The sequence below is a fragment of the Natrix helvetica genome (assembly GCF_964273705.1).
Source record: "Natrix helvetica genome assembly, chromosome: 2".
Taxonomy (NCBI): domain Eukaryota; kingdom Metazoa; phylum Chordata; class Lepidosauria; order Squamata; family Natricidae; genus Natrix; species Natrix helvetica.
In genome coordinates, this window is record NC_138552.1 from 263,353,291 (window position 1) to 263,422,190 (window position 68,900).

Consider the following 68,900-nt stretch of genomic DNA (forward strand, 5'->3'; position numbering starts at 1 on the left):
AAAATAACAGCTCCCAAAAGAAACCAGCATGGCTGCATAAAGAACTCTCTGACAAATTGAAAGGCAAAAAAGATAAGTATAAAAAGCCCGAGCATGTAAAGATGAAGTGAGGAAAGCTAAGGCTCACAATGAAGAAAGGCTTGCCACAAAAGTAAAAAATAACAACAAAAAACCTTCTTCCAACATGCTAAAAACAAGAAAAAAGTTAAGGAAACAATTGCTTCATTGCTGGGAGAAAGTGGCAGGAAGGTGACAAGCAACAGGGAGAAAGCAGAACTATTTAACTCATGTTTTGCATCTGTCTTTACAGAAAGGGATAAAACAGTCCAACCTATCAAAAACAGGACCGCAAAAATCAGATTAGGAACACAAGTTGAAATAGGGAAGAAAATGGTAAGTGAGCACCTGTCTACCCTAGACGAGTTCAAATCACCAGGACCAGATGGATTACACTCCAGGGTTCTGAAGGAACTGGCAGACAAGATCTCAGAACCATGAACTATATCTTTCAGAGATCCTGGAGCACCGGGAAACTACCAAAGGACTGGAAAAGAGCTGATGTGGTTCCCATCTTCAAAAAAGGGGAAAAAACAGATCCAGGAAACTACAGATCTATCAGCCTGACCTCAATACCAGGAAAGATTCTGGAAAAGATAATCAAGCAACGAATTAGCAAACATCTACAATACAATACAATAGTAGAGTTGGAAGGGACCTTGGAGGTCTTCTAGTCCAACCCCCTGCCTAGGCAGGAAACCCTATACCGTTTCAGACAAATAGCTATCCAACATCTTCTTAAAGACTTCCAGTGTTGGGGCATTCACAACTTCTGGAGGCAAGCTGTTCCACTGATTAATTGTTCTCACTGTCAGGAAATTTCTCCTCAGTTCTAAGTTGCTTCTCTCCTTGATTAGTTTCCACCCATTGCTTCTTGTTCTACCCTCAGGTGCTTTGGAGAATAGTTTGACTCCCTCTTCTTTGTGGCAACCTCTGAGATATTGGAATAATGCTATCATGTCTCCCCTAGTCCTTCTTTCTCTTAAGCTAAACATACCCAGTTCCTGCAACCGTTCTTCATATGTTTTAGTCTCCAGTCCCCTAATCATCTTTGTTGCTCTTCTCTGCACTCTTTCTAGAGTCTCCACATCTTTTTTACATCGTGGCGACCAGAACTGAATGCAGTATTCCAAGTGTGGCCTTACCAAGGCATTATAAAGTGGTATTAACACTTCACGTGATCTTGATTCTATCCCTCTGTTGATGCAGCCTAGAACTGTGTTGGCTTTTTTGGCAGCTGCTGCACACTGCTGGCTCATATTTAAATGGTTGTCCACTAGGACTCCAAGATCCCTTTCACAGTTACTACTACTGAGTAAGGTATCACCTATACTGTACCTGTGCATTCCGTTTTTGTTGCCTAAATGTAGAACCTTACTCTTTTCACCATTGAATTTCATTTTATTAGATAGTGCCCAATGTTCAAGTTTGTCAAGATCCTTCTGTATCTTAAGCCTATCTTCTGGAGTGTTGGCTATTCCTGCCAGCTTGGTATCATCTGCAAATTTGATGAGTTCCCCATTTATTCCCTCATCCAAATCATTGATGAAGATGTTGAAGAGTACTGGGCCTAAAACAGAGCCTTGGGGTACTCCACTGCATACTTCCCTCCATGTAGATGCAGTTCCATTGAGAACTACACGTTGAGTGCGGTTGGTCAGCCAGTTACCAATCCATCTGGTGGTGATGCTGTCTAACCCACATTCTTCTACTTTATCTAGTAGTAGGTTATGGTCTACCTTATCAAAAGCCTTACTGAAGTCCAAGTAAACTATATCAACGGCATTCCTCTGGTCCACTAATTTTGTCACATTATCAAAGAATGCAATAAGATTAGTCTGGCATGATCTGTTTTTGACAAATCCATGTTGGCTTTTGGCTATTACTTTGTTTGCTTCTAGGTGTTCGCAAATTCGTTGCTTGATTATTTTTTCCAGAATCTTTCCTGGTATTGAGGTTAGGCTGATAGGTCTGTAGTTTCCTGGATCTAATTTTTTCCCTTTTTTGAAGATGGGAACCACATCAGCTCTTTTCCAGTCCTCTGGTAGTTCCCCGGTGTTCCAGGATCTCTGAAAGATATAATTCAGTGGTTCTGAGATCTCGTCTGCTAGTTCCTTCAGAACTCTGGGGTGTAATCCATCCGGTCCTGGTGATTTGAACTCATCTAGGGTAGACAGGTGCTCACTTACCATTTTCTTCCCTATTTCAATTTGTGTTCCTAATTTTGTGGTGCTGCTTTTGATAGGTTGGACTGTTTTATCCCTTTGTGTAAAGACAGATGCAAAACATGAGTTAAATAGTTCTGCTTTCTCCCTGTTGCTTGTCACCTTCTTGCCACTTTCTCCTAGCAATGGACCAATTGTTTCCTTAACTTTTTTCTTGTTTTTAACATGTTGGAAGAAGCTTTTTTTGTTAATTTTTACTTTTGTGGCAAGCCTTTCTTCATTGTGAGCCTTAGCTTTCCTCACTTCATCTTTACAGGCTCGGGCTATTTGCTGATATTCTGCCTTAGTTATGTCCCCCTCCTTCCACTTTTTATACTTACTTTTTTTGTCTTTCAGTTTGTCAGATAGTTGTTTATGCAGCCATGCTGGTTTCTTTTGGGAGCTGTTGTTTTTCTTCTTCATTGGTATTGTGTTAGACTGGGCTTTTCTAATCTCATTTTTCAAAATTTCCCAAGCTTCTTGAGTTGTTTTCCCCTCGAGGATTCTCATCCATGGAATTTTTCCCAAGCTCTCTCTAAGTTTATTGAAATTAGCTTTCTTAAAGTCCAAGACTCTAGTTTGACTTTGTTCTACTACTTGTGTTTGGATAATGTTGAATTCCAATATTGCATGGTCACTTGCCCCCAGGGTTCCTATGACTTCAACACCTTCTATCATTTCCTCTCTGTTAGTGAGAATTAAGTCCAGTATGGCTGATCCCCTTGTTTCCTTCTCTACTTTTTGGAAAACAAAGTTGTCTGCTAGGTTTGTTAGGAACCTGTTGGATCTTCCACTTGGTGCAGAGTTTGTTTCCCAGTTGATGTCAGGGTAGTTAAAATCTCCCATTACTATTGTGGTGTGCTTCCTACATACCTTAGTTAGCTGACTAGCAAAAAGTTCATCTTCTTCCTCTGCTTGGTTGGGTGGCCTGTAGTATAGACCTATGGCAATGTCATTTCCCCCACAACCTTTAATATTGACCCAAATGCATTCAAGATAGTTCTCATTATTGTTGTGCTCTATTTCTGTAGAGACATAGTAGCAAATCTAGAAGCAAACAAAGTAATAGTCAAAAGCCTACATGGGTTTGTCAAAAACAGATCATGCCAGACTAATCTTATTGCATTATTTGATAATGTGACAAAATTAGTGGACCAGAGGAATGCCGTCAATATAGTTTATTTGGACTTCAGTAAGGCATTTGACAAGGTAGACCATAACCTACTACTAGATAAAGTAGTAGAATGTGGGTTAGATAGCATCACCACCAGATGGATTCATAACTGGCTGACCAATTGCACTCAACATATAGTCCTCAATGGAACTGCATCTTCATGGAGGGAAGTATGCAGTGGAGTACCCCAAGGCTCTGTTTTGGGCCCAGTACTCTTCAACATCTTCATCAATGATTTGGATGAGGGAATAAATGGGGAACTCATCAAATTTGCAGATGACACCAAGCTGGCAGCAATAGCCAACACTCCAGAAGATAGGCTAAAGATACAGAAGGATTTTGACAAACTTGAACATTGGGCACTATCTAATAAAATGAAATTCAATGGTGAAAAGAGTAAGGTTCTACATTTAGGCAACAAAAATGAAATGCACAGGTACAATATAGATGGTACCTTGCTCAACAATAGTAAATGTGAAAGGGATCTTGGAGTCCTAGTAGACAACCATTTAAACATGAGCCAGCAGTGTGCAGCAGCTGCCAAAAAAGCCAACACAGTTCTAGGCTGCATAAACAGAGGGATAGAATCAAGATCACGTGAAGTGTTAATACCACTTTATAATGCCTTGGTAAGGCCACACTTGGAATACTGCATTCAGTTTTGATCACCACAATGTAGAAAAAATGTGGAAGCTCTAGAAAGAGTGCAGAGAAGAGCAACAAAGATGATTAGGGAACTGGAGACTAAAACATATGAAGAACAGTTGCAGGAACTGGGTATGTCTAATTTAACAGAAAGAAGGACTAGGGGAGACATGATAGCAGTCTTCCAATTTCTCAGGGGTTGCCACAAAGAAGAGGGAGTCAAACTGTTCTCCAAGGCACCTGAGGGTAGAACAAGAAGCAATGGGTGGAAACTAATCAAGGAGAGAAGCAACTTAGAACTGAGGAGAAATTTCCTGACAGTTAGAACAATTAATCAATGGAACAGCTTGCCTCCAGAAGTTGTGAATGCCCAAACACTGGAAGTCTTTAAGATGTTGGATAGCCATTTGTCTGAAACAGCGTAGGGTTTTCTGCCTAGGCAGGGGGTTGGACTAGAAGACCTCCAAGGTCCCTTCCAACTCTACTATTGTATTGTATAGTTAGATGTTTTGTCAAAGAGTATTAAATCCAAATTAGTATATTATATGCAGATCAGACTACTTAGGTGTGTTTAGCAGTGTTTCTCTAAGATCTGAGATAGAGAATTTTACCATTACCTAACTCTTTATACCAGAAGTGCCAAGAATTAGACATGGGGCCATTTATGTGTAAATCGTGTATTTATGGACTATATGAACTGGAAGACTTTCAAGGCCCCTTCCAACTCTCTTATTCTGTTATTCTAATGTGATAACATGATATTCTTCAAACAAACAAGGCTTTTGGTCTTCAAGGAAAAATATTAGATTCCCTTCAATAGTTTTGGTTTCCTAAACAGAGTGCCATTCCCTGAACTACAATAGCAATAATTAGAAGCAGGGATTAACCATAGGAATGGACTGGCAATGAAAAATCTCCAGGAGTCCACTTTCCTCTCTTAAAATTAGTTTTCATTTTATTGTTTCTTTTTTTTTACACCAGGAGAGGGAGCAATTTATTCAAGTTGTCTTTTTTTAAAAAATGTTTTTCCCAGATCAGAAAATACTGAGGAAAAATGGACTGCAAACAGATTAAAAAGCTGACCCCAAGGTTACAGAAAAAGTGCAGTGAAACCTAAATATAGTGGGATACATTAATTACCAGTATAATTAAACATCATGGCACAAGGACACATGTGTTGCAGTTTAAGACTAGCAACTGCTGCATTTGGATAGCATATTAAAGTTGAATGGCTTTGACTTTAGGATGTTGTTGTTTTGTGAGTTTGCAAACTGTTTTAGACAGATCCATCTTATGAATCAAGGAAGTGAACAAATTCAGAAAAAAAGGCTAATTCAGTATCTGTGTTAAATATCTTTTGTGAATGGAGTCACTGATTTCTACAAATTTTTTCTGACTGGAAAAACAGTCCCTAAAATGTGTTTTCAAGGACGGTGCTGTGTGAAGAGACACTTTTAGAACTTTGATAGCACTTTAGATCGCACCAAAATATATGCTAAGCATTGGAAGGAAAGGGGGATTCCGACTATCAAAAAGTAGATTTTAAAACTGACTGAATTAGCAGAGATGACAAAAGTAACTGCTTTGATTAGAGACAATGGATTAGACAAGTTTATAAGAGAGAAAACCATTTATGGATTTTCTACATGTTAAATTCCATGACAGATGGCTAAGAGAGGGATTTGAAGATTAGTGTTAACTTGGGAGTAACATGTTGATTATTTATTTTATGCACACACATATACACGTACATATAGACATTGGGTTGATTTAATTATTAGATAGATAGATTTCCACATCAGAAATCCAAATCGCATGCGCACCGAACCGGCAGTAATGCCAGCATAAACCCACTCCTGGTGGGCGTGGCATGACTTGGTGGGCATGGCTTGGTGGGCATGGGAGGAGAAGGATACTCTAAAATCTCCATTCCCTCCCCAATCAGCTGGGACTCAGAGGCAGAGAATAGATGAGGGCAGGGCCAGTCAGAGGTGGTATTTACTGGTTCTCCAAACTACTCAAAATTTCTGCTACCGGTTCTCCAGAACTGCTCAGAACCTGCTGAATACCACCTCTGCCAAATAGCAGTCACTTTTTAAAAATTAAATTTGAACAAAGAACCGAATTAACTTTTATTATCTAACTGAAAAAGGATTGTAAATAAGTCCCTTTAAAATTACACTTTAGGATAACTGAAGAGTAAATGAAATATTTCCCTTAATTCTTCTACAACTTCGCTTCTAAATAGTTCTATTGTGCAAAATATCTCTCAACTCACGCTCCTCTCTCCTGACAATAAATATTTCTTCCCTGACCAGCGTTTCTCAACCTTGGTAGCTTTAAAATGTGTGGACTCCAACTCCCAGAATTCCACAGCCAGCATTTGGAACAGAGGTAGTATTCAGCCGGTTCTCTCCGGTTTGGGCAAACTGGTAGTGGTGGCTGCAGGAGGCTCCGCCCACCCACCCCCATGTAATACACGACCTTCTGGGCATAACCAGAAGGTGATGTGTGTGAGCAAAGCAAGCGTGTGCTCACATTTGCAAACTGGTAGGGAAGGTAACTGAATCCCACCACTGATTTCGAGCATATTTCAGACTCTTCCTTCTATCCATAGCTCCCCAAAAGCTCTGTCCTCAAATTCAACCTGGAAGGTCATGTCTTGTGTGGGAACATTTTGAGTGGCAGCTCTAATACTTGGTATGGCCAAGTTGGGGAAGTAAAAACTTTTTCCTGCCAGATACAATATAAAAATTTCAGATAAACACATCGCTCTCCCATTTTTAATGAGCTGTGTAGGAATGAATATGCAAGTAACTCACTACTGTGCCTAACAAATATAAATTTGAGACTGCTGCTGGAATTTCAGATTGTCTCAGAAAATCTTGGGTGCCCCATACACACATGCAGGAACAATATGTTTTCCTTATATCTCCTATTGCCCTTACAAATTTACTTCCCACCTTTTCCTTATCGGCTTATTATTCATGCTGTCACAACCTATCCCAAGCATCTGAAGTGAATACATTATCTCCGCCCCTGATTACATCCCCCATTACTCTAATTCTATCACCTCCTGCCCTTATTTACAAATCACCTTTTATGGTTCTAGTTCCTAGGGATTGTTTTTAGAATAACTATCATATCAGTAAATTCTGGTTAAGACCAGTTTCTAACATAGCAGAGGCCTTCCTACATACAATTTTCAAGCTTCTGCCTAGTTCGGGGGTGTCAAACTCACGTCGCCACAGTGTCATCATGTGATGTATCATGACTTTTTCCCCCTTCGTTCAACCGGGCATGGATGCACGTGATGCATCCAGCCCATGGGCCGTGAGTTTGACACCCCTGGATATTGAAACATATACAATATATTTTCTTCACAGGCTAGCATACAATTCTTACAATTCTATAATAACAGTAGGCTCTGTTTCCCACACTATCAGGGCTTTTCAAGGATGGAAATGTGGACAACCCAGATTCCTTTATTCCAGCTGCTATAACATGCCCTCAGCTCTCGGGATAAATTTCTGAGACATTGATGATTTCATAATGCATGCTTTGGTTGCTAGCCTTCCATTCATAACCTACTGTCGTGCTGTTATGATTTTGTTTAAATCAAGGGTGGGAAACTTTTTTTTGTAGCCAACGGCTGTAGCTAACATGGGTGGTGAGTCAAGTCTGAAAAATGTGGGCACCACATCAGATAGGTTGGAAATACCAGCTTTCAGAAGTTTTAGAAATTGCCTTTTTCACATGGATGTCCTACTTTAGGATTTACTATACCAATTTTTATGTGATTCCTACCTGAATCTGTTTTTGATTCCCATTTGCATGATTTTTTTTAGCAATGCTAGTCAGAGGATGTCCCCACAGCTGCAAAAGGAATGCTCAGGAACTTCTTGTCGCCTGTGGACGGATCACGAATTACCCACCATGTTGTAAACGGTCACCAAATCTCAGCTTTCTATCTGTATAGTGAATTAATTGTAGCTGCCTTCAGGCATGATGAATGGGGGTAATAAATCCAGTGGCATTTATGCATCTCCGACATGCATTCATTTTTTCTCTTTTGAATACCTGACTGGCTTTCTCATAGTTGTACTATCTGAGTCGTTCTATCAGTGGGGTCCACATATCTTTCTACATGTGTTATGTGGTATTTGCATTTCCATGTGTATTGTTTGTATCTGTGTACATGCAGGGATTTATAGCGCTTGCCTTGGGATTTTATTCTTTCTTCTAATCTTGCTTAAAGAGGTCTTGGCCTTTCCTTTCACAAATATGGGCAACATTAACTTTTATATCATAAAATAGGCCTGCATTCAGCAATGGCAATCAAGATTAAGTTTCTTAAAAGAAAAATTAATTTAAATCCTTTCAGTGTATTCCTTGGTTTACCGCAGAGCATCCAGAGCTATGCTTATCTGACCAGTATTTTCATTATTAAGACGCTTAGGGAAAGATTACTCTTTGACTCCAAGAATATTATATTGGCAGCAAGTTCTGAAGTGGGTCTTTTTCTTGTTATATTCAGTGTGTTCCACATTGACTAGCTATCAGCTCTGGGATTTACAGAGGATGCAGAAAAGTCTGTTCTCATTCTTTGTCAAAGATTAGACATTTTAGGGCTTGGTTTCCCTACAGGCACAAAGAATTGGTTTCTAAAAACCCTTTATCATGAACAAAACTCTGCTTAGCTGAAATTAAACTTAGCTTATCGTTATTGAAGTTTTTTTTTCTCAGTCTCCTCTAACCACTATCAGAAAGATTCCTTCATCAATGAGTGCTAACTTCTTTCTCCTACACTGAAATTCAAGCCTTATCTGCAGGCATGCCTAGGAAATAAGCTCGAAACTAGAGATGTATGGAACAGACAGTTAATTACTGATGCTGAATTCCAATAACATTCTTTTTTTTCACATTTGATGCAAGCTAACTTACAGGGAAATCTCCTACAATGTATGCTGGCTGAGGGCATTAGTATTTGGCTTCTGTGTTGGTGAACCGGGAGACTTAATTCCTCAAATTTTCTGGCATGCTAATTGCACCTTTCTATTGAATAGGATGATCCAAATACCAGTAGCAACACATAGTGGGATGGGATCCAGGGATACAGTACAACGTCTATCCCAATGTTTCTTAACCTTGGCAACTTTAAGATGCGTGGACCAACTCCCAGAATTTACCAGCCTGGGAATTGAGGGTCTACACATCTTAAAGTTGCCAAGGTTGAGACATTGCTCTGTCCTCTGGATGAGTGGTTTTCTTGAAGCAGAGGACTGGCCTTTGGATATTTTTGCCTCCAGTGGTTGGGAGGGGCAGTGTTTGGCCAGCAACCTCACTAGATCAGTGGCTTCTCATGTTTTTCAAGTTTGGGAGACGGCTTTGCGAAGGGGGGTTAATGAGCAAAATGGATGCCTCAGAAGACGTGCAGAAACTTAAAGCACCCATTTGCTTTTTAACTCACCAGAAAAGGGGGAAGAAAAAAACCAGCAAAATGGGTGCCTATCATTTCTGCAAGGTTTAAGGAAGACATTTTGATCCTTAACCCTCAATTCCCCCTCCAAACAGAAGACGAGTTGGATATTACTCACTCTGGGAGTGCTCCAAGATCTGCAGGTCACAAACAGGTATTTATATGATGTGTTTTAAGAAAAATCAGAGTAATTTTATTAAAGTGTAGTGACCCTTGTAAGGGTCGCTGGAGTCTGGGTTCTCCTGGCCCTCTTCGTATAGCTGCCAGTCCACCCTGGTCCCTCTCTGATGCACCTGTACTTGCCAGGGTCACATGATGGGGTGGTGGCCAGCCTCTCAGCAGGCAGGTCTACGTGATGGGGTGGTATTCAGATGGCTGGTTGGAGTTTCTTCCTCTTTCTCTCTCTCCACTATCTTTTGAAATGCCTGCTGGGCTCTCCTTCCAAAGTCTCTGCTCCTTCTTTGTTTCCTCTGCTTGCTTCCTTTCACTCAAACTCTTCTCTTCCTCAGGTTTTCCTCACAGAAGCCTCGGCTTTCCTATTCCCTTGTCTCCCTCACGCTTGGCCCACAGAAGCTTCTGCTTTCCTATTCTTTTGTCTCCATTGGGCTTGGCCCTCAGAAGCCTCTGCTTTCCTATTCCCTTCTCTTCCTCAGATTTTCCTCACAGAAGCCTCTGCTTTCCTATTCCCTTGTCCCCCTCAGGTCTGGCCCTCAGAAGCTTCTGTTTTCCAATTCCCCTATCTCCCTCAGGATTGGCTCTCAGAAGCTTCTGCTTTCCTATTCCCTTATCTCGCTCAGGATTGGCTCTCAGAAGCTTCTACTTTCCTATTCCCTTATTTCCCTCAGGATTGGCCCACAGAAGCTTCTACTTTCCTATTCCCTTATTTCCCTCAGGATTGGCTCTCAGAAGCTTCTGCTTTCCTATTCCCTTATCTCCCTCAGGCTTGGCCCTCAGAAGCCTCTGCTTTCCTATTCCTTTAGCTCCCCTTTCTCCCCTTTTCCACCTCCTCTCTCCACTCTCTCAGCTTCCCACTTTTTTGTTCTTTCTCACCATTTTTTTCAGCCAAGTTCTTCTTCTTTCTCTTGCACTCCCTCTATCTCCCCCCCTTCCTCCCAAACCCTCCTTTTATTCCTTCCTCCCCCCTGCTACAATAGATAGGGTCACTTTCCCCCTTGTCCTGTTCACCTGTACCTCTTCTACATTCCACAAAATCCACAAGTGACCCTTGGCCCTGGAATAGTTCTCCCTTCCTATCCTTAGGCAGCCTTTTGCACTCTTGAGGCCCACTTAAATGTTGGACCATTGCTTCCATATATTTCATTTAGTACGACAGCTGGTCACACCAACGGCAAATGGGAAAACCTTATGGAAGGTGCTACTTCTGGTCATTCATAAAGTACCAAAGTACCAAAGTCCTCACCAAACCATAAAGATTCATAAAGAAACCTCAAGTCAAATTAGAAGGCTCAGATGAAACTGTTATCTTTGCCTGAGCTTTTTGACTTGGAATGGAACAAATAGGACATTTCAGTTCAACCGTACCTTAGATTCAGATAATTGTGTCCAACCTGCCAGCTTTTAAACCTATCTGCTTTCTTACGCTCTTAATTTAGACCTCTCTGTTGCACTCTTTTGCCTCAACAAACTTTGAAGAATCAACTTTTCCTACAGGTTAAACATCTGGATAGTTTTCATATAAACTTACTTCTAAGTTATAGATAGAAACATAAGGTCCACTAGATATTGTTGAGCTATATCTACTATCAAATCCAGGTAGAATGTCCAGTGATGAGTGATGTTGGCAGATATAGTTCAGTGAGATTTATTTCTTAATTAAATTTAGATTTTTCCACTCTTAGCCCGTTCATCTCCATCCAGTCGTATGTTTATGTTACTAAGATTGTTTAGATATTTAATATCCAAAAAGAATCCAATTGCTGTTCCTCTATGACCATGTTCTTCACTGTCACACTATATAATAATACAATACAATAGCAGAGTTGGAAGGGACCTTGGAAGTCTACTCCAACCCCCTGCCTAGGCAGGAAACCCTACACTGTTTCAGACAAATGGCTATCCAACATCTTCTTAAAGACTTCCAGTGTTTGGGCATTCACAACTTCTGGAGGCAAGCTGTTCCACTGATTAATTGTTCTAACTGTCAGGAAATTTCTCCTCAGTTCTAAGTTGCTTCTCTCCTTGATTAGTTTCCACCCATTGCTTCTTGTTCTACCCTCAGGTGCCTTGGAGAATAGTTTGACTCTCTCTTCTTTGTGGTAACCCCTGAGATATTGGAACACTGCTATCGTGTCTCCCCTAATCCTTCTTTCTGTTAAATTAGACATACCCAGTTCCTGCAACTGTTCTTCATATGTTTTAGTCTCCAGTCCCCTAATCATCTTTGTTGCTCTTCTCTGCACTCTTTCTAGAGCTTCCACATTTTTTCTACATTGTGGTGACCAAAACTGAATGCAGTATTCCAAGTGTGGCCTTACCAAGGCATTATAAAGTGGTATTAACACTTCACGTGATCTTGATTCTATCCCTCTGTTTATGCAGCCTAGAACTGTGTTGGTTTTTTGGCAGCTGCTGCACACTGCTGGCTCATATTTAAATGGTTGTCCACTAGGACTCCAAGATCCCTCTCACAGTTACTATTGTTGAGCAAGGTATCACCTATACTGTACCTGTGCATTTTATTTTTCTTGCCTAAATGTAGAATGTTACCCTTTTCACCATTGAATTCCATTTTATTAGATAGTGCCCAATGTTCAAGTTTGTCAAGATCCTTCTGTATCTTTACGCTATCTTCTGGAGTGTTGGCTATTGCTGCCAGCTTGGTGTCATCTGCAAATTTGATGAGTTCCCCATTTATTCCCTCATCCAAATCATTGATGAAGATGTTGAAAAGTACTGGGCCCACTATCTCATCAAAATCTGTTCTTTGCTAAATAATGCATGGATTCATTTTGGCAACTTTAAAAAACAAAACAGCATTGAAAAATAAAGCTTAATAATTGTCTCAGGGCATTTGATGAAAATAGAAGAATGGAAAATGCTAAACACAGACTTTTTGAACTGCTCCCTATTCTAAACCTTGTAACCAACAATAAACAGATCCCCAAAGCTTATTCAGAGCGGGACATAATTAAAAGCAACCTGGCATCAATTAATTAGTGCTGCTCTCCGAATAAATGATAAAGAATGAAATATAGCTTCATAACATAATTCAGTGCTAAGTTGTTAGCAACTTGCCTTTGAAGAGTGAGTGGAGCTCTCCCAAGAGAGTTTAGCCTATCTAATTCTCATCGATTAAATAAGACATCATTCAGGAAAATGGAATGCTTTAAAAGTGGAAAAATCCTATCTGTAACACATTCCAACCAATTATTTTTGTACAGTTTATTGGTGGGGGGGGGCATTTAAATTGCTTCAGAACAAGGTATGTTATCCAATTTTTTTTAAAGCAAGCACTTGCCCTCTTGATTGAGTTCCCACAGGCAGCAATTCTGCTAAGAACAATTCTTTAAGGGTACTTTTTATCTTAATAAAAGAAGAAGTGTTTTGTGGCCTTTTAAAGAATAATACATGACATAACTTTTGTGGAATATAACAAACTTCATCAAGTGCATAAAACAATTGAGTATATTTATTTCAATGAACAGGTTGCTGTTGACAGGTTGCTCACCTTTGTGAGCTAAATCCATCTTCTGTCTGCTCTTCGGGTAGCCAGTGGGCATGTGAATGATTGAGTCTGGAAGGCAGCCAATAGTTCTTTCAGGAAGGGAATGGTACTAGTTGCCTTGAAGAGGTCAGTGGAGTACTCTCATCTAAAGAGACATTCCCTAGACCCAGCACTATTTGCAAATTTCCAACAATCCATATTTAGGGAAGATTGTTGAGTAAGTCATTCATTGGTTGGGTGGGAGGGGGCAAAGGAAAGATAATTGACAGGTGTCTTTGCTTACTTTTATTTGCAAAGCTCACATCATCATGAGAGAGAGAGAGAGAGAGAGAGAGAGAGAGAGAGCGAGAGAGAGAGAGAGAGAGAGAGAGCGAGCGCCTTAATGTTTTGGGTGACAGTCATTAAGTGAAAGAGTTCCCTGAGTTTGCTTCTAAATTTGTTTCCTATGTCTGAATACCAGCAACTTGGTATGTTGCTATTAGGAAGGAATCTAGAAAACTGCATGTTTGAAAGTACATCTTCAGATGCCAAATACCTAGAACACAATGGACATTTCCAAGAAAGCTTTCAAAAAGAACAGTATTTCAAGTACATATTTCTGGATACCATCTTGACTTTTTTTAAAAAAAATCTTCTATTGGGAATCAAGTCCCAAGCGCTTGCTTACAAAGAAAGTAAACGCTACACTAATGTTGAAATGTGGTTTAATCTCCACTTTTCTACAAAGGGTTTTTGGAATTATGGTAGTATTTCAATGTGATAACTAACTGAACACAAAACTATACTAATCTGATATATACACACTTTGAATTGTACTTTTTCTTTTCCATTCTAACAGGATAAAACTGCTTTAAGGGGATGTGTGGATTTGGACTTCTTGCTTGTTGCATTTGTCCTTCCCTTGCAGGCCTTTAGGAAAACATTCTTTTCAATGCAAAATTCTGATTATGGCAGAGATTTTGTGTACTGAAAACCACAAACTGCTTCAATTTGTCAGGTGCAAAAGAGGACGAGGTTTTTTTATGGGAAAAGAAGGTATTTCATTAGGTTCACTCCGCCAGGCAGGAAGGGAAGAAGCTGTCCCTGATAGAATTCCCTTTTCCATACAACAAATAGTTTCCCTCCCACCCTCTGGTAGCACAAAACAAGTTGGTCATCCTGGTAAACGAGTGTCCTAGTTCATGTTGCACACGCAGTTCAGGGTGCTCCAATAATTATCAGCTACTTCTACCTTTAAATTTTCTCTACAAGCAGCAATCAGAATTATATGCAATCTCTGCATGGAACTAATGAATTCATGACCAAGGCTATTCCTAGGCATGTTAACAAGATCCTTTATCAGGATATTACTGTCCAACTTTAATGCTGAACACGAGGCCCATGGCCATGCCTGGCCTATAAGGGAACCAACAATCTAGGACAGCATTGCAAGTAATGGTGTCAGTCAACTGACTCCTTGTTAAACAATGGCAATTTTTTTTTCAAAAATGATCCTGATTGCTAAAAACAAAAAACAAGTGGTTTTTTTTTATCTTTTTGCCTGTCATTTAGAAGCAAACAAGCAAATTATAGTGCTTCATTTCAACAACTGGGCAAAATTGGCTGCAGAAATGGAATCACAGTTGCATATTATTTTGTCAGTTAAATTAGCCACCATGGCTTATTTTATGATTATTTATCATCATGGGTATATATAGTATTTGTGCATAAACTGATATGTATGCACAAAATGCCCAGTGTGGTTTTTTAGATGTGTGCTCACTGCCCACCCACCCCAAAAGAGAGAAAAGAGATGTAATGAAAATGAATTCATGACCAAGGCTATTCCTATGCATGTTAACAAGATCTTTTATCAGGATAAAAGTCCAGCTCACAGCCATGCCTGGACTATAATGGAACCAACAATCTAGGATAGCATTGCAAGTAATTGGGTCAGTCAACTGACTCCTTGTTAAACAACAGCAGTTATTTTTTTTCAAAAAGCATCTTTATTGCTAAAAACAGCACTTAGCAATAGCACTTAGACTTATATACCGCTTCACAGTGATTTTACAGGGTATTGTGGTCATTTCTGTGACCACAGCTGTCATTTTGTGCATGGGATATGCTCACAACACAAGCAATTGCCATGCCCTCAAAACTGCAAATATATTTGCTAGCTAAAAGTGTTTGAGGCTCACGAAATAGATTTCTGTGCCAGTGGCACATGTTTATATCTTTAGTGGTCTGTTCATTTATTAAGAACCCTGTTCTTGACAGTTCAAAATTGATTTAAGAATAGAGTTCATCCATTTTTCATGAGGACTGTTTTTGAAATTACTCAATTTCAAAAACATGCATTTGAAAAATGGAAAAGGCTTTTGAAAACCAGAAGAATATTCACAATTATAGAGACAAAAAACCCAATAACTAGGACAAAAAGTTGGAAATTGTCTGCAGCCTTAGACAACGAGGGTTACTAAAATACAAATATGGTCATTTTTTTTTAAAAAAAATCATGCACTATGTCATAATGTTATGAGAGGCAAATGGAAACTAATGACATTCATTATCAATAGCCTATTTTTCCATGTGTACAATCAACCAGCAGCATTTCAATTCAGAAGATGAACTATGGCAAATCATTTGTTCTTTGTACACTTTGCAAAATGTAGAGTACCAAGCCATCTCAAAGGATCACCTTTATGCCACTTGTTTTTTTTTCCTGCCCCCCATTAGATTTCTTGTTTCCTTGCTCTAGACAGAAGATGGATTTCTTTATCTTTTTCCTTTTTGTAGATGACTGGCTCAGATAATCAAAGTCAAAAAAAACCAGGGGCGATGATACCACTGAGCCATCAGAACAGGCCTGGTTGTAAATTTAAACACCACTTTTATTCATTAATCTCCAACCGCTAAAGACAAACTAAAAGCAAAATTAACATGATTGCAATGGAAGCACTCTTGTACCCTGGGGCTATTTTGGGGCCTGCTGAGAGAGAGTGAGCTGATCAAAGAAAGAGGCCGCATCAAGGCTGGTGCAATAAGCGTGGCTCCACTGTGTTAATGGTTAGCTTCTTCTTCCTAAACTGTTTTGAGAGCTTGCCAGCACCACAATTAATCTGGGCTTCAATTTGGAGGGAAACAGCGCAATGGCCTGTCCAGTTTAATGACAGTATTTCACTCTGGAGATTTAATGCAAGCAATCAAAGCCACAGTGTAATTGGTGGGCACCCTGGAGTTGTAATAATGGAGGGGGGCAGGCAGTGGATGTTATTGCAGGAAGATATGCCTTCTTTTTACGTTCTAGGCATATGCAGATACAAAAAAAAAATAGCTGTACATTTTGGGTCAGCTTCTCTGACCTAAAAGCTGAGGATTTGAGGAGTTGGGGTCCATAACAACTACAGATATTTTGGTATCAGGAGTTCATTTATGCCCCAATACTAGCATTTGGAATAAGGAACTTGTGACAGCCGAAGACAACCCTAGGTTATATCTGGTCACCACAAATCCCTGAATTTTAACTATACTTTCTATTGAGAGGGATCAAGAAAGTCAAGATGGCAACCATACCCGCACAATCAAAGCCCTGTTCCTATTTTATGTGTGTTATGCATTTGTAATGGACCGGGGGGGAGGGGGGTTAAAGGGAGAGAACCCATTTCAAGGTAGTGTGGGGCTTTGATCTTATCATGACTGCCATTTTGTTAGCCTTGAGAGGTAGTCCAGACAAGAAACACACCTAGGAGTATAAACACTACCTTTATAATGAGTTACAATACCGTAACAGAATCTTTAAAGTTTGAAAGCACATCTCCCTCCTCACCTTAAGAGTCAAAGACACTAGAGGGAGTCTCTTTCAGTCATTTGCCATCCCGCCATGCTGGTGGACTCAGCTGCCACTTCCCTGACCATCGTCTAATATGTGACTCTTCCACCTGTCTCCCAAGGTCATTCCCACATACCATTATCTACATTATATACATCATACATACACCCCCATCCTTTACCTTTGGGTACCAGTGTTTCCTACAAAAAAACACACTAACTGTATGCATCCATGCCCTCAAAATACTTCTGCATATGTCTGGGATGGAATGTTGAAGACATGAATGTATTTATATAATACTTTGCTTGGCTAAAAATGATAACACGGTTGTTTGTACCAAGAACATGAATAAAATTGTGAAGTTATTCCAAGCTGTTGGGTCTTTTTTTTTAAAGGGAGAAACCCCATTTCAAATCCTCAGTGAAGCTAACTATGAAAGATGAAGGCTCCCTCAAACTGATTTTTCCCTGAGACAAAAGTCAAAACACAGCATTTAGAACAGAATATTGCTTGGATGATAATCTATTTGTTTATGCTGAAAGGATCAATTAAACTCCCGCCACCTTTTTCAGTTTGTTGGCATGAAGTGATGTAGCAAAAATATAGCTGAGACGAATAAAAAGAAAGTAAAACAAAAGGTACATTTTGCAACATACAACAGAGCAGTAATGGATTATATAGAAAGGTCACAGGATAGACATAGAAAAACATCTTAAATAAAGGATTGATATACTGAATGCTGATCCCAGGATTGGAGAATGTTGGGTTGAGGAATCCATGCAACAGATCAGTTCCTGTAATAGCAAGACATTGTGCCCACATAGAAAGGATCAGGGTGTCTGTAAGGTCTGATCAAGAAAATCAAGACGGAAGCCACTATAGTTCAATCAAAGCTCCAACTGTTTCACTTAAACATTTGCATCAGCGATATGGACTTTTTTGATCACTCTGAGATACTCTTGGTAAAACCCTTTTATATGCCAACAAACTGCTAATCTGACATTGGTACCTCACCCCTCCCTTGTCTGTCCCCCTGATGCGCCAGTGCTCCTGGTTATTTTGGAAATCAAGCTAACAGATTAACAGAGTTGGAAATAACCCTTCAGGTCATCTAGTCCAACCTCCTGCCCAAGCAGGAGATCCTACATCTGCCTTTATCTAGACAACTTTGCAAGTTGACTGCCTCTGTTTCTGCTCATTCCTCTGGGTGGGTAAAGGGGCTCCTGCTTGATAGGAACTCCAGCCTTGTTCTTCCACTTGCATTTCCCACCTCCAAGGCAAAAATACAGTGGTGCCTGGGTATCTTACCCTAACATTCTCAGCTGACCAGAGTGCAGGTTAGCTGCCTCCACAGCAGTGGTTGGCTTCACTTCCTCCCTCCCCCCAGCCGCCCCCCTGCAGTTTCCCTTGCTGCAAGCATAACCTGCTAAACAACCAGGATGAACTGGGAAAGTTCCTGCAACAACCAGTGCTGTCCCAACCACCCTCCAATATGGTTGTGGGCATCCTTCATACTAACTCTGGTCAGGGACAGTAAATATGACTTCACAACACTGAGTTTGCTAGAAGTAATTTCATCCTCAACTACACACTGGCCAAGCTGTTGGCAGGTGTCCCAGGTGAAAACATCTGGCTCCTCCACACCATCTTGCCTCCCATTATTCACCACCACATGGTTAAGGAGCAATTTTCTTATCTCTTTTATCGCTATCGACAAACATGAGGCCCGGACAATGGGCTTCTTGTCCTGTCTGGGAGACTTGTCGGGTACCTCCGGTCATACATCGGTGTCACTATCTGGGTCTTGAAGCTCGTATTGTTCTGATCTCTGTGACATCGGGGTGCTTGAGCAAGCCATGAACTCTCTTCCACCAGGTTGATTCTGCCAATCGAGATGCAAGAATAGAGTGTGTGGCATGGTCTGCTGGGTTCTGATCTGTCAGAGGGTGGGTTGCAAAATTTTGTAGATGTGGGTGCAGTTCACTTGTTGGCTGCTAGAGGCGTTGCAAGTGTTGGCTTGAAATACTGGATTGCAGTTTCTAGAGGAGGCACCAGAGGGCGCTGTGTGTGACTAATGTTTGGAGTGATTAGTAATGGGGTTTTCCTTGCTGAGGTTTGTAAAGCTAACTCTCCAGCTTTATTGCCCCTAGTTGCCAGGACAACTTATCAATAAAGTTCAAAGGACTTGGGAGGTCGGATCTGGCCTAGCTGACCTTTTACTTATTCAAATTCTACTTCCATGGAGACCTTTCCATGAGGCGTTTACAATCACTTAAGGAGTAAGGCTTGGAATTTGCTTTGATTCACTGCGACAGGTTTCTCTTTCTATGTTAGGCTGCTGCTTGCCTCCAAGCCATATGCATTTGGCCTTAACACCAGTAGATCGGATTGGATAGGTTGGGAAAGGGGGGGTTGCTTTATCATGCAATTCCTGGGTCCCCTCCCCTGGAGCTCAATTTGATGGAAACAAAGTTGATCTTGTTTTCAAACAGGGAGAGAGAGGAAACATGCTTTTCTAACTCTGCAGGATCTGCTTTCTCAGTATACCAGAGGAGAAATGAGAGTCTAGCCTGTAAGCATTCTTCCACAAACAAAAACAGGCATTTCAGAGCAGATTGAGCCAGCTAGGTTATAGAGGCTGCCTTTCTCATGCAACACCTGTCCCCCTTTTAGCACATTTTCTTAATCACAACAAAGTCCTTCCTCTCAGGAGAGTTGATCAGCCTTTCTCATTGAAACGGGATGTTTCTCTTTGCTCCAAGAGGGGATTGGGGGGGGGGAATCCCAGCAGCTGTTCTCAGTTAAAATGCAAACTGAGTTTGGGATTCAGCTTCAATGTCCCTTTTACTTAAGGGGAGCTCAAAATAACATCATCTTTTTACTCGAGGGGAGCGAAAACATCGCCATCATTTTACTGTTCTGCCTCGAGCTTGTAGGCCTGCTCGGGGCATGCAGTTAACTCCACGCTTAGGAATCTCATTCAGATCAAGTTTATTATCAGGCATTCTTAATAGTAAAACTTACAGTACAATAAAGTTAGTGTTAAGATACTTCTGACTTTCCACAATCTGTCCCATCACATGGTGTAAAAAGATGATGACTACTATTCCGGTTCACAAAGGCATTTAAACTGCCCGGCTATAAATTTTCCACGCAGCCAGAATGCCCCAGTGGCCAATCAGAAATAGAGATGTGATCACATGTCATGGAACTACATTTCCCATAAGGCACTCTCTGCCTACATTTCCCATGAGGTAGTTTCTTAAAGGAGACAGTTCTTAATTCCTACACTAGCTATATACTGCTGGGGCAACACAATGGTTGTTAGTTTACCGAAGCGTTATCTCCCAAAACCTGTTGCTACTGTATTGTGGCGAGTGCTCGTCCCTCCCTATATAGGAGACCGAGGGAGGAGGTGGCGGTTGAACGCAGGTGTTGTGCGCGCGTTGGAGGCGGTCAATGCGTGCAGAGCTCATGCTGGCGGGCATGAAGGAGACGTGCGGGTAAGGGGGAGGGCGGAGGCTTGCCATGTCACGTCACGAAAGGGCAGCCTGGGAGTGGGACGCCGGGTTCTTCTTTGCTGGAGGAAAGTGGGGTGGACGCATGTGACCCACTGCGGTTGCTGCTGCTGACGCTTTCTGCCCTTTCCACGCTTAGCTCAGAATTTCCATTGGCTTTCTTGGAAACCGCTAACTCGCTAGACTACTTTGGATAAATGCGACCACTAGAAGCAAAACCTTAAAAACTCGAGGCATGTTTCTTGGGGGGATAAGAAAGTCAAAATGTGTGTGTTCCAAAGGTATTGCGTGGCAGCCCCGTCATCCCCAATATGCATCGAAATTTGGGGAGGTGGGTGTACTGAGTGGCTTTAGTATCAATTGACTAGGAGTCATACACATGCGCAAAAAAAAAATGCACCGAAGAGAGAGAGGGAAGAAAAAGTATCTTGCCTTTCGTTGTATTTTGAGATTCCTCTGATTTATCCTCTCCTCCCCCAGTACGTTGTGTATGAAAGCAAGCATCCACACTTACACCCTCAAGCTTAATTCTTATATCTCGGGCACAGTAGACATTAAGCCCATTAAAATTATGGTGAAGTATATTAAAAAATTAAAAATATCACGAATTTAAAAATTCGTGATATTGAAAACTAAGGCTTTTATTTTAATGTAGAGAAGTAGGTTGCCCTAGTTCTGTCTGAAATGCTGTATTTTAGAAAGGAGTGGAGGAAGTCTCAGAGTATATCTAACCTTTCCTGCTGCTTCCAAATGCCTTGCAGTTAGCTTGTATCACTGCCTTTCCCTGCTGTTGATGAGCATACTTATTCTACACCTGCAGAGAATGAGGTAGTAGGCCCTAAAGTGGTAGATTGAATCATTTCTGCCAAGTTAGGACATTTTTAAAAGACCATTTTTTTCAGAGGTCTTTAATATAAGGCAGATGAGTGCATTCTCCCCCTTCTAGTTTATTCTACGTTTAATTTGGGAGGTGTAGTAAGGACCTTGGATAGAGACCATGGTCCTATTTGCAATGGAACTTTATCCTCCATCCTATTCTCAATTCATTATTGTCCTCTGAGGCAGTTTGTTTGCTTCTCAGGTAGCAAGGTAATCCTGGTCAAGCATTATTAGATTTCTTGAAGGACAGTGTTAAGAATAGAAGGTGAATAGAAGGTGAAGAAGACAGCTGAGGAGACAGCTCCCCGTTCTGCTCTGAATGTTTCACCTGCTAAATTAGCAACTAAAAATAAGATATCAAAAGGACTCAACACTACTGCATGGCCAAAGTCTATAAATGTGTTAACTTTTTTACCCTTTTGTAGTTAAGTAATGTGCTATAGATTTGAGAGCAGAACAACCATCTCTAGTGAAGAATGAAACAAGAATTGGGCGTGATCCACTCCTTTTGCCATCTTCTGTGAAATCTCAGATGCTTCCCTTGTAACCTATCATCTCTCCTGTAGACCCTTTTGTCTCTCTGGTTTTATAATCAATTTTACCATTCTAGTTGGTCTCCTCATGAGTTAATCCTAGACAAGCTGGTTTTAAGCTCTCCTGGCATATAATATAGATGCCTTGACTCCCATGTAAAGGTACTCACACAAATGTGCTAGTCGTTTCTGACTCTAGGGGGCGGTGCTCATTTCCGTTTCAAAGCCAAAGAGCCAGCACTGTCCAAAGACATCTCCGTGGTCATGTAGCCAGCATGACTAAATGCCAAAAGCACATGGAACACTGTTACCTTCCCACCAAAGGTGGTCCCTATTTTTCTACTTGCACATTTTATGTGCTTTCGAACTGCTAGGTTGACAGAAGCTGTGACAAGTAATGGGATCTCATTCCATTATGCAGCATTAGGGATTCAAACCGCCGACCTTTTGATTGACAAGCTCAGTCTTAGCCACTGAGCCACAACTTCCCATGTAGTGGCCCTTTAGTTTTATTTAAAACATATTTAACATTTGGATAGTTGATAGTGGGACAATATCAAGAGAGGAAAGATCATAAATCTTGCTTTCCTCTAATTTTCCCAGTCATTAACATTTTTGTGGCATTCTGACTTAAGTCCCCTCTCAGGAACCCAAGACTCAATGGTCTTATCAGAGAATGCGTCTGCATGTAGGGCAGCCTTCCTTAATCTGAGCACCCTTCAGATGTATGGAATCCAGCTAATAGAATTTCTCAGGAGGTCTGACCATTGCTGAGAATTTTGTGGGATTGATCATCTGGAGGACATCAGGCAGGTTAATATAGGCCAGTGAGGACGAACCTTTTTGTAATGGAGTGCCAAAATTGTGTGTGCGTGCATGCATGCCCAAATTCACAATTCAATGCACCCCACCCACCTGCACATGCAACCCCCGCCCCGCACATGCACACACAAACCCAACCACACACACACACACACACAGGGGGAGAGGTTTTGCCCTCCCCAGGCTCTAGAGGCTTCCCTGAAGCCTGGAAAGGGCGAAAACGGTCTCACCCGGCCCTCCAGAAGGCTGAAAATCAGCTGGTGTGCTGGAGCTGAAGACTTGGGTGCCAGCAAATATGGCTCCGTGCATCACCTGTGGCACGCATGCCATAGATTCACCATCATGGATATAGGCACAATGCTAAACCAGGAAATTATTCATAAACAAGGGGAAGACTTTGACACTGGAAGGGAGAGAGATTATAGACTTCCTTTCCAAAATTATATGTAGACAAGGGTGAGTTCCTGAGTCAATAATTACTTTGCATTCCATAATAATCCAGATAGGTCATAGGCCATTTTTAGTCATTTTTTGGAAAGGAAAGGTGGAACTTCTTTTGAAAGTGCCTTCTGGTATATCTTGTTGCTGCCCAAATCTTTGTGGTGTTCAGTTTCACTGCTGGAGAAGAGATTACTTGGTTATAGAGCATTTGCTTTCCACCTAGAAGAGACTGAGTCTGTTCCCTATTATTAGTCAAAAGGGATTAGGGATCAGATAATGGGACAGATTTGTGTGCCTGAAACCTATTGCCACAATCAATAGTATTGAGTTAGATAAACAATTCCTCTTCCCTATATGGAAGCATTTCTACTCTCTGATTATTTAAGATTAACTTAATAAAAGGTGGAGTAGACTATTGGTTGATCAGTGCAATTTACAACAAAAATTTCAGAGTGCTGTTTGACAGAAACAACAGACACACAATTGGGAGAAGGAAACTGCTGCTGAAATTAAAGTAAAAAGAAAACAAGGAATTCCTGATGGTTTGAAAGGGATTGTGAGTTCTGTTCTGGCAAATTCTTGGTTTTGGAAATGAATTGGGTGTTTCTGTTTCACCTTGATTGATACGCTGCAGGCTTGTAGTAAGGAAGAAAAAAGTTCAGTGGGTGTGAAATATGCTCATTGCTGCTGTTTAAAGGCTGTTTAATTTTAAAAGCCAATGTCTCAAATATTTTAAAAATCCCCCCCCCACCCTTAGAAAATTCCTCTTATGGTATCTCATCATAATTCCATTCACTGTAGGCGCTTGGCTTGTAAAGAACTATATGAATCCCAATACATTCAAAAGTTGCCCACTCCTGTTCTAATCACACAGGAATATGATTTAGGGTGTTTAAATAAAAGGCAACTAACCAGAATTTTAAAATGGAGATGGTCAGTAGATAATGATGCTGGAAAGTAATGCTAATGTTCCCTCTATAAGCATGACTCTGTTAGGAGAAAGTTACATATGAATATGTGAAAATTATGTTTTTGCCTTATACAGAGCAATAGTTTTGGGAGTGAGGGTCTGCTTCAGTAATGTGCCAAATTGTGGGAGGGACAACTATCTACTAATTAGCACTTCAGTCATCTTAGATGTTGTATTTTCAATATATAATTGCATTAAATTATTTGACTCTTGAGTCAAACATATCAAAATATTTTAATTGAAATATATTAGTTTCATTTATATTGATAATACAATGAAAAAATGAATACTTGAGTGGGATCCTTGTTAGTGAAGATGATGCAAACCTTGCAAATCATTTCATATTTGTAAAAGGCATGCAAAAGTGAACTTATAAATGTACTGCCATAATCAAGCCAAGATAGATAGATTGGTTCTTTAAATGTGTATCCACGCACAGAAGTCTGTAATACTTGGAAAACTGTTAAGAACAGATACATTTCTAAAATTTCAGCTCACAGCAAAGTGATGCTGCTTTCCCTATAAAAACCTATCCTTTTTTGGCCTTAAGATGTAAGCTACCTTGAAAACTGAATTGATATTAGTAGAAACCTTAGTTTTTAATATTATGGAAACGTGCCTTTGCTTGAACTGTACAATTTCACTTCAGATAAGAGGTTATTTCCTGTAATAGCTTCTTTTTCTGCAAATTCTGGACTTTAAATCAGATAAATTACTTAATATGCAATACGGATGTGAAGAAAGGAGTTGGTTGTGGTGGAGAAAAATAAACTCCTTAGTCTTGATTTATGTAAATTTTCTGTGCAGAACTTATTTGGAGAACCAGCTGGAAAGGCACTATGGAATTACTTCTCCCATTAGTTTGGCACCACCAAGGGAAATAGATTATATCTATTCACAGAAATTGATTGAAGCCCTGAAGCCTTTTGGTGTATTTGAAGAGGAAGAAGAGCTGGATTGCAGGTAAAAGAGAGTACATGTAGAACTGGTGATCTTAAATGAACATTTTTCTAATTACCAAAGTCATAATAGTGAGGTTTCTCTTGGTGGAATTACAATAGGATAAACCTCTTAGCATCAATTTTTAGCACCACTTTTAAAATGTTTTATTTATATTCCTCGCTGCAGGTTAGCTGTTCTTGACAAACTAAATAACTTGGTTAAAAACTGGATTGCAGAAGTGGCTGAAAATAAGGTAAGAGGCCTGTCAAAGCTTGACTCCTCCAGATTATTTACCTTGTTTTTAGTTATTGTAGAATTCTGTTCAGAGTAATAGAGATTTAGCTGTTTTTTGCTGTCAAGCTACAGGTACCCTGCCGTATATCAGAAGACTAACTGTTCCCTCCATGAAGCTCTTCATCTCTCACTTTCCCTTCCTTCCTGCCAGCCCTATTTTGGAGGCAATTGGGATAATCTTTGAAGCCACAAGCCTTTGCAGCAAATGATACTTGATTGCTTTGGAAAGCTCATGACTTATCATTGTTGTTAAATCATTGATAGAGTCAAACTCTAACAAAAGCTCTCTTTGCAAATTTCCTTTCCAAGGTGAAGGCAGGCAAAGGCTGAAGACAAGATGTCACCTTACTTGAGTTTTTTTATTTAGCCGAGTGTTTGCTCAAAGATTGGTGGATAAGTTACAATTGACTTGGCACACAGAATGCATGAAATCATAAATTATGGTGTGAAGATTTCAGTGGCTGAAATTACAAAACATGATAAAAATGTGCAACCGCAGTACATTATAGCTCAGCATAATGCCAGAACATGACAGTCTGTTGCATAATTTCCATAAATGCACTCAGAGTGGTTCGTAACAGCTGATAAAATGGCTTACGGTTGAGTAGTTATGCTATAAGTGGCAAAAAGAAGAAAAAAGAGTAAGAAAAATTTAAAAACTAATTGCATAAGAAACTTCTGGAAAGAGCAAATAGTTTTAGCTAAGACCATTGCCATCTTACCACTGATGGCAAAACATGTTCATAATTGAAATACTTCTGGAATAGGAGGATTCATGGGAAAGTTAATTGTTAAAAAACTGAATTCCACTATCTTATATGTGCACATGTTAAATATAATTGTATGCATTCAAAGTAAAACTATTTCCTACTTTACTGTAGAACTTGCCATCTTCAATCTCACCCAGAGCCGGTGGCAAAATATTCACGTTTGGTTCCTATCGGCTTGGAGTCCACACCAAAGGTAAGATCTACCAGATACATTGGACCACAACTATTTACATAATTTGTATCTGGCATGGATAGATTATCCGATTGTGAAAGGTTGTTATAAACAGTCTTGAACTGTGGACATGTTCATCCTCGTCAACTGATTGCTATGGCTGTTTTTCGGTAGGTGCTGACATAGACGCTCTCTGTGTAGCCCCAAGACACATAGAAAGATCAGACTTCTTCCAGTCATTTTTTGAAAAGTTAAAGCTCCAAGATGGCATCAGAAATCTGAGAGTGAGTCACTTTGTCTTTCTTTAATAATCTCAGGTGTGCATGTCACTCACTTGGTGGTTGGGGAGCACTGTGTGAAAGCTGTTTATTGGCAAGCCTTGAGACATTCAAAAAGGCTGTATTGAAGGGGTACAAAATATTTTATTTTGTATCAATTGGAGTTTAGATTCATTCAGTTTTATGCCCCACATTAATGTTTCTCAATTTTCTCCCCTGCTAGCTACAAATTCTGGGAGTTTGAAATCCACATTTCTTAAAGTTGTACATTTAAAAATTACCACTCCAAATATTTCCCCACCTTCTTAGAACAAGCTATTTATGTTAGATAGAATGAGAAGATCTGGGAGCTGTTCTGAGTCTTAGGGGGACATGTAAGAAGTACTCTCCCAAAAATGAAGGCAGCAAAGGCAGACCCTCAATTTAAAATAAGTAGTCAGCATGCTTATTTCCTATTTATTCATTTTATTTCTATTGCACCAATAATTACAGCTTTAAATTATGGGCTGAACCCAGGAAATTTTTCCACAATATGAAAGCTTTATTTCTCACCCTCTCTTGCTTCCTTAGCTCTGGGAAGTTCCCAAGTACAGAAGCATTGATGTATGAATAAGAGAAAGCAAAAATATTGGTATAGCTATGCAATTTTATAGACAGGCTTCCTCTATTTGTCAGTTAAGTTTTTCTGAAGATGAATTTGACAGGGTTTTTTTTTTGGGGGGGGGGGAGATCCAGGGATACTAGGACATTCAAGAGTTGTTAATAATATGGTTAGTTAATTAATAAGAGGGACTAGGGGTGACATAACAGTTTTCCAATATCTAATGGGCTGCCACAAAGAAGAAGGGGGACAACCTATTCTCCAAACCCCTTGATGGTAGGAAAAGAAGTAATGGATGGAAATTAATCAGCAAGAGAAACAACCTAGTATTAAAGAGAAATTTCTTGACAGTTACAACAATTCATCAGTGGAACAACTTGCCTCCAGAAGCTTGGGTGCTCCAACATTGGAGATTTTTAAGAAGAGATTGGACAATCATTTGTCTGAAATGGTGTCAGGTTTGCTGTTTGAGCAGTGGGTTGGACTAGAAGACCTCCAAAATGCCTTCCAAATCTAATTCTGTTAATTGTTAGAAGACACTTTCTTACAGCTTGCTAGGATATAGAACCTAGGATTATTATAATCTTTTATAATCTGAACCCTGGCACATGGGGTACTGGTACAACTTAAATTTAAAGTAAAAACAAACTTGTTGTTTTAAAAGTATATGATACTTCTTCTTTTTATTGAGGTATTCAAAGGTTATGTCTGAGCCTTCTGTTTTTCTTTAGGAAAAGTTACATCCATGATTGTGTTGCATATCTGCATTCTGGAAGCAGTGAAATAATTCAAAACTATTTCAAGTAAATGTTTTTCACTCTTTCCTACAGGCAGTAGAAGATGCATATGTACCAGTAATCAAGTTTGAATTTGATGGCATTGAGGTAAATATAGTTTTTATCCTTTTATGTACTGTAGGCAGCTTCTGCTTGAAATTTGAATTTGATGATATTGGTTGTCCTTTCCAAGTGGAGAACTTGTTCTTAAAGTGATCTTTGGATAAGTAGTCATATAGCTATATAGATTCTCTCCATGTGTGAATGAAAAGATGTAAGCTTAGATCAGGAATGATTTGGCACTTAGCTTGAGCATTGGGGTAACAGATATTCGCCAGATTCCACTAGGAGCAAATTTGAACAAGGTTTCCATTGGTCTTCACAGTGACATGATTGCTAACACAAAAAATATCAGCTAACATTTATCTTTCCTGGTCAGTAGTCAAAAAGAAAAGCATTGGAAAATAAACAATACTAATAATACGAAAAACAAAGTTGGAAGCAAATGAAAAATAGCTCTCCTTGGAAATTGGAAATAAGGCATTTCTGTGACAATATAAAAAAGTAAAGTGATTTGCATTTATTAAAAGATACTTGGTATCCTACTGTATATACAAGATCATATGTTATGTCATATGTTAGCAGACTGAAAGCAAACTTTTAAACACGAGGTAATGCCTTCCTAATGCAAATATGAAATAGAGAAGAAATGTATTAATTGACACAGCCTTGGGCTCAGCTGATAAATCTTGAGGGTATGGGGAATATAGAAGTAAGTCCTGCAAAACTGAAGTCTGACTGTACTAAGTGTAATGAGCATGCAGCAGTTTGCCATAGTGGCTGACCTTATGCAGCCTTTATTTGTACAGTTCCAGAAGAGGTGCATATGAATTGCAAGAGTGATGCAGTACAATATTGCACCGACCATGTGTATGGAATTTTGTGAGATGTTTCTTCTACCTTCTGAGCCGGATACATAGATCAAACCAGAACACTTGCTACTTGGAAGCACATTGTTAGGGTTACTGCTAAGATACCATTTTCATTTCTTACATTTTAGATTGATCTCGTCTTTGCAAGACTACCCCTGCCAAGCATTTCAGATAGCCTGGACCTTAGGGATGATGCACATTTGAGAACCCTTGATATCAGATGCATCCGGAGTTTAAATGGTAATGTCATGCAGTTTATAACTTGGCTTGAGGACTCAGGCTAAGAATAACTGTCTTGTTTTCTCAAAACCTCTGAAACAGTGGCTGGACAGTGATGTCCAAATGATGTGTGCTTTTGAGTGTTTCATGTGATAATGGATAGAATGGATCAATCCATTAATATCCATCCATAAGCAATGGGTGGAAACTAATCAAGGAGAGAAGCAACCTAGAACTAAGGAGAAATTTCCTGACAGTTAGAACCATTAATCAGTGGTACGACTTGCTTCCAGAAGTTGTGAATGCTCCAACACTGGATGTTTTAAAGAAGAGATTGGACAGCTATATGCCTGAAATGGTATCAGATTTCCTGCTTGAGCAGGAGGTTGGATTTAGAAGATATTCAAGGTCCTTTCCAACTGTATTAATGCTTAAAGTTTACTATACACATGGTTGCCCAAATCTTCGACTTCTGAAATTCAGTTTGCTTAAAACATGATGGGATTCTCAATACACAGGTGTAAATAGCATGTAACACTTTTCAGTATTCAAAAAGAAATGCTCCAGTTCTTGCAAAACATAGTTTTGCAACAAAAGTTCTTCCAATACTTGAGGTGCTGTCACAGAGAAGAGAGGATCGGCCTATTATACCAAAGCACCTGAGAGCAGGACAAGAAGCAATGGGTGGAAAACATTAAAAAGAGTTCCTACCTAGAATTAAGGAAAAATCTCCTGAAGGTGCTCTTATCACTGGAGGTTTTCAAGAAACAATGGACAACCGTGGTCCAGAATGATATCGGATATCCTACTCGAGCAGGAGGTTGAAATAGAAGCCCTCCAAGGTCCCTTCCCACCAGAGGTGAAATTCAGTAGGTTCTGGAGAACCGATAGTGGAAATTTTGAGTAGTTCGGAGAACTGGCAAATACCACCCATGGCTGGCCCCAGAGTGGGGTGGGAATGGAAATTTTGCAATATCCTTCTCCCAGGAGTGGGGAGGGAATGGGGATTTTGCAGTATCCTTCCCCTGCCATGCCTACCAACACACACCCACAGAACCGGTGCTAAAAAAAAGGAATTTTACCACTGCTTCCAACCATGTTTTTCTATATTCTAAAATCCTGTTGGATAAGTCAGGAGGATAATGGTATTATTAATGACATGATATGACCAGATTAACATAAAGGCAAATTCTACCAAATTCTTCACCACTATTGGAAAAATAGGCATTGATTTTTAACATTGCTATCCAATCCTGCACTGGGTCCATTGCTCAGTGTACCCACACTCAGTGTACCCACTGAATACACTTTGGTGGAAATTGTAAAGAATCTTTTTTTCTGCTGAAGAAAATGACACAGGATCATCTCTCTCAAAGCCTGTGCAACCCCCACCCCACCCCAATGTCTTCTGATGAGGTTTAACCAACATTTATCATAAGTTACAGCATGCTCACATCATGAGATATTTTTCCATGTTCTTTTAAAGTAAGTCCTGTACTTTTAACATTTCAGCATTGCACATAGGCATAATGCAATACTCAACAAAGTTACATAAGTTAATTAATGGTACATATTCCATACCATAAACTTCTTTTTTCAGCATCCATTTTTAGTCATAATATTTGCAAATCTGCCCTGTTTGCCTTTTTGTCTTATCCTTTAATACACTTGAGGTTACTGTTTAGCAAGCTAGGTATGCTTAGGCTCTTATTGAGTTTTTATCAAACCTTTGTTGGAAATTTGGTGTTTTCTCTTCCAATATCATTCCTGTTCTTAAACAATTTGGTCATCTGCTGGTAGAAATATGATGTATGACCTTTAATAATTGACATGTTTAAGTGTCAAAGAGTGTCTTGTATTTCCTCAGGAATATAAGCAGGTCTGGAGAGTTTGTATTCATCTAGTTTAGTTAGTTTAGTTTTAGTTTATTAGACTTCTAGACCGCCCCCTCTCCCCGAAGGGACTCAGGGCGGTGTATCTCCCCAATTGGAAAGAAAAAACAAAAATTTAAGCTACAGTATTAATATTGAGAGCCAGATTGGTATTGTGATTAAGGCATCAGGCTAGAAATCAGGGCACTCTGAGCTCATATTGATGTTGCACGATTGTTATAGCAGCTGGATTTAAAGAACTAGCATTTAGAATAATCCTTGGATATGGAAAAAATATGGTAAACTGCACTGGGTATCATCCTTTTCAAAAATTGTCTTTTTTAATATTACTGTTTCAGACCAGTTTTTGCCATTTTGTTTTTTCAGGATGACTTAAGTAAAACAAAGACGTCATGTATCAACATTTTTCCAACCTGGAATGTTTCATATATGTTGTTACATTCCAGTGACTGAACATGGCTGGGAATCCTTGGCAGTGTGATGTACTGAATCTGGATAGAAAGGGAGCTGAAGAATGCTGCTGTAGACCATTGCTTACCATTATTGGTGCTTTGCCTGTTTAACTTTAATGTTTGTCGGCAGGTTGCAGAGTCACTGATGAAATACTTCATTTGGTACCAAACAAGGAGAACTTCAGGCTGACACTCAGAGCAATTAAACTGTGGGCTAAGCGTAAGTACTTAATATATCAAATTTTGCACTATCAGCTGCAGGGTTTAATAGTCCTTGAAATGACTCTTTAGGGTAAGCCAAGTGAGTTTTGTCATATATGAATGTTTTCTGCAAATCTTCATAATGGTAGTTGGACCGTAAATTTAGTGGATCCTGAAACAAATTTACATGTGTCTAATGTTTGCAAAGCAGTGGCTGGGTATGTGTTTGTCATTCCTGTTGAATGCTCAAAACCTACTTTAAGCCACATCAAGTAGTTAAGCATTGGTATTTGAGCTGGATGCCCACCCGATTGTAAAAGTGACAGAACAATTAATCAGTGGAACAACTTGCCTTCAGAAGTATTGTGTGTTCCATCATTGGAGATTTTAAAGAAGAGACTGGACAACTACTTGTCTGAAATAGTATAGGGTCTTCTGCTCGAGCAGGAGGTTGGACTAGAAGGCTTCCAAGCTCCATTTCAACTCTTTTATTCTGTTACAAAAATTCAGTCCTATATAAGAACAAGAACAGAAATATTGCAGTTACTACATCACCTCCTGGGCCTGGCAAGTAGCATTGAGATTTCTGTGAGAATCAAGAAACTAGTTTCTTCAGTGGTATAACCAAGAAAATCTGATATGCTGCTCCTCATTAGAAATTAGATTTCCACTCATTTTGTTATGAAAATTATTTACAAATTATATCCTGTATTCTGCTGTAATTCCTCATTCAGATTGCTGAAAAAGTTCAATCCAAATATGAAAGAAGTCACAATGCCTTTCTCATTGCTATCAGTTATGAAGATGCATTATTTGAACATACACCTAATAGTAGACATGACTAGTCTTAGCGTTTTCTGAAGTTATTCTTAGCTACAGGAAAAACGTTATTTGCCTTTGGACACTGAAAGGCATTAATATTTTCCAGCGTGAGTGAAATAGTTCATTCTTTTTTAAAGAAACTTTAAAAGTAATGTCAGTTCAATCAAGGAATTGAAACACATGATGTTTTAAACCAATATCTGTGTTTCTTTGCACATACTAGAGGAGGCTCCCTATGATTTTAAGCACTCTCCCTCCTCCTCTGAACTCACATCTGGAGTAGGGTCCAGATTCATGACAACTTCTCTTTCTCCAGGATATGTGCACTGGGCTGTTTTATGTGTTGTTTGATTCCTGATTGTGTGTAGTGTTTAGTTGTTAATTAGGATGTTGATGGGTGGCTATTAAGTCATTGATTGTTGTTTCCTTTTACTGCTGCATCTTCAGTCCCTAGGTACCTGGTAAGCTGGTGGTAAATCAGAGCTCCTATTGACTGACAAGGACCCTAGTATTCATTCTAATTTTAAGGCTTTGAAATAATCATTTGTGTATTGAGAGATGACAATGGCATTGGTCAACCACCCAGAGCTTTTATAGCACATGGTTCTGGTCAGACTGCTGCATGTTTAGTGCAATAGGTACTGCTATGATGCTGTTAGAGCTGAAGTCTAGGGACCCAAATGACAGGGAGAGAGGGGGGATAAATTGGTAGAAGGGTGCTGAGACTGACAGTAATCACTGTGACATCTTTCCTATTATTAAAAACATTTTATTGCTAAGTTTGGCTGGATATACCGGCTAATACTTTTATATTTTTTTCAATGTCTTAGTCCTTTAAAAATCCACATTACTAAGGAAAAAGTGTTTATTATCAAATTAATCCTGCGTTTGACAACTGAATAAGGAATCTTTTGTAAGGGCATTGAACAAACTATTGTAAGGTGCATGTATAATTCAGATAAGTAACCCATCTATAAGCTTGAATTACAACCCAGTGCTTCACCCTTGGCTATCAAGCTGGTGGGGTGTGGACAGAGAGACCATGGGCTGAATCTGTTTTCCTCGGCTGGGTTGTCTAAATTGCAGCTGCTCATCTGCTGTCCTTAAAGGGAAGTGAGGCAAATTAGCACCACAGAGCTGTCTATTTATCTAACTCAGGTTTGCAGGAAACAGGAGAGGTGCCTGTTAAACTCAACCCTTTCCACGCTTGCCTGGCTTATAACATACAAATGGCCACAAGGTGGAATACTTTCAAAAGGAAAGTAATTGCTAGAGTAAAGTCCCAATGACAAATATACAGAAAATTGTTGCTCAAAACTAAGTCTTAGTTAATGCAGCCTTTGGGCTGATGTGCAAGCTTCTGTTTTCAGAATTTTTGAGTGTTTTGGTTTTTCTGAGTGTTGTGCCATGTTACATACAAGGGATCTGCCATCAGATTTCATAGTCTGAGTTAGTTAAAAGGGGGTTGACAGCTTCTGAGTTAATTAAAGGAGGTGAAGTGGTTCTGTCTTAACTTTAGAAGTATTGCTGGTGGTCATGTTTTCCCACTTCTTTGCATTGTGCTCATGTTCTAAATTGCTTTCCTATACACAAAATGCTGCTTATTTCACTGAGTGTAAACTATTCAGTGATGATAAAAATAGTGGAAAATACAGTCTATTTCTTCCATCTCTTTTAACCTACCTGGTTTAGAAAAGAAAATGAATTAATTTAAATCAGACAAAAACAGGGTGAATGATTGTAGTCTAGTTTTCTTTTGTCCTGATGTTTTACCAGAATCTGTGGCAGGGTAAAAGAACACAGATTTCAGCCCAAAAGCTCATCAATGCTTCATTGATGCTAGCCATGATAGCCTACACCAGTATAATGAATGAGACTGTTTGAAATACTGAGTCACACCTGGATGCCAAATATCTTTTTAGGGCGTGGAATTTATTCCAACATGCTGGGATTCCTTGGTGGTGTTTCTTGGGCCATGCTGGTGGCAAGGACCTGTCAGCTGTACCCAACTGCTTTGGCATCAACACTTGTTCACAGATTCTTCTTAATTTTTTCAAAGTGGTAAGATTTACTTACTTTTTTAGTAAATGAATAGACAACCCACCCCACTATCCAAAGCAACTTTTGATTAATGTATTGGGCCTCTACTGTGTAAGCAATGCAGGTTATATTATAGATTAACAAAACATTACACTAAGCTATGATTGGCAAGTGAAGTGGCTTGAAGTCATGTCTCTTCCTGATAAGTATTCATAATGCTTTCCTAACCTGGTAACCTTTAGAGCAGGGATGTACAACCTTGGCAACTTTAAGACTTCATCAAGTTCAGCTTCAAGAATTCTCCAGCCAGCCATGCTGGAGAACTTCCTACTCTAGACATTACTGAGATGCATCAACTTCTGACTAGCATGGCAGTGTTGATAGAAAGTTATGGTTGTTGTAGTCCTGGAGGGTGGCATATTGGGGAAGGCAGGCATATCTTATGTTTCTATTGTTCATAATGTAGAGTTCCTATGGGTAGTTCAAGTTTTGGCAGATTGCCTATACGTATAATATTAGCATTGTGTACAGATTAATATAATGGACAGAGCAAATTCTGAGGCCATATATAGTGTATGTGTTCAAAAAGAATAAAAGAAACTTAACTGTCCAGAATTACTACTTATCTCTCTTACTTGCAGGGAATGGCCCAATCCTGTCTTGCTGAAACAACCTGAAGAGAGCAATCTCAACTTGCCTGTCTGGGACCCCAGGGTTTGTAAAGCACACCACTTTGAGATGACAACAAGTAACAATTTATTGATGGGGGGGGCTTTGCAGTATCCATTCCTCTTCTAAGAAATTACATGTTCTGTGAGGGTCTTTGAATTGTGTGGGGCAACATGGGAGGAGAGGAAATGTTCACAGAGAATAACAGCTACTGTTTGGAAGAAAATCCACTTCTAAGCTAAATGTCCCTGTCTCATTTCAAGATAAAATGCATGCAGGGCATTGTGATGTTGTGTAATATGCCTTGTAATCAATGTTGTGGTTATGCTGTGTCCTTGATTCATACTCTATTCTGAGCTATTTCTTTAAATTGCTTTAGACTTATTGGGCTACTTTGCAATTGTCTATCCTGAGTGGGGAAAGGTCATTCCCTGATAAGTGAAGTGTTTTTTCTCCATTTTCTATTGAATGATAAACTTTAGTTAGCAGCTATAAAGCACTTTCTGGACATGCATAAAATAGGTTGCCTGGATTATCTTTGGTATAAGAACAATAGTTACTGTAAGATAAATTGATTTTATATTCCCCTGTTTCAAGTGGAGGTTAAGACTTACATTTATATTTGGTTTTCTAAAGGCCAGCTGGTGAGTTGGTGATTGGTGAGATTTTTGGTTCATATTCTGAAACTTAGTTCTTCATGGAATCACCTATTTATCTGTGACAGGTAAATCCAGCTGACCGATATCATCTAATGCCCATTATCACTCCAGCCTATCCACAGCAGAACTCCACATATAATGTGTCCACATCAACCCGAGCAATCATGGTGGAAGAATTCAAATACGGTAAGCCATCTCCATTGCCTCTGTGTTTTGCATATTTCTTGGATAATCTGTTAGAAGAATTTTGCATTTTCCTCTTATGAATGGATACAAAAAAGTGCTCTGGATCAGTTTTGTTCATTGGCAATCTGGTAGGAATGCATTTTCATTGATCAATATTGTTATTTACGCAAAGATGGGTGTCTAATGATAAGTTTTGTTTATTTTTCCATTTATTATAATACCACTTCAGTCGAAATCAATCTGTGCAACTTACAAAAGCAACCAATGATAAATAGCCATAGAAAAATAGATAAAACTATCCTATGAATGGAGCTACTTCTGTATTAGTATCTGGTTGTTGCAAACATTTCTTAAAAGGATAAGGGAGTCTTATCATCCTTCCCCTTGTTTCACCTCAGCAAAATTTAGGTACGAAAGGCATTCTTCCACAGGAACAATTTCTCCTTGAATTTTTTAGGGTTGGAGGGATTGATTAGTGGGGGTAGGAAGATCGACTTCATTCTCCCTTTCCCTGCAGGTGTATCTTTACTGTTGCAAGTAAACAGCATTCATGTCATTGTTGATTTTGCTTGGTCCTATTTCTATCCTTATTCTATAGCATTTTAAGAGAAAACAATAGCCTTCTTAAAAATGATAGCAGAATTGCTCATTGGACAGGAGAGAATGGGGTGAAAAAAATTCACAGAGAAGTCTGTCTTTTAGACATCTCTTGTTTCAAGGATTGTAAAAATGTGGCATTGGGAATCTTGATCTTGATAGGTGGATGGGCACTGGGCAGAATTAACTATTATTCCCTTTCTCTCTTTTCATATTAATCTCTTATTTCTCATAACATCCGTTTATCACTATGAGTATCCAAGATGAGATACAAAGTGTTCCTGTGTAGTTTAAGAATAGGATGCCAATCCTAAAAATAGAAAAGGTCGAGATGGAAATGCGGCACTATTTATAATCTATCCCAATGGGCCCAACTAGAAAAAACAATGGGATACTGGAGATTAAGGAAAGTTCTTGATGAGGTTTGTTATGATTTAGAACTCCTGTTATTCTTAGTCTCAGTGGCCTTTGTGGAACTGACACTTCTGAACTTATAACTGTTAAAACTGATAAAGCACTTACTATAGGCGTGTTATATTTAAACAGGTCTCACGGTTACAGAAGAAATTCTTCAAGGAAAGTCGGATTGGCCAAAGCTGCTTGAGCCACCCAACTTTTTTCAAAAGTATAAGTATGTAAGATCACCAAAGGTTTCAGAATTCACATTTCAGCAACTAAATATTCTGTATTTTAGCTAACAGTGCAGCCTAAGCATCTTATGGGTAAAAGCATGTACTAAAGTAACAATAATGGAAATACAGCATATTTTAAAAAACTAAGTAATTTGAATGTGTTGGATCAAAGAAATCTGGCTGCAGAAGTAACATGTGCTTAGTGATAGCTGGGTAGGGTATAGAATTCAACATTGTTAGGAAATATATTTGCATATATATATATTTGTGACTCCTTATTAATTTTAATATTTATTTTATTTTTGAAATGTATTGGATTATCCTGTAGTCAGCCCATGATATGGTACAAAATGTTACCAAAGTTAGACAACATAATCTGCACCCAAACAATTTAATTAATCTTGCAATGCAGCTGCAAACAGCTGCACCCAAGGCCAGCCTTCTCATTACATAAAGTAAGGCAATTCTTTGGGTAACAAATTTGCAGATGATACCAAGCTGGCAGGAATGGCCAACACTCCAGAAGATAAGATACAGAAGGATCTTGACAAACTTGAACATTGGGCACTGTCTAACAAAATGAAATTCAATGAAGAAAAGAGTAAGGTTCTACATTTAGGCAACAAAAACGAAATGCACAAGTACAGTATAGGTGGTACCTTGCTCAACAGTAATAATTGTGAAAGGGATCTTGGAGTCCTAGTGGACAACCATTTAAATATGAGCCAGCAGTGTGCAGCAGCTGCCAAAAAAGCCAACACAGTTCTAGGCTGCATCAACAGAAGGATAGAATCAAGATCATGTGAAGTGTTAATACCACTTTATAATGCTTTGGTAAGGCCACACTTGGAATACTGCATTCAGTTTTGGTCACCATGATATAGAAAAGATGTGGAGACTCTAGAAAGAGTGCAGAGAAGAGCAACAAAGATGATTAGGGGACTGGAGACTAAAACATTTGAAGAACGGTTGCAGGAACTGGGTATGTCTAGTTCAATAGAAAGAAGGACTAGGGGAGACATGATAGCAGTGTTCCAATATCTCAGGGGTTGCCACAAAGAAGAGGGAGTCAAACTATTCTCCAAGGCACCTGAGGGTAGAACAAGAACCAATGGGTGGAAACTAATTAAGGAGAGAAGCAACTTAGAACTGAGGAGAAACTTCCTGACAGTTAGAACAATTAATCAGTGGAACAGCTTGCCTCCAGAAGTTGTGAATGTCCCAACACTGGAAGTCTTTAGGAAGATGTTGGATAGCCATTTGTCTGAAACTGTATAGGGTTTCCTGCCTAGGCAGGTGGTTGGACTAGAAGATCTCCAAGGTCCCTTCCAACTCTGCTATTGTATTGTATTTTAAATGTTGGATGATTGTGGCAGTGGCATGTTGGCTAATGGAGCAAGCTGCTTTCTTCAAATAGAGTGCCGAATATTATCTTGCTAATATGAATATTAACCCAATAGTAGACTGCTAATGCACAGTAAACAAAAACATATTGATTTTCTGTTTGAAAATGTGTAGCATTTTTTTCATTGTGTAGATTTATATTATGTTTATATATTTTATAATCAACAAAATATGTTAGGCACTGCACAGGAATTTTAGAGACAACATATCTTATTTATTTAACCCATCTTGTAAAAAAAGATGGCCTTTAGATAACCAAGTAGCACATTTTTGTGCAGCTCTATAAATTATAATTAGCACTTTCAATATTTTAAGCCACCCAACTTTTTTCAAAAGTATAAACATGGAAATATTATTTGGATCTGCTGTAGTGAGATTAGCTGTTCTAAAATGTTATGAAATATACATACACTTGGGTTATCAATATTATATAATGGCTAAAACAAGAATTGGCTAATCCTTCAACTGCTCCCTATACTGTATTTCCTGTAGTAGGAATCATGAATTTGTACTAGGAATTCGTCTCTATGTCAGTCAAGTATCTTTTTTTCCAGCTTCCATTTTTGATAAACTGTCTTGCTTAAAAGAAGTTCTTCTACCATTCTTGAATGATGCCGAAGCCTCCTTAGCCTTACACATGGGGGAGAATTAATGTGGGAAAACACATCAATATACTTCAAGGTTAGAGAAGATTTTAGAAGAGACAGTGTTTTAAATAAAGGTAACACGAATTGAAGATTGAGTAGTACAGTTTTAAATAGTTTAACAGTAGTTTTAATAGTTTAATTTAAAACTAAAACTATTAAATATATCAAATATTAGTTGTCTATTTTTTCAGGCACTATATTGTATTGACTGCTGTTTCTTCAACTGAAGAACATCATTTGGAATGGTAAGCCTATTTTTTTAAATGCTGATAATAATCCTAATTTTAAAATCAAAAGCATTTCACAAAGGAATTGGGGGAAAAATATCTTTCCCTCAGAGTCTTCATTAGGAACAAAAGGATTTATTTTCCAAATCAATTTACATTCAAGCATCCAAATTAATAATGTAATATTATTTACAATGTATGAGCAGAAAAATTAACATAATCTCATCTATTCTGTATAAATTATTTTGCATGTTACTCTGGTTATTTTAAGATTTCAATTTATTTAACCACTTGCTTGAACTTCTATATTTTGACAAGCTTTGCCCACATAATTTCAGATGTGTCTACATGCATGAAGGGATAAAAACATTGGGAAAAAAAGCTAAAATTCTCAGTGCTAAATTCTCTGCACACAACCACATCAAGAGAGTTGCAGGATGTACCCAGTTGTAGGCTCACCCATCATGTGATTCCTGTCTAATATCAGGTCAATTCAATTTCTAACCACACTATCTGTCTTATACTCTACTAAGCCATAATGTGGTTTACTTGCTTTGGCTTAACACATTGTTTGAAACTATCCATTATGGTTCATAAGTCATAATTCATGGTTTGGCCTGCTATGTACAGCCAAGCTAGTTATGATTTATTTAACAAACTATGGCTTTTCCTAGTATATAAACACAGTCTGCATTTACTAAAAAAAATTCCAGAATTGTTACATGTAATCCCATAATACAAATTAGTTTCCAATAAACAAATACAAACAATGGAGAATAGGTTTGAATAGAGATAGTTGGTTTTTTTTGCTGGGCTAAGATTTGGTGACTATCACAAATGTCTCCATTTTTATTGTCTTCAGTGAGAACCCATAATTCTTCCAAAGGCATTCCTATGATGTCTCTGATCCTGATTATAGCAATAGCAATAGCACTTAGACTTATATTCCACTTCACAGTGTTTTGGAGCCCTCTCTAGGTGGTTTACAGAGTCAGCATATTGCCCTAACAATCTGGGTCCTCATTTTACCCACCTTGGAAGAATGGAAGGCTGAGTCAACCTTGAGCCTGGTGAGATTCGAATTGCCAAATTGCAGGCAGCTGGCAGTCAGCAGAAGTAGCCTGCAGTATTGTACTTCAATCACTGTGCCACCAGATCCTCTTTATTCATTCTTCTCTTCAATCAAAATAGTTGCTTTTAATAGTCTATCATATGTTCACATTGCATGGCTCAAATATGACTTTCTGTTTATACATAATATCAAGGGAGTAAATAATGTCTAATTAATCCAGGATGGACTAATTGATTCCTCTTGCTGCCTGTGGTTATTATGTTCTTGTCTGAATCTCTGAGTCAGAAACTAAAGAGACAGACCAGCAGCTTGAAGGATCAAAAAGTAATTAGCACCTACAGCAGTTTTGGGAGACAATGAAGCTTAACAAGGGAGACCCAAGTGACAAGTTCTGGCCTCCCTCAAAAACAAGTGGTAGCTGCAAAAGACTGAGCAAAAGCAAATATTGTAGCATGCCTCCTTGAAAGGAGAGGATGGCTAATCTAGCCACATTAGCACTGGGGCTATATAAGAACTCCATTGGAAAAAAAGTCACCTACTGGAGAAACTTGGCTTGCATTCCTGTCCCCCTTGGTCTGCATTTGGACTCTTTCAGGCTTACTCCTGGAATTCTCTAGTGATCAAACAGTGGACTGTTAGTAGTCAACTCTTGTAGCTCTGCCTGTCTTTGTTCCTGCTGGCAGATTGTTATGGTTTAACTTAATGGATTCTTTGAACTTTTCAAGGTGTATGTGCTCTTTGGCTTTATTTGTTGATTCAATTCATTCACCCTGAATCTTATCAGAAAAATTATGACAGAGCAACAAAATCCTGCGTCCTATGTCCCTGGCATTTATTTTTGCTTTAATGGGTCCAGATACCAACATTCTTAGTCAACATCTCCAGATCTATGATTCTAAGTGTGAAGTTTTTGTCAATGTTTAGCTTTCACAAATATGCATCACCACTGAGAAGAACCTTTCTTTAAATATTCTGATCTTCATTTTAAGGGTATCACAATCCTTCCTGATCTTGTTTAATACAGTGAATCCTACAATTAACATCCACTTTATTTTTCAGTTAACTATCCACCTTCATTTTTAAGTGAAAGGAAATGAAACTATGTACCCCAATCACTTCTTCATTTTCAATTGTAAATTCACTAATGCAAGTTGACGATTTTTACGTTCAGCTAACAAACTTGTTTGTCTATGTATCTCAGACAAGAGTTTCAACTTCCAGTTTTAGTTCCAGTTGTCATCTTTAGAATCTTGTCATTCTTATATTTGTTGAGACAGTTAGACAATATTCATCCTTGTTTTACTTCCTTCCACATACTGAGATGCTATATTTCCAAAGTCACTACTCATAGTAGCTTCTTGTTAATTGTAAATGTTCCTCAGAAGAATGACACACCATGAGTACCACATTCTGTCATTTACTCAAAGGTTTTGCTTTAGTTAATAATGCAGAGTTTCCCTCTTATATTTTCTTGTTCTCATTGTGAAAGCATAAAAGCAACATAAAAATGTTCCAGTTCCTGGAATTTTCTCCCTTCAGGGTTGAGGATGAACCCAACGTGTTGTCATTTGATAGGTGTTGGAAGACCTGGCTTTATGCTGTAGTTTGGGGCTCTAAGTGTGTGAAGGACTTAGAGCCCCAAATTTCCTGATTAAATTGACATTTATGATAACATTTTTATTTAGCTGCCACACATCTTTAACTTTGTACTATAATGTTTTTTAATTGTTTTATGATTGTTCACTGCCCAGAATCACTTGTCTGAGATGAACAGATTAGATAGATAAATAGATAGATAGATAGATAGATAGATAGATAGATAGATAGATAGATAGATGATAGATAGAAAAACAAAGCATAAAATAAAATACATTAACAAAGGAAAATGCACAACATAGATTTTAAACAAGCTTAGCGCATGTGAGAAATTTAAACTGAAAATACTGAAATAAATAAGGGACAGCAAGGCTTACTGAGATCATGATCCTCAATGGATCATTTGAGGAAGAGCTTAACATACTTGATTTGGTTCTTGTGGGAGAAAATCAAGTACTGCGGTGTAACTTGATTCTTAATACCCCTTAAAAATGAAAAACAGCTTTTTAATTCCACTCACAACATTCTGGAAGTGGGAAGTAGCACATGCATATTAAGTTCAAATGACCCCAGAGCAATTATTCCCCCTGGCAATTTTTAAACTTATAATCTCTATTGGGGTTTTAATTTAACTTATTTTAATATTTATATGTTATTATAATATTGTATTGTGTTTTATACCTCCTCTGTACAATGTGTACAATGTGTATTTTTTATAATATGTGTTTTATTTATTGTACGCGGCCCCGAGTCCCTTTGTGGAGAGGGAGCGGCTAACAAATGTAATAAAATAAATAAATAAATAAATAAATAAATAAATAAATAAATAAATAAATAAATTATCAATAAAAGACTTTCGAACAGTTTGCAAATAATTTTATTATATGCATTATATAATTCATATAATATATCAATTGATTGTTTATGAATATTAAAAAGTGAAAAATACAAAAGCTATTTAGAAAAGTAGATAATTTTTCTGCTCTTTATACTCTAACTGATTTGCAGTATTTGTAAACATTTAGACCCTTTCAGAAAACATACATTTAGTAGCCCAAAAGGATTATCACTTTAGCTCTGGTTGATTATGTATTATGATCTCATCCTTAAGAAAGACAATGTGGAAAGACTACTTTGACTCTGATGGGCAATATATAAACTTAATCTTTGAAAAAGGAGATGATACTAAATCAGTATCAGCATTTTGCCCCAAGTCTAATTTAAATATAGTTGCTATATGACATGGAGCATTTTGTTGTGCTAATTATCGGTGCTTTTTAATTTACTGATTTTTATTTGTGTGTGTTTCAAACTTGTGATGGATATTTTTATTTCTTAAATAAGCAAGCATTCATACTGTGGATGTAGGGAATTATAAATGCTGGAAAAAAACCCAATATTTCTCTCCCTGCCCCCCCCCCCCTCTCTCTCTCTTTCTCTTTTGTGTTTCATGCACTGTGCCTTCAAATTGCATGGTGCCATATTTCCAAAGATAGTTGGTAGTTCTTGACATTCTGACACATTTTCTCTTTGTAGGGTTGGCTTGGTGGAGTCTAAAATCCGTGTGCTTGTTGGACACTTGGAGCGAAATGAATTCATTACTCTAGCCCATGTAAATCCACAGTCCTTCAGTGGGAACAGGGATCAGTACAAAGAGTGAGTTAATGTCAACACTATTGTATTGTGTTGTATTGATGTCTGCTTTTAAAAAGAGGCTAACTCTGCTAATTAGAAAGTATGGCTTGTCTGTCTTTCCATCCTCAGTTGATTTTTTGGGTAATGAGACAAAGTAAGCAGTGGGAAAATACTGTATGGGAGGCACATGAAATGTTGCTTATATGGGAGGCACCTTTAATCTTTTGTAGCATAAAGGTGGTTTGTGTCACAATTGATTTGAAGCCTTTAAGGTACACTATTGTTAACTGTTTGATTTTATATTTTATCAAATAGTTTTATATCTATGGATATTCTCAGTCTATGGATATTCTCAAAAATAATTTTATTATTTTTTTATTATTATTATTCGTCCAAGATTTTCCCAAAGGTACTTTTCAAAAGGCAACTGGACTTTCTTTGTTTTTTTTTACTTGAAGACGTTTAGCTTCTCATCCAAGAAGCTTCTTCAGTTCTGAAGAAAGTTCAGTTGCCTTTTGAAAAGGACCTTTGAGTCAAATAGTTTTAATTATCCTTCTCAGCAAACTTCGAGGGAGCCCTAGATTCACTGAAGCACACTTTCAGTTATCTATTTGTTTTGTTTGCATATAAAACTTATATGGCTGCCTATCCTATACACCAAAAGTCTTAGGTAGTTTACAATGATATTCATCAAAAAGAGAAGAAATAAAACCAACCACAAAGCAACACCATATAGCCAAACCATAGCACCAAAAACTCCTACTTACTTTACATTTACATTTGCTTGGGCACCCTTTGATCTTTGCCCAATGTGAAATTTTCATAACCCTCCTGAAGGACACTAGGATAGAAGCCCTCCAGATCTCAGAGCACCCTCAGAAAAAGAGCCATACCTACTTTTATTAATTGACATGGAGTTAGTTTTAATATCAATGACACATACTATTTCTCTCTATTTTCTTTCAAACCATAATTCGTAGTGATAATTTCTAATGACTGGAAAATGTACATGTTTTGTAATCTTGAATTGCCTAATATGACTCAAAGGGAGTTTGAATTTTTAAAATATCTAATATTTCTGATTTTTGTCTATTCAATGGGATTAGAATGTAAATAAGTATTGGGTTTATAAATGCATAAATGAATAAAAGCGTGGAGGAGAATATTTGCAAGGAAGGACTAACTGATGTGAATAAAGTTGCTTACCTTAAACTTGCCTTTGCACATTTCCCTCTTTTTTGTTTCTACCTAGCCAGGTAAAGATAGGGGCAAAGATAGGACAAACTGTTTTGCAGGAGAATCTGATGAGAAAATAGTTCAGCTTCTTCCTGCCTGATTATATTCCTGGTTCCCATAATAAGGGTCAAAGCAGTATGGAACCTGCAGCATTCAACTTCATTCAGCCTCATTCAACCCTTGACGGCATTTAGTGTGATGTTGCATGTCTTCTCCAAACTTCTTTGTGGTGCAACTGCTGTGCAAATTTTTTGAAAGCCCTGTTCCTGCTGACTGCAAGTCATGGGAGACCTCCCAGTGTAGACACCAGAGCTTCTAGGAGAGGTTGTGAAGGGTGTGAGCTCCGTCATTATTTGTGCCTTATAGAAGCATGGCCTTCCACAGAATTAATAGTGTGAAAGCAAGGAAACAAGTAGAGAAAGAATAAATGTAAAATGGCAGTTACTTTGGTAAAACCTTCTCTCTCCATTGACCTTGTTAGATAAAAGTGAGATGGGGAACATTCACCTTTTTTCCAGTGAGCATACTATGGGTGAGAGTGAGAGATTTTATACCTGAGTTTTCTTTCTCTCTCTCATGTCCAGTTATATGTTAATTTATATAAATGTGGGCATGTAGGTATGTATGTGTATGCAGTTGATATGCATGTTCAGCCCAGCTGAACACTCCATAAAGTCCATAGGTCCCAACACATTGTTTTCTCTTCATTAGAATAATAAAAGTAAAAAATCTTCTCTATTGCAAAGTCCGTAATTTCTTTGTAACATATAATGTTCTTTATTATGTTGACATCTGAATCTCTGCAAGGAAGTCAGTCTAATGCATAAGTAATTTGCATTTAGCTCTTACCCACAACACTTCTGGCACTGGAGCATTTGATAATACGTTGTTTTGTGTCTCTCCCTCTAGAAGTGATTATGTGTCAATGTGGTTTCTGGGAATAAATTTTAAGAAACTGGAGAACACAGAGAGTGTAAGCATTGACTTAACTTATGATATCCAGTCATTCACAGATACAGGTAAAGTTTTTTTCCCCTTAAAAGTCCTGTTCTGAGTAGACCAATATTATTTCAGATGTCTACCTCACTTTAGTGTACATGTGCCCCTGACATCTTGGCAACCAAGTGAAATGTCATCCATAATGAGATGGCTTATAAAAATGAGAAAAGAAATATTTACGTATTAAATTTGTATACCTCCCATCACACCTAAATGACTATGGGCGGCTTACAACAATACACCAATATGGCCACAGAGAAGATTTGAAATTGAAGCATAATTTGTGCTGAAGTAAATTTATCCTTTAAATAGTTTTTTTCAAATATTTACTGTTTTTTAAATTTCTTTAAAGTCTATTGGACTGACACAATCCTGATTTGTTGATTGCAAAAGAATACATGCTTTGCTCACTTTTTAATCACATCCTTTTTATATATATTGAAACTGCTTTTAGATGAATCTGCTCCCTAAAGCCTTGGAATTATTGGCAATAGTGTAAAATTCAGTATAATCAATGGGAGTTTCTCTTAATTATGTTGTAGTGAAGCATTTATCTTTCCAAGCAGCGTTCTTGGAATTTAATTAGATTCTGTAGTTGGTTTTGCCATTAGAATTAAATAGGAGTTTTACAATGGACTCCCCAGGATGCATTTTCACACAAGTCCAATTAGGACTTGTCCTTCCCAAGAGGAAGAAAAATAGGCTCACTATTCAAAATATATGAGGTTTTTATTTAGATGAAAAGTGCCTTGTGAAATGTAGTTAATCCAGTCAGCCTAGAAATTGCTGCAGCTATTTTTGAAAGCCAAACATTGTTGTAAGCAACATAAGTTTGTATTCATTGGAAAGTTTGTATTCATTGGAAAGAAAGCCAAAACTCACGATCATATTATATGTTTTCCAAAGTGAAGCCCTCTGCCCAGTAATTTATTGGAGCTTTCTCATAGCAGTTTTCCAATTGCTGATTGTTAAATTTTCTGGAATTTTGCGAGCAAAGTTGAATCTCCAACCTGACACACTGATCAGCTGTTCAGTGAATAGCAATGGGGCAGTAGCTATGGAGTCATTAGAGTCAGTTATTAATTATCATCATGCCATTGCTTCTGACTCTATACAGACTAGGAAATTTATTTCTGGAAATCAAAATATAGGTAGTCCTCCATTTATGGCTACAATTGAGCCTGGAAGTTTGATCATATTTCACTGCAGTTGTAAATTGAGTCACCACTTGACCAGACTAGATTTTACAGTTGCTTTTATGATGGTCATTGAGTGAATCCCATGTTTGTAAGACCAAATCTAGCTTATCCAATGGGTGCTTTTTTGCCATTTTTTACCAGAAAATAACAAAAAACATTGCAAAGCATGGCCGTGCGACCATGGGATGCTGCAATTGGTTATAAATGAAAGCTGGATGCTAAGTGCCCAAAATGAGATTGTGTGACTACAGAGGTTTTGTAGCTAAACATGTGTGTGTTTGTGTGTGTATGTAGATACACATATCCATACATACATACATACATACATACATACATACATACATATACATACACTCACACACACACAGACACACACTATTCTGTAGTTAAACATGTATATACTATTCTAATTGTATAAGCTACTCCTTTCCCCCTCTATTAATTTATTTTTTTTCTTAGACAAGATCTGGTTTTAAGTTATATAAGCTCTGTATTAGAAAACATTAATAATTTTATATTAATTTAAGGAAGACAATAAACCAGTTGGCCGTTGTTGTGTTATAAAATCTAGTTTCTAATACACTAACTCCCATGTAATGATATAGGGCGAGTTAACATGTCCAGTATGCCTCAGTATTTCATTGCATGATCAAACTAATAAACTAAAGAAGATTGATGCTTAATTCTCTTGGGGGGGGGGGGGGAATTATCTAGGCTTTCACTTCAGAATCTTAACAATCAGATTCCAGAAGAAAATAGATTTTGCTTATATCCCTAGGTTCCCCCTATTTTACTCTGCTTGTAAAATTAAGTTTACTGGACCATTAGGCAACCTAAAATCTTCAGGAGCTGAAGTATCAGGACTCATAATGCATACAGTATGTACTGCAAAAAATAAACTGGATTAGATAATTTTCTTTATTTCTGTTCACTGACCACGTGGTAGAACTCTGTGGCTTCATTTCATTACCTAAAGATAGAATAATGTAGTGCCCAATCTGATATATACTTTATGGGTTGGGAAGCTTCTTCCAGCAGCAGTAGGACAGCATGTTAAAGGCTGATCAAAGTTGCTTGAGTTGTTGGGTAACTTCTTGACTTTGTCATCTTTGATCTTAGTTTATAGGCAGGCAAACAATATCAACATGTTGAAAGAAGGCATGAAGATTGAAGCTACTCATGTGAGGAAGAAACAACTCAATTTTTATTTACCAGCAGACTTTTTGCAGAAAAGGAAAAAGGTTGGTCCACATTTTGGTTTTTCTGACAATACTTCATTTACAGATCTGGGTATTTATAAACTGGAATTATCTCAACAGAGCGTGCCTGATCTTGGTGGACATGCTTGTGGGGTCGTGTTGAAAAAGACAATGGAAAATGATAGTGGTTTGGACACTTACAGCAGTGCAGAAGTTACCGCACAGTGCAATAGTGTGCCCTCATTCAACAACGTGGTGGAATATTGCAGTACATCTTTTTCAAAAGGGATAGAAAGGTGGGTGTTGTGTGGCTGTGTCAAGTGTCTGTCATATGGGTAGCATCAGTATTACTTCTAAGATGTGAGCAATAAATAATTTGTATGGGTATTTGTATGTGTTCTGGCCCAGCTCCCCAAACACGACAAACCCTCTGACATGAACTCAAAAGATTCCTTGATTAGGAATGCCAGCAGCCCTGGCAAGAAGTTTTTCTTGCAGGCTAGGTCCGGCCGGCCGAAAGATGAATAGTTGACTGCCACACCTATTCATCGCCTCCCCCTGCCTTTTATCCCCAGAGCTAGGGTGGGGCCTCACTAGCAGCGGTGGATCGGCCCACGGTTTTCCACTGCTCTCCTCTTCTCTGCCTTCTGCACAGCCATGCACTGGACCCAGCTTTTCCTCCTCTTCTTCATCAACCACCTCCAGACCTGGGGGCTGTTGACTCTCCATCTGAGGGCTGATGGATGGCCCGGGCTCTGCCTCTGTATCTCTCTCTGACAGCTCCATTTCCTCTTCCCCCCCTTGGAGCTCCCAGGTTGCCCTGATGCTGACCCTGACTCCCACACCTCCTCTCCTCCTCTGATTTGGGTGCTGGAGGGGCCAACAGGCCACAAGTGTATGGTTTCTTTAAGGCCTTGGAAGGCCAGAATGATATGAGATATACAGTATATATCACCAAAATAGGACAAAACAATGTTGAGCCTGTACTTTGAGGGATTTAGTAGGACTTAAGAGACAAAAGGGGTGCAAAATAGAGATTTAAAGCACCTGTATTTTTCCAAAATAGGGGAGGCAGAAAAACTCTCTATAAAATCATGGTCTCACAAAGTGTGATTTATCCACTCCTGAGCCACCTTATGTTGTGTTGGTAACAAAGGAGAACAGGCTTCCCAGAGGCTTGCTAAAGAGTAAAACCTGGTCCGCTGCCTTCAATAAAGCCGCACCACGTTTCCCAAACTTTTGCTCCTGATTATCGGATTCCTTGCATCTTTTTGGTCAAATTTCTGTCAGACACTCTGGGAGTCCCACTTGAAAAATTATTGCCGGTAATTCTTGCATTTACTTTTGCTACTTTTACTTTTGAAGAGGACACAATTTCTCATAAACATTTCTGAAATGCTTCTAACAACATTTCCTCATTTTGTTCCATGAATACATTCACTCAATAGTCTCATTACTTTTGTTTGTTTGTTTGTTTTGTTTTATTGGATTTATATGCTGCCCTTCTCCCAAAGGACTCAGGGCGGCGTACAGCATTAAAAAACACATATTACAAAAGTTAAAAGAAAATTAGAAACAATCCAAAAAACAAACCCAATTAATATAACACTAACATTTAAAAAATTTGATAAAATTAACAGGCCAGGCCGGCTTGCTGGAAAGCCAACTTTTTAGGACGCGTCAAAAGGACCGGAGGTCGGGGACAATGTGAAGCTCCGGGGGCAGCTCATTCCAGAGGGAAGGCGCTCCCACAGAGAAGGCTCTCCCCCTGGGGGTTGCTAGCCGACACTGTCTGGCCGATGGCACCCTGAGGAGGCCAACTCTGTGGGATCGTACTGGACGGTGGGAGGCTACTTGTGGCAATAGGTGGTCTTGCAGTTACCCTGGGCCTAAGCCATGGAGCGCTTTAAAGGTCATAATTAGTACCTTGAATCGCCCCCGGAAAACAACCAGCAACCAGTGCAGGCCGCATAAAAGGGGTGTAACATGGGAGCACCTAGGTACCCCCATGATAACCCACGCGGCTGCATTCTGGACCAGCTGAAGCCTCCAGGTGCTCTTCAAGGGCAGCCCCTTGTAGAGAGCGTTGCAGTAGTCCAGGCGAGAAAGGACGAGGGAATGAGTGACTGTGCATAGAGAATCCCGATCCAGGAAGGGGCGCAACTGACGTACCGGGCGAACCTGGTAAAAGGCCCCCCTGGTCACGGCCGTCAGGTGTTCTTCTAAACTAAGCCGCGTGTCCAGGAGGACTCCCAGATTGCAGGCCCTCTCTGAGGGGGCTAAAATTTCTCCCCCTATCATCAAAGTTGGAACAAGATGCACAAATCAGGATGACGGAAACCACAGCCACTCAGTCTTGGAGGGATTGAGCTTGAGCCTGTTCCTCCACATCCAGATCCGCACAGCCTCCAGGCATCGGGACATCACGTCAAGGGCATCGTTTGGGTGGTTTGGGGTAGAGATGAAAAGTTGAGTATCATCAGCATATTGATGATACCGTACCCCAAAACCACGGATGATCTCGCCTAGCGGTTTCATATATATGTTGAACAGGAGGGGTGAGAGAACCGACCCCTGGGGCAGCCCACAAGTGACGCACCTCGGGGTCAATCCCTGCCCGCCAGTCAACACGAACTGCGACCGATCCGACAGATAGGAGAACCACCGTAAAACGGTGCCCCCCACTCCCAACCCCCCGAGTCGTCGCAGTAGGATACCATGGTCGATGGTATCGAAAGCCGCCGAGAGGTCTAATAGGACCAGGACAGAGGAGCAGCCCCTGTCCCGGGCCCGCCAGAGATTATCGACCAACGCGACCAATGCCGTCTCCATGCTGTACCCGGGCCTGAAACCCGACTGAAACAGATCCAGGTAGACAGCTTCATCCAGGTACTGGGGAAGCTGACATGCTACCACACTCTCAACAACCTTTGCTACAAAGCAAAGGTTGGAGACCGGACAATAGTTAACTAAAGAAGCTGGGTCCAGAGAAGGCTTCTTAAGGAGGGGCCTCACCACCGCCTCCTTCAAGGCGGTGGGAAAGAACCCCTCTCTCAATGAAGCATTGGTAATCGCCTGGAGCCAGCCTCGTGTCACCTCCCGGGAAGCCGAAACTAACCAAGCGGGACACGGGTCCAGCACACAAGTGGCAGCACTGAGTCTCCCCATAATCCTGTCCATGCTCTCAGGGGTCACAGGGTCAAACTCATCCCAGATTGTCTCCACAAGATTCATCCCCGTTGACTCGCCAGAATCTACCCAGTCAGAGTCCAAGCCTGTCTGGATCTGGGCAATTTTATCCTGCAGATACTGAACAAATTCTCCAGCCCTACCCTGCAAGGAGTCCTTCCCAGTTCCTTGATTAAGTAAGGAACAGATCACCCTAAACAGGGTGGCTGGGCAGTTATCTGCGGACACGATAAGAGCGGAAAAATGTTGCCATTTTGCCACTTTTATCGCCACTAAGTAGGATTTAATATGAATTCTTACTAGTGTTCGATCAGATTCGGACCAGCCGGCCCTCCAACCACTCTCTAGGCGTCTTTTCCAGAGTTTCATCTCCCGGACCTCCTCGGTAAACCAGGGAGCCACCCGGGATCGACACCGGGTCAGAGGCCGCAAAGGCACAACGCGATCCAAGGCCCCAGTGGCCGCCCTATCCCAGGCTTCCACTTGGGCTTCGGTCGAGTTGTGAGCAAGGGATTCAGGAAAAGTCCCAAGCTCCATCAGGAACCTTTCAGGGTCCATCAGGCGCCTGGGGCGGAACCATCTAGTTATTTCCGCCTCCCTGTGGCGAGGGGTAGCAGTATGGAAGTCAAGCCTGATGAGGAAATGATCAGACATGACAAGGGTTGAATAGAAATATCCCCTAAATCTAGATCATTCATCCACTGCCCAGAGACAAAAATCAGGTCGAGCATGTGTCCCCTATTATGGGTGGGGTCTTGAATTAACTGAGTTAGGTCCATAGCCGTCATGGAAGCCATGAACTCCCGAGCTGACTCGGATGTCTCGCCAATGGAAGGCAAATTGAAATCCCCCAGGATTATAAGCCTGGGGAAATCAACCGCCAATCCAGCTAACACATTCAGCAGCGCCGGCAGGGCCGATGAAACGTAGCAGGGAGATAAATATGTAACAAAAAGGCCCACCTGAACTCCAAGGCTCCATTTCACAAAAAGGGACTCACACCGCCTATCTGAGGCACAGTGACCTCCAGAGGTCCAAGACTTTCCCTAATAACCACCACCACCACCCCGCCCCTGCCCTGGGCTCTCGGCTGGTGAAACGCCCGGAAGCCTGGTGGGCATAGTTCACTAAGGGAAACACCCCCCTCATGGCCCAACCAGGTCTCCATAATGCATGCCAGGTCCACTCTACCCTCTTGTATGAGGTCGTAAATGAGGGGAGCCTTATGCATCACGGACCTGGCGTTAAGCGACACCAGCCAGAGACCAGGGTCCTGTAATCCCGAGCACCTGGGGGTGCGAGAAGGGCGAAGAGGGTCGGAACACACGATCGCTCTTAAACAGCGAACATGTGTCCCCCGAACATAATTTGGCCCTCGTCCCCCACCATATCTGCCTCTCCCACAAACAGTAGAGATGGTAAACCCCCCAATGGAATGGCTTAATGTCTCCCCCGGAATCCCAACCCTTCCCAGCACTCCCGACCCGCGCCCATTAATTAGCTTTGGCCTGTGCCCTGGCAGACTCCCCCCCAAGCCTGTCTGAGCCATCCGAATCAACCCCCCCTGCCCCCTCTTAAAATTTGATTTAAAACCCCCTGTAAAAAACCCCTAAGAAATCTCTTCTTCGCATGCCACTTTTCACACTTTTATTTTTAGTTCTGGTCACTATATTGGAGGCTCCTTGTTTAGCCCTCTTCACTCATGCAAGCAATTTGTTTCCATCAAAATCATTAAGCATTTTACTTTCTCGTTTAATCTTAGCCACAACCTCATTTTAACCTCGTTCTTTTCAACTATTTTTTTCCTATAGACCTTATCTTTCTTTACCCTTATATTTGCAAAATTCATTTGCATGTTTTCCTTAACATAACTCCATAGAGTTTGATGACATGTGTAGCATAAGACTTTTCTTTTTTCCAAGCTACTTCCAAATTTTCTTTTCTTAAATCATATAGAATTTCTCTCATGAATTCCTTCAGTTTGTCAAAAAATAATCAGATTTCCTCATTCACTCTTTTTCTATGTGTGCTTATGAATAGACTTATTCTTAAATCATGTATCTCAAATAGACTTTTTCTAAACAGAGATACTCTAATTGTCATTCTCTTCAATTGTCATCTATTCATTAAGTCATCCCCATCCATTTTCCCATGTTATTATGGAAGGCTTTTATCATCATGTCTCCTCATCTCCATGAAATGTTTCTTAACCGGTGCTGCTTTTCACAGGTCTGATGTCCTTCAAAAAAATACTATATCTGAAAGGCAAGAGAAACCAAGGACCATCACTCAGTCAGCGATGTCTGTACCAGGTAGTGGCTCTTGTATATTCTAATTTCAAAATTAATTAATATTCTTTTTTAGGAACATTAAATAAAACTTAACGTTACTCCAATTTGCAGGCTTGAATCTTACAGCTTCAGCAAACACAACTCTGCCTTTAAGTTCCGGTAGTGTCTCCATGGCCACAGAGCAAAATAAAATTCCTCCAACTATCATCCTTGCTTCTGCTCATTCCCAGGGACACCTAGATGACATAGGTTTTATTAAAAATAACTCTGCACATAAGAGAAATCACTCACCAGTCTCTGAAGATTGTTTTAAGCGGCTGAAAGATGTAGCCCAGGTAAGTGTCTCTGTGCATAAGTTCCAATGCAGCATGAGTGTTAAAATTGATTGTCAAAGAGGACACAGTAGTTACATGACTGATTACAAAACTCCCCTGAGCACTACAGCTTCTAACTAAGTGAAAGTTACTTTGGAATAACTATAAATAGAGATTGGGATCTCTTGGAGAAAAACACCCAGATTGGCTCAGACTTTAATAAAGATGAATATCTTAGTAGTAATAGGTCTTCAATGGGTATAAGTAATGTTCCTTCTCTCCCCCCCCCCCCCATGCACACTCACCTCCCATGGGGTTTATAGCTAATTTAATTGTTTGTATAATTTATATCAAACAAATTGAGTTTGTTTCCTGGCAAGACATTCAGGAGACATTCCTGCCTTTTGAACTATTGTCTTAGTTTAGCTATTGGGGAATGAAGTGAAGTAAGGAATGAATGAAAAGGCAGAATGATATGTTGCATGACAACATGATTGTAATTTGTTGAGTCTTCGAAGTGTGAAATGAGGGGCTAAACCTGGCTATACATAGCTTTCAATAATTTGGTGTTTTTTATCCAAATTCAGATGTTATAATATGATATAATATAATATGATGTTATAACTCAACATTAGTGTCAAGACTCAGAGATGGGAAGGAAGGAAAACACTACATTACTTTGTACAAGTTTCATTTGTCAGAGTAAGTGGTGAGATAAATTGAACGGCGCAATTCATTACATCATTTGTGCAATGACATCATGATGTATATGATGTCAGTGTGGCTTGTACCTGCTGCCTGTGGCCCAGTAGTACTTGCATTTTGACCAACGACTTATGCTTTTCTTCCTTTTAGCACAGCCTTACAGACACCCTGACTCTTCCAACCTTTGATACACAAAGAGCACAGGTATTAAGAACATTTACATTTGAAACAAAATTGGAGATAATAACTGATGCTTGGAAGACTTTTAATATTTATGTGGCTTTCGTTTTATTTTTGTGTTCTGTAATACACCTACATGCTTCGTAATTTGCTCTCACTGACATGACACTAAAGATAACAGGACTGTACAGGAACTTAGATTTGAGTGAGAAGAGGTGTTTCAGAGTACACAGCCACCCGTCTCTGAGTTACTAAGAATATAATCCTGCTTTTAGGATTATGAGTCTGCAGCAGAAAGCTCACAGTTAATATGCTTTCTGAAGTATCTCTTTTATCAAATCTGAAGTATTGCCTACACTTAGTATATAATTTGTATGTTGTTCTAATTTTTAGGAGTTGCCACTCATCTGCAAAGACTTCCAAATTGGCTTATAAATTAAAAGCTTTAACTCAACCATCTTCTTCAGTAGCAGTAAAAGAAAGCTGAGCATCTGGAGATGACACATCTCTTAGCAGTAGGATTGATGTCAGATATTGCTTTGATCTAGGCTTGTACTCATATCTCTGGAATCTTACTTCCCTCGTCTGATTTTAGTTTTCATTTGCAGCGGCTTTCTAGTAAAGAATTGCCAGATTCATCTTCTCCAATTCCAGCAAGTGGTATGGTTCGTGTTGTTAAAAACTCCATCAGACTGACTCTTAATCGATAGCAGTGCTTTACCAGGTAATAGTAAGGGCATTGCATTTTCATGACTATTGCTTACTTCTTTGGTTCAAATGTTGCTCTTACGCTCATGCTTCACTTTTGAATTTTGATGTGCCTGCAACCACTTATAAACTTTTTTTAACTCACAGAAAAGGTGCCCTGATCCACTCCAGCTTTCTATCAGAATTATCTAGTACTAGAATTAGTTCCCCTTTTTCTCTTGTAAGGCTTATTTAATTTTTCCAACTTGATCTACAAAGATTGAGAGGGGATGGCTGAGAAAGAAGACTTCCATTGTGTATACAAAATTCCAGCTATACTGTGCTGTATTGAGTGGAATCCTGATTATATTTAATGGATTTTTTAATAGATACCATGCACAATTCTTGAAGTATGGAACATAATTTCTCATTTTATATTCATCAACTGCGTAGAGACAGTAATTCCCAAAATTTCTAACCAGTGTCTCTGTATCAGGAAGGCATTAGATTAAGAAATGATATTATAGCAACAATCAACAAATGTGTTGAATTTATGTTTTACCAACAAAGGGTGTTGAATTTATGTTTTACCAATAAGGTATATTTTACCAAAGGTATGTTTTACTAACAAAATGTGTTGAATTTATGTTTTACCAGTAAAGGGAGACTAGTATAGATCTATTTCAAACTATTTAACTCTCATCAACTAACCATACACTTCTACGATTCGAACCCAGGCTATTTGCATATTAGGTAGATGTATTAACCTCTAAGCCATGAGCTCGTCGCTTTTTTGGCTATACCAGGGGAGATATTAAAAAAAAAAATTTCCAGTGAGACGGGTCTATCAGGGCAAACTGGTCTATCCAATTATGGGATGGAGCATACTGCTTCGGCTTTTGCTTTTCAGCCCCAATCCAGGAGCCTTTGCAGGCAGTCACTTTTGCAACAAACTATTTTCACGACAAACAAAAATAGTTTTGTATAATAATAGACCGGCCTCATGGGGAAAAACACTTAACAAATGAATGCTGGTCCTTTTTTATGCATAAATTTAACAATGTGCAAACCTTATAATTTAAAAGAAAATAATATAAATAAGTTTCACTTTGAAATGCATAATTTTGAAATATTGACTCAAAAGAAAAAAAAATTTCATCAACAGCACTATTCAATATTCTTCTGTTAAAAGGCATCCTAAAGTTATTGTATCCATACTACTATAATAGAAAGCAACACTCAAAGAATGAAGACGGAGACGGCATCGAAAGGGTACAACCTATGATTTGCATATCGGTCTGTGTCAACTCCGTCTTGGATCTCGCATGACAGCTGGGAACTTCCTGAATCATTGCTCCAATCTGGCATCAAGGCAGTGCTTAGTGGACCAATATTGGCATTATGCATAGCATCCAACCTTCTTTAAAATGGCTTAATCTTCTATAGATTTCTCTCTTCAGGTATTACACTGTCATAATTGTCGTAAAAATTTCAAACTGCTATTCCTCTAAAATGTGTGGTGTGTGGGTATTCTTCTAGTGTAAAGCTTATTCCTTTCAATTGGACATTTATTTTCACTGTGCAAATGCATAGCTTTATTTTAAGTCTTGAATTGTTCTTTCAGGAGAAATGTCTTTGTTATGAAAAACCAAAAAAAAAAATTCTTGCCTTTATTTTTTCCTAAAGGGGTTGACATGCAGAGTACTTTGCCCTGGTGTGTTTTTATTGTTATCAATGTCAGTTCAGTACAGGGGTGCAGGTAGTCTGAAGCTCTCTCTTAAATATATTCTTAACACTGTTGTTTTAAACCAAAAATCCACAACCAGTCTCGGTGGTATGCTGGCTGGTGATCTGCATAGCAGGTCGCCATAGGGGTTCTTATAAAGTGAAAAATGCATAGGAGTATGTGTTTATATATTGGAGGTACTTCTCATTTAAAAAACAATCTTTTTGGAATATATGTAGATGTCCCCCCAAAAGCTGCTTCCCCTGGAGACTCACAAAAGGAAAACTAGAGCACAATTTTGGTCATTGTTCAGTTGCATTAAAGCCCTATAATAGTCAGATATAAATTTAACTTCGATGCTTCTCTCTACACATCCAGCACTCCAATTTTAAACCAATGGGAATGAAATAGGCTTCAGTGTTTAGCTGGATTGCATGCTAATCTATAAATAAAAATGTAAGCAGACTCATATCTTCAACAATACTGGAATGCAAGCAGAGTAATTAGTGTATTACTTGAATTTCAGAATTGTTAGATGGCCTTGTAAAACCATAATTTGCAATCCAATCCATTTTTTCTCACATGTTGAAAGTTCTGAAAATTATTTTCCCTATTTTGGCCTGCCTTGTGAATGAGTGCTCTTTAATCTTCTGTGAACTGGGATTTGGGAATCATGAGTTTTACTCAAGTTTGACTTTTGTAGTTTTCTGAACAACTTCACTAGAATCAATGTCTCCTACTAGAAGATCACTTGACTCTTCCAAACCCATGTTTCCTTCAGAGCCCATGGCCTGATATGCCAGGAGTAAATACTGTTTTCAAATCTTAAATTTTGTAATGTCTGCTTTTGTAAAAAAATATAATCAAAACAAAAAGTGTATGCAGAGTATTTTTGTATGTACTGTAAAATATTTTTCAAAGAAATGTAAATCCTAGTCTCATCTGCTTCATTTATAGAATACTTAGGAAGCTCTTCGCTTCTAGTTACAAAATAATGGAGGTAACCGGTTTTTATTCTGATAAAATGCGGCTTGGTTATTCCCTGAGGAGATGTCTATGGAGATTTTCAGTCATCCAGGTCATGGTTATCACAAAGACATGCTTTTTTCAAGAGGCAACCGACTTTCTTGTTTTTCTTTGAAGACATTTCACTTCTCATCCAAGAAGCTTCTTCAGCTCTGACTAGATGGTGGGGAAGGGAAGGATTTATATTCCTTTCAGACAACTGGTCAGTTGCATTCTTTTGGAAAGTCGTTGAGGCCATTTGGAGGCTTATCTGTGTCCTTGGGGTCACCTTAGGAGTACAAATGGTTATGGAGCCTTCTTGGAACTGCTGAAAGGACTCTCTGGTAAATTTCCTTAAGAGATGCAAATGGAATTTTAGAAAGATTTTAAACTTGTAGACTGCAACTTGTTTTGGACCAAATTCAAAATTAATTTAATTCTCCTAAATGACCATTGCAAACAAACTGATACAAATCTGTGAAAAATGGTATGCTGTATTCTATTTAAAATTCAGACCAGAGGTAGTGACAGTAGAACATAATTCCAACAAGATTCCTGTTGGATGTTATGAGCAGCTATAGTTCCTATTAATTTATATGGTATGGTTAGATTGTTTGCCTGGAAATTATTCTTTTGACTTAGGTCACCATGACAGTTTCAGTTTCAAACGGGGCTTAGTCATCTTGCACAAATAATAGATGCTCAAATCTGGCTACAAATTACATCATTCTGGAAGTTTCAATGAATCATTTTGATAATAAAACAACAACAACAACAACAACAATAATAATAATAATAATAATAAAGCTGGAAGATGCTAGCAATATCTAAGGTCCAGTGCATTATGAAATATGAAAATTCAGTGCTTAGAGATTATCGAAAGATGTTGACCTCTAATTCAAACTTCCCCAATCAAGTGCTTTCTGGGTATGGTGGGCTAAAAGATCCATAAAGCCTTGGTACAAGGTTGGAGAAAGTTGTATAATTTTACATAAGGTCTAACTGAACATTTCCCAATTTTACAAAGCTTCACTTGCTGATTTTGATTAAGACACAATTTAAGTGAAAAGTGAAGCTCCTGCTATTGTGAGCTGGTGTTGATACTCTTCTCTGCCTTTAAACATATGTTTCTGAGTAGAATAGTACTTCATTCATCTCCCTGTAGTATCTATGGAGATTCTCAATCATCCAGGACAGGTCATGGTTGTTCCAAAGGTGCTTTTTCCAAAAAGGACTTTCTTGGGTGGGGGGAGGGTTTCTTTGAAAATGTTTCACTTCTTCATCCAAAAAGCTTCTTGGATGAGAAGCAAATTGTTTTCTAAGAAAAAATCAATAAAGTCCAGTTGCCTTTTGGAAAAAGCACCTTTGGGTCTTCTATAATACCATTCCTACCACTCTTATTCCACAAGAATGTAAGTTTCTGTTGGCTCAGGGGCTGCATTGGATTTTCTATGATGTGGAAATACTCCAGAAATGAGTAAAACCAATATCCGGTTTGGAAGGTGGTTTCAAGAATTATAACTGTTGAAACTGGTGCCTTAAGCATCAATATTTTGTCTGCTAAATTTGTCCAAAAATGAAAAATGTTCACATTTTTCAGGGGGGATGCTGAAGGGAGAGGATTCACTTTTCGTTACCCTGCCCTATAGTTTGGAAATAAAGAAATTATCTCAATCACTTTTGAAGAGTCCACACCTAATCTTAGTTGTGTCTTATTTGGATGTACTCTTGTGTGGAGTTGCCTTGACAAATTGGCCAGAAGCCAGTTGGATCTAGAAGTAATATAGCAATCGCTCTTAGAGTTATATACTGCCGCATAGAGCACTCTCTGGGCAGTTTGTATCAGCATATTGCCCTCAACAATCTAGATAGGTTCTCATTTTACCAACCTCAGAAGGATGGAAGGCTGAGTCAACCTTGAGTCTCATCAGGATTGAATTCCAAACTATGAACAGAGTTTTCCCACAATGCTGCATTCTAACCACTAGGGCTCCTTTCTGGCAGATAGCTGGGATTTGCTGGTAAATTTGGCTTTTCTGGCTTCTAGTTTTTATTTTAGGGTTAGGGTTAGGTTAAAATGTATTACATCTTAGAGCATAGGGATGTCTGTTTCTCAAGTGAACCTGTCTGCAGATTAAACCCACAAAGGTGTGCTTCAATATCTCTCCCTTTATGACGGAAAAACGGAGGACAGTGAATGTTCCTCATTTATAATTCTAACTGGAGTCCAGGGTGGGCATGGCCATCTTGACATCACTCATGTCAGGGGCGTCTGTGGTGCACTCTGCCAGCAAAAATGGAGCTCAAGTGGGCCGCAGGCGGCCCCTCTGGAGCTCTGTTTTTGCTGACAGAAGGCAGCAGGAGGCTGTCGCGGCTGAAAACAGACCCTGGGAGGGCCACGCACAGCCTTCCCATGCTCTGTTTTTGCTAGCAGAGGCACTGCGGGCCGATCCTTTGCTATTTCTAGGGTGGCCCCTCAAGCCAGATCTAAGCATCCCATGGGCCGGATCCAGCCCCCGGGCCTTGAGTTTGACACCCCTGTTGTACACAATTTCTGTACACTTGTTTTAAATTTTTCTTTTAAAATACATTGCTGTTTTCTATTACATAGCTTGATGCTTAATCCCAAAGACCACCTCACTCCCATCTCCCATTAATACTTGTCAAGTCTTGATGTAAAATATACGTAGCTGCATCATTAAAAACTAACAGCTCAAATTGTTTTTCTGTGGAGAAAGAAAACTAACCTCCAAGGCCACACTTGCAACTTTAGGCAGATCTGATAGTTTCACCAGATCTCCAAGATTTTCAGGAACTTTCACTACAACTGTTAGCAAATCAGTTCTTCTGTTGTCGAAGTTTCTTTCTCGGTGTGTGTCATTTGTTTTTATTCTTTTCTGCCACTTTCCCATTATTGCCACTTTCCTGCCATTAAAGAATTTAGGTTCCTTTCTCGTATTCACAACAATATATTTTCTTCCCCATTTCCTATGTACAAGGATTGTTTTCCTATCTGTTTAGTGGTGACTAGGAGTTGAATAATATATATTTAGATATCTTGTCACCCCCTCTAACAGTACCATTATTAAGATGTTTTCGAAAGGGAAATAAATACCATACAGCTGTTGATTTTATTTGAAGCATTTGTCTCCTTTCTTCCAGAATGGCTTATGGAGATGTTATAACCTTTCACACAACATGAAAGGAAAAATAATATCAAAAAACAAGATCAACACCAGTTCTTACTGTTCCATTGATCTTATAATAAGCAGCTTTAATGCAGTTGTAAGGCTGTAATTGTGAAATAATTTTCTGCTAATTAATACCACTGATTAATTTTCCTCTTGAAAGCATTGGAATCCCCTCCTTGATTCTTATTCTTTAATGGGTATATATTAACCTTGCGAAAGATTTTCCATTGTGGCTATTCCTCCAGCTGGCAAAAGCCAGATTAGACTCTAACCAAAGTAAAAATGTTCATGGAAGAACCTGCCATAGACCAGGGGTCTCCAACCTTGGCAACTTTAAGACTTGGGGGTTCAACTCCCAGAACTTTAAGATTTATGGACGTCAACTCCCAGAACTTTAAGACTTGTGGACTTCAACTTCCATAGATCAAGAGTCTCCAACCTTGGCAACTTTTAAAACCCGTGGACTTCACTCCCAGAATTTTAAGACTTGTGGACTTCATCTTCCAGAGTTCCAACTCTGGAAGTTGAAGTCTACAAGTCTTAAAGTTGCCAAGGTTGGAGACCCCTGCCATAGACCAATAGGATGGGTGGTCTTGCAGCAGACTAATTAAAAGTTCAGCACTTTGCCAACTTCCCTCAGGCAACTCCTCCATATGACATACTGCTGATGTAGGAAATGTTGTTGTCTTCTCCAATAGAAAACTCTGTCTTCCTGCCAGATCAAGTAAATCAACTTCAGACTGCCTCTGAGTGGAGATGCCAAATGGTGAGCAGGCTGGAGCTGTATATGCAAAATAGAAAACACGTGGGAAGACATGGACAACTTGTCTCATAATATTAAAACCCAAGACCACAGTCTGAGTTGTAGTAGATTCAAGATGGACAAAGGAATATTTTTATAGCACATACAATAATATCTGCCCATTTGGATGGTGTGTATCCGTGGCTACTAATGGATCCCCACAATATCTGTATGATCACTATAGAAAGTGCTGAATTAAATTTAATTTTGCTGATTTGATATGTCTCTTGTATCTTTAAACATGATACATGTTGTCGGATCAGTACAAGGATCTAGCATCTTTGATTCAGGCCTCAGTACTCCAGCTGGGGTAAACACAATATCCCAATGCTCTTCATAGAATAGAACAGAACAGAATAGAATAGAATTCTTTATTGGCCAAGTGTCTTTGGTTCATATGCTCTCAGTGTACATAAAAGAAAAAGAAAAGATACATTTGTCACGCATCATAAGGTATCATAAGGCACAACACTTAATGATAGTGTTCAATGCCTCCATGTAGCTGTTCTTTAAATTTCTCACAGTGCCCTGAATCAGCATTATGTAATTCAGGTAGTCCTTGACTTACAACAGTTCATTTAGTAATCATTTAAAGTTAAAACAGCACTGAAAAAAGGAACTTATGACCATTTTTCACAGTTACAACCTTTGCGGCATCCCCATGGTCATGTGATTAAAATTCAGATGTTTGGCAATTGGTTCATATTTATGATGGTCTCAGTATACCAGGGTCATGTGATCACCTGTTACAACTTCCTGACAAGCAAAGTCAATGGAGAAGCCAGATTCACTTAACAACCATGTTACTAAATTAAAAACTGCAGTGATTCATTCAACAAAGTGGCTAGAAAGATCATAAAATAGGGCAAAACTCAACAAATATTTCACTTGACAACAGAAATTTTGGGCTCAATTGTGGTCATAAGTTGAGGACTACCTGTATTATGTAACACAACATAATGGAGCCATGGTTGTACAGTGGTTAGAATGCAGTATTGCAGGCTAATTCAGTTCACCGTCACGAGTTCGATTCTCATCAGCTCAAGGTTGACTCAGCCTTCCATCCTTCTAAAGTCAGTAAAATGAGGATTCAGATTAATGGGGGCAATATGCTGACTCTGTAAACTGCTTAGAAAGGGTTGTAAAACATGAAGCGCTAAGTGCTTTTGCTATTTCTATGGAAAATGTAAATAGCAGCTTGATCCCAAACACCTTTTATAGCATTGCTGTCAGTAAAGGTAAAGATATAGGTTCCCTTCACATGTATGTGCTAGTCGTTCCCAACTCTAGAGGGCGGTGCTCATCTCTGTTTCAAAGCCAAAGAGCCAGCACTATCCAAACACATCTCTGTGGTCATATGGCCGGCATGACTAAATGTCGAAGGTGTACGGAATGCTGTTACCTTCCCACCAAAGATGGTCCCTATTTTTCTACTTGCATTTTTACATGCTTTCGAATTGCTAGGTTGGCAGAAGCTGGGGCAAGTAACAGAAGCACACTCTGTTATGCGGCACTAGGGATTCGAACTGCCGAACTGCCAACCTTTCTGATCGACAAGCTCAGCATCTTAGCCACAGAGCCACAGCGTTCCATATTGCTGTCAGTACCACCATATAAATCCATCAAAGCTTTTTGAAGAACTTGCAGGACTCCACGGAAATAAACCCATTTGCAGGATATTGGAAAGGAGACTGAACTAATAATAGCTGATTTGAATATTCTTGCTTTTTATGATATATTTTGGTAGCTATTTTAAAAGCTACTTTTAATACATGTGGCATGTAACTTGCAGAAAGAAAATAAAAATATATTTTTTCTCCAGGATGGCAAATTTTAGGTTTGTGGAATCTACTTCTCCTTTCTTTTTTTACCAGAAACCCTAGGTCCACCAAAGTGAGGAAGATGCAAACTAGTGGCTCGAGAAGCAGATACTCACTAAAAAGGAAGATAGTATCTTTAAGCGCATATCCTGCTTCAAAATTAGCACTCAGTAATGGAACAAACCTCACAATCTTTTCACACAAAAATCTATTCTAGTCCCATTTGGTGGTCAGGTGAAAAGTTTTTAATTATTTAACTGCAAAAAATATTAAATAATTTTGGAACTGCCAGAGTTGTTTATAAGATGGGCGGCTATATAAATGTTTTAAATCAGTGGATAATTTATTATTATGGTTGCAGTGCTGGATCAAGACACTACACCCCAATGCCTAAGACATTCCCTACCTCCATCTCCAATCACAAGATTTGAAAAACAGTCACAGTATCTTGGCATCTTAACTAAAATGTAAAAAGCTACCAAAATTATATCTTTCTCCTCTTAGCTATTAAATAACGTCTTCGAAAACATTTTGTGCTTCTCAAAATTAATTTCCTAGGATAACTGGCTCATTCAGCTTAATGATTGCAGTGGTCTTTTATTAGCAGATCTCAATCTACTTTCATAAGAAACACCAACAAAGGGCTAGGCATTCTACCTGTTCTTCAGGTGATCTCTTAAGATAAAGGTTCCCCTCGCAAATATATGCTAGTTGTTCCTGACTCTAGGGGGTGGTGCTCATCTCCATTTCAAAGCCAAAGAGCCAGTGTTGTCCAAAGATGTCTCTGTGGTCATGTGGCCAGCATGACTAAACACTGAAGGTGCATGGAACGCTGTTACCATCCCACCAAAGGTGGTCCCTATTTTTCTACTTGCATTTTTACATGCTTTCAGACTGCTAGGTTGGCAGAAGCTGGGGCAAGTAATTGGAGCTCACTCCCATTATGCGGTGCTAGGGATTCGAACCGCTGAACTGACGACCTTTCTGATTGACAAGCTCAGCGTCTTAGCCACTGAGCCACCATGTCCCTGATCTCTTACATAAGGCCAAACGCAGACAAAGAGAGAGATTGATTTCTATATAGCAACCTGTAAGTCTTCAGGAAAGTAGGGGGTGCAGTATTTTTTTAATCAAAAGTTGGTCTAGTTCTATATAAAGCTTAAGTGGCATGTCAAAAGCTCTAAAAAGGGGTGGGGCCAAATCTCATTTGGGGGAGGGGTGTTAGGAAATAGGGGCTTCCTTTAGCATCTGCAAAATTTGAAGCACCCATTCTCTCTCTCTCGATCCACCACGTGCAAAAAAAGGCACAAAGGTTTGCCACACCGAACCTAATTTAAGTTAAAATGTAATAGACATAGTCCTTGACATACAACCACAATTGAATCCAAAATTTCTGTTGCTAAGCAAGGCAGTTGTTAAATGAATTTTGCTCCCGTTTTATGACCTGTTTTGCAACAGATGTTAAACAAATCATTGCACTAAGTCAGGGGTGTCCAAACTTGGGAACTTTAAGACTTGTGGACTTCAACTCCCAGAATTCCCCAGCCAGCATGGCTGGCTGGGGAATTCTGGGAGTTGAAGTCCACAAGTCTTAAAGTTCCCAAGTTTGGACACCCTTGCACTAAGTGATTCCTATGGTTGTTAAGCAAATCTAACTTTCCTCATTGACTTTGCTTGTTGGAAGCCGGCTGGAAAGCTCACAAACGGCAATCACATGACCCTGGGAGGCTGCAACTGTCATCAATACACACCCATTGCCAAGTGCCCAAATGTTGATCATGTGACTGTGGGGATGGTGTAAGTATGAAAAACGATCATAGTCATTTTTTTCAGTGCCACTGTAACTTTGAATGGTCACTAAACAATTGGTTGTAAGTCAAGGACTCTTTATACATCTTGACATAGTAACTACAATGGTGCTTTAGGCCTAGCTTAACCTGCTTCCCAATTGTTAATCACCTCCCAGCGAGATGGGAGACAAAATAAACAAATGAAGGATAGGATAGGATAGAGTTGGAAGGGACCTTGGAGGTCTTCTAGTCCAACCCCCTGCTTAGGCAGGAAATTATATAGCATTTCACACAAATGGTTATCCAATCTCGTCTTAAAAACTTCCAGTGTTGGAGCATTCACAACTTCTGGAGGCAAGTTGTTCCACTGATTAATTAAAACAATCTCATGCCTTTTCTTCTTATGGCTCTTTCTGCATAAAATAAACTTGTCCTGGAAAACTCTTCAAAATAAGACTTACAATAATACAATACAATACAATAGTAGAGTTGGAAGGGACCTTGGAGGTCTTCTAGTCCAAGCCCCTGCCTAGGCAGGAAACCCTATACCGTTTCAGACAGATGGCTATCCAACATCTTCTTAAAGACTTCCAGTGTTGAGGCATTCACAACTTCTGGAGGCAAGCTGTTCCACTGATTAATTGTTCTAACTGTCAGGAAATTTCTCCTCAGTTCTAAGTTGCTTCTCTCCTTGATTAGTTTCCACCCATTGCTTCTTGTCCTGCCCTCTGGTGCTTTGGACAATAGTTTGACTCCCTCTTCTTTGTGGCAACCCCTGAGATATTGGAAGACTGCTATCATGTCTCCCCTAGTCCTTCTTTCTCTTAAGCTAAACATACCCAGTTCCTGCAACTGTTCTTCATATGTTTTAGTCTCCAGTCCCCTAATCATCTTTGTTGCTCTTCTCTGCACTCTTTCTGGAGTCTCCTCATCTTTTTTACATCGTGGCGACCAGAACTGAATGCAGTATTCCAAGTGTGGCCTTACCAAGGCATTATAAAGTGGTATTAACACTTCACGTGATCTTGATTCTATCCCTTTCCTATGTACTTTCCTATGATTCTATCCCTTTCCTATGTACTTTTCCTATGTACTTTCCTATGTACAGATAATCCTCAACTTAAAACAGTTCATTTAGTGACCCTTCCAAGTTACAACGGCACTGAAAAAAGTGACTTAACACTTTTTCACACCTCTGAGTGTTACAGCATCCCTGTCACACGATCAAAATTTGAACTCTTGGCAACTGACTCATGTTTTTGACGGTTGCAGTTTCCCGGGGTCATATGATCACATTTTGCAACCTTTTGACAAGCAAAGTCGATGGAGAAGCCAGATTCACTTAACAATCATATTACTAACTTAACAACTGCAGTGACTCAACGTTGGCAAGTGTTAGATCGGGTGAATGAAGGCACACTCAGGCTTCAGAGTAACAAACAGCTCTTTATTAGCAAAGTCAACTATGTACAATCCAGCAAAGGTTCAGTCTAACAGCAGCCCTTTTATAGGGAGCTGTCAGACACTTCGACCATTCAGATTGAATCTCTGTTCCCGCCAGAACAGAGGACCTTGATGTAAACCATTACCATTTTTTCTGGTATCTAACACCCCTCCCTTCTTAGATGGGTTCAACCGACTTGTGACATAGTCACACTGTCAAGCCTGTAGTTATGTTCCTTTTAGGATCTTTGGCCTGCCACACTTTCTATTATTTTCCTATGCTGTTTCATTAGTGTAGTAGTTGGGGGGGGGGGAATAGAAAGGAGTAGAATTGTGGAATGTATTGTTGTCATTCTTTTCTAGAAGCTCAATGTCATCTTTTGTCTCCGCACCTCGACACTTGACCGGAAGCAGAGGGGTGTAGATGCCAGCGTGGAAAAAGAAGATTGGACCATGTGATGGATTATTTCCACAATGGAAGAAGGGTTTACCAAGGGGGAAGCTGCAAGAAGGATAGCAGTCCAATGTGATGAAGTGGTTCCTAAGTTTAGAGATGAAACTAAGTTGCTTCCTTCGTGGGGGCCAATAAAATGCCACCATTGCTGTCAACCTGGCCACAGAGCATCAAAGTGCTTGGCTCCAGCCCCAATGCCACAAACATGCACACCAACTGCCACGGCGGTAAAGAGAAGGCCCCAGATGCCACCACAAAAGAGTCATCTGGGCCACCAACCTCTGGAAGAGGATCCCCAACTTTCGGTGATGAAGAGTCCTACCAAGGGGGAGGCCTCGGAGGAGGAAACGGGCAAACAACCTCTGGAAGAGGATCCCCAACTTAAGGTGACAAAGAGTCCTACCAAGGGGGAGGTCTTGGAGGAGGGAAATGCCGAAGAACAAGCCAGTGTACCAATCGCCACAGTGGTAAAGAGAGGGCCCCAGATGCCACTACAGAAGGGTCATCTGAGCCAACACCTTCTGGAAGAGGATCCCCAACTTAAGGTGATGAAGAGTCCTACCAAGGGGTAGGCCTCGGAGGAGGAAAAGGGCAAACAATCTCTGGAGGAGGATCCCCAACTTAAGGTGATGAAAAGTCCTACCAAGGGGGAGGCCTCTGAGGAGGAAAAGGGCGAACCGTGGATGATTGAATCCAAGAGCCCAGAACCTGCAGCGGAGAGCCCTAACCGACCATGG

At 39.4% G+C, this 68,900-nt stretch overlaps 1 protein-coding gene across 3 annotated transcripts; it reads left to right on the forward strand.

Annotated features, from left to right (window-relative positions):
• The first annotated feature begins 20,349 nt into the window (after positions 1–20,349).
• PAPOLG (poly(A) polymerase gamma) lies at positions 20,350–58,582 on the forward strand. 3 transcript variants are annotated; one of them, XM_081944291.1, is made up of 22 exons: positions 20,350–20,558; positions 25,026–25,181; positions 25,347–25,413; positions 26,336–26,417; positions 26,571–26,680; positions 28,106–28,159; positions 29,112–29,223; positions 31,677–31,766; positions 34,492–34,630; positions 35,251–35,323; positions 36,003–36,123; positions 37,267–37,351; positions 39,595–39,648; positions 43,835–43,954; positions 46,079–46,188; positions 48,487–48,608; positions 48,687–48,862; positions 53,985–54,067; positions 54,158–54,381; positions 55,216–55,269; positions 55,854–55,969; positions 57,125–58,582. In XM_081944291.1, the coding sequence occupies exons 1-21, from the start codon at positions 20,515–20,517 to the stop codon at positions 55,953–55,955; spliced, it is 2,178 nt and encodes a 725-aa protein (XP_081800417.1). In that variant the 5' UTR covers positions 20,350–20,514; the 3' UTR covers positions 55,956–55,969; positions 57,125–58,582. The 3 variants fall into 3 exon arrangements, with proteins under 3 accessions (XP_081800417.1, XP_081800416.1, XP_081800418.1); XM_081944290.1 differs by having other exon boundaries at positions 57,162–58,582; XM_081944292.1 differs by lacking the exon at positions 55,854–55,969 and having other exon boundaries at positions 57,162–58,582.
• Positions 58,583–68,900: the final 10,318 nt, after the last annotated feature.

Bases quoted from the DNA above. Each gene is read 5' to 3' on its own strand.
- PAPOLG (XM_081944291.1), top strand. From the start codon at position 20,515: ATGCGTGCAGAGCTCATGCTGGCGGGCATGAAGGAGACGTGCGG. The intron at 37,352-39,594 runs GTATGTAAGATC...CTATTTTTTCAG, and splicing joins AACTTTTTTCAAAAGTATAA to GCACTATATTGTATTGACTG. The intron at 54,068-54,157 runs GTAGTGGCTCTT...TCCAATTTGCAG, and splicing joins GTCAGCGATGTCTGTACCAG to GCTTGAATCTTACAGCTTCA.